General features: G+C 45.4%; 1 protein-coding gene across 1 annotated transcript; it reads left to right on the top strand.

The window, feature by feature from the left end:
• The first annotated feature begins 3,944 nt into the window (after window positions 1-3,944).
• Window positions 3,945-53,960, top strand: LOC113185913 (O-acyltransferase like protein). The gene is made up of 15 exons (XM_026393197.2): window positions 3,945-4,092; window positions 16,639-16,778; window positions 18,316-18,394; window positions 23,415-23,556; window positions 25,189-25,415; window positions 28,759-28,938; window positions 29,630-29,732; window positions 34,524-34,625; window positions 40,771-40,936; window positions 42,397-42,476; window positions 44,539-44,652; window positions 46,490-46,622; window positions 49,465-49,651; window positions 52,769-52,911; window positions 53,236-53,960. The coding sequence occupies exons 1-15, from the start codon at window positions 3,945-3,947 to the stop codon at window positions 53,359-53,361; spliced, it is 2,070 nt and encodes a 689-aa protein (XP_026248982.2). The 3' UTR covers window positions 53,362-53,960.
• The last annotated feature ends 10,485 nt before the right edge of the window (window positions 53,961-64,445 follow it).

The raw sequence follows: 64,445 nt of genomic DNA, 5'->3' as shown, positions 1-64,445 counted from the left end.
TAGCACGGTGGTGACGAGTGAATTGCACCTGTTTGGTCACAGTGAGGAAAGCTAGGCTGCCTTAAAGGAGCTCTTGAACCATCTAGACTACAAGGAGTGCCCACACCAAGATGGGACAGCAGGAAGCTGAGGGCCTTGCTGCCCTCTGAATAAGCCACCGTGCAAACATGCCCGGGTCAGCTGTTTTAGAAGAGATCTACCAACATCAATGTGTGCTTTTCAGTAGCCGTGGGACCTAATCCCCGATCTGCCTCGGCCACATCCTGTCACCTCCCCCTCTTTTCTGTTCCCATGTACTGTTGTTCACATTCCCATCTCAGGACCTTGGCCCTCCCTGCTCCTTTTTCTGGTGGCCTCTTCCTCCAGTTATTCCCATGTGGCCTGTTTCATTTCTTTCTGGTCGGCTCAGAAGCTTCCTGCTCAGAAAACCATTTCCAGTTCTTTTGTCCGGATGATCCACCGGCCAGCAGCACGCACATGCTCCCCGGGGCTCTTCCCAGCCCTCAGCCCTGCCTGGTGTTATCTGCCTGTTTGCTGCCTGCCATCCTCTGGATGAATGTTCTAAGCTTTTCCATGAACTCTGCTGGCTTCCTAATCTGCAGTCGCCATTTCTTCTCAGTGCAAGAGGCATTTTTCATTCTGCAGCCTGAGAACAGCAGATATGACATTTTTTTTTCCATCAAGATGATCTTGATTCTTGTCAGCAAAGACAGATCCTTGTTTTCTCAAACTCATTGCCAAATGATAGAGGCTTCAGGCCCTGTCCTTTCCATAGCTGGTCCCCTGAATTAAGCGACTGGTGTTCACAACAGCACGGGCCAGCGGATGGCTTCTGCTTCAGGACATGATAAAGGCTGCTTTCAGGGAAGGAAGGAATTATTTATCTTCCTGTCCTGTTTTCCTTCAGTAAGTACACTGCCCTGCATAAAACAGAGGCCTAGCACATCTTGGTAAAATGACTGAGTATTCTTGAACCTTGACCAGTCATAATTTTATTTCTTGGTGAGGGGCAAACATTAGAAGGGTCTTGAACTATTAATTACCCTAAAACAAAATTTTCTTTTTCCCTTTTATCTAGGTGATGTCTTAAAACCATTTTAAGTGGTTTGAACTGCTAATGATGAATCTGTGCTTGTGGGTTGTGCTCATATTTTTTTTCCGCCATTTGACAAAAGATGGGGTATTTAACACTGAGTCCCAAAAGCAATATCATTCTTATTTTTAATGACTCTATGTCAGCAACTGTCTTGTAAGGAAATCCAGATTGAGATTTTTCTGATTCATAAACATGCCAATTATGTAAGCCTCTAGTTTTTCCAATTCCTTTCTTCCACACATTTTTTTAAGATAGGAAGAGGGCTTAGTAAAGGAACTCTAATGGTGACACATTCGTTCATGACAAGAATCTAATGTTTTTTGTGTTATGAACTCCACATTAATGCTACAAAACACTTGCGTGGTAGGATCATTAATGACTTTACAGCCAGTGAAACTGAACCAGATTCTAAGAGCCAAAACATAAACCCTGGTTTGTGGTCAAATTAGGTTCCTTTTCTTTTCTTTTTTTTTTTTCATTATGTTTTGATTATTGCAGTGTAATTATTCATAATTGTGGAGTTTATGGTGACATAGTCATGCAGGCACAGCACATAATTTGCTGCATCTCATTCCCAGAGCTTCCCCTTCTCGCTAGGCTCCCTAGTCAACACAAGTTGCTGTTTGGGGTAGAGTTCTGGGCTGGATGGTATCTTGCTTTTTGCACTGAAATATTCTACTTCATTTTGACAACATCCTCCAACCGATGCACCAATAGCAGGAGATACTCCTGAAGGGAACACAGAGGATTTCAGTCATGGGAGACCTCCCTTCCACAAGGATCATTCAATCCTTGAATCTCTTCTCTTAACACCCTGGTCCAGTGTTCAGCCAGTAACAGAAACCCTCCAAGGCTGGAGCCCTCTGCTCCATTTGAAAGACCCCCCCTTCATCTTCGAGGGTTTTATTCACTTATTTGAGACAGGGTTTCACTATGCTGCCCAGGCTTGGTCTTGAGTTGGTGAGCACAGGGGATTTGCCTGCCTCAGCCTCCCAAATGTCTGTGACTACAAGCATTTGCCACCATGCCTGGCTTTTTATTTTGATGGCTAGAAAGTTTTTTTCTAATGTTTTGAAACTCTCACCTTTCCAACTTGGATCTAATGATCTGGTTTTGTTTGTTTGTTTGTTTTTCAGAAAACTACCCACCCAATAGGGCCTTAACAATTTCAGCCTGTGATATTTGAATGTTTGTTTTAAATTTAGCCTGATAACAAAAAGTAACACATCATTGCAATAGCTGCTGTTCATTAAGGATCTATGACAGGTCTTCAAGGTCCCCTTGAGTGTACATTTTCTAGATGTCTGATGTAAATACATAGCCAGATGCAAAAAAAAAATAGTAGACATTTAGAATATAAAAAGTACAGCTAATATTTCTTGAGTATTTGGTGGGTCAAGTATTCTTAGTAGTTTAAAAATGTTATTTAAATCTCATGGTTTCAGGATGTAGAGACTATCATTATTCTCATTTCCCAGATGAGGTCAATGAGACAGCCTAATTGCAGAGGTCACATGGGTAGTGACAGGTTTGACTTTTAATCATGGCATGAATTGCCTCTGAAAGAAGTCCTGGAAAATAAAAGGAGGATGGTGTCTGCCCTCTTGGAGCTTCCAGTCGGAAGATGCCTCCAATGAGAGCACATAAAGGAGTACTCAGGCCAGGCAGTACTTAAACCAGAAGTACTCAGCCAGGCAGTACTTAAGCCAGGAGTACTTAGCCAGGCAGTACTTAAGCCAGGAGTACTCAGCCAGGCAGTACTTCTGCCAGGAGTACTCAGCCAGGCTATTCCCCTGCCTGTTCCCTGCAGGGAGGACGTGCCAGAGGAGTCAACGCCTACTGAGAATAAATAGGAATGGATGATAAGGCTCCAGATGAGGATAGACAGAGAAGGGAATGCTGGACAGGAGCGTAGTAGGAACAAGAACCAAGAGAAGAGAGCAGAGCACATGCCAGGAGAGAGGCAGTGGCTTGGGATGCTGGAAGACGCTCTGAAACCCACAGGCAGCAGGAAGTGGCACCAAGTCGCAACTGCCCCCATGAGCAGATGTATAACCAGCACTGTCAACAAGATTCCCAGACATTGCGTCACCTTTTAAATGGAGATCTAGAGGTTGCTATTTAAAGAAAGCCTTTCTGGAACGAATATTTACATCAAGAGAAATCCCAATTGACACTTTCCATGTTTCCTTGAAGCTGGTGGACACAGGTACCCCGTTTTTCGTCAGCAACACTTCCTTCCCAGGATGTGTGCTCTAAATCTGCTTGTATGGATGTGTGTCCACCTGTCCTATTGCGATCGCTTCTCCTTCCTGTGGGGGAGTGCGTCACTCCAGGGCTGACACCACTTTCAAAGTCCAGCAGAGCCATCAACAGATGCATGATCTATCCGGATCACGGAAAAGCCTTTCTCTGCTTATCATCTGTCCAAACATGTCATAGGTTGGATTTAATCATCGTTCCTGGGCAAAACCCAAATATTGCCACTTAACGTCATTGGTATATTTTTAAACCTGGAGAGATACAATACACCACATCATCTAACTGGAGAAAATCAAGCCTTATCCACGTTAGCTGGAAAGGTTAATCTGCATAACTAAAGGAAGCCAGGTGGTCGGCGGCGCCCACATGCGTAGCAGTTATTTTACTCAACAATAACAAGTTGTGTATAAATTGGTTTCCATGGTTTGTTCATCTCTGCAGGTGGCTGAAGAGATGATTTGTCTCTTTGCTTGTTAAGGAGCAAGCAATGTCACATTTACCCCCAACACATCATAGACAAGTGCTTCCTAAATATAAGGCTCTTTGTCTAAGAAGAAGGTGTATCCTGACAGGTTGAGAGATCATAATGGCTTCAACTTTACTATTTTGCCTGCTCTCTTTTCAATTTTCGTTTGTTTTTTCTGCAAGAAACATTTCTCTCAAGTGCATGCAAGATACTGATGAATTCCTTTCTGATTTGAATTCAGTGAAGCCCAAAGAATACGCTCTGAGAAGTAAGTAGGTTTCCCTGGACCATTGGGGAGGTGGACGCAGGGCAGTCTGAGGTTTGTGCTAGAAGGATGGTAAACAAACTCGTAAGAATGAAAAACACAGGACCAAATAAAGAAGTGAAGAGAGGCTTAGCTTAGAAATGGCACCAGGAATCAAAGAGGGAGGAGACTTTATTGCAGAAAGCTCGGTTGCCTGTCTCATCAGAGAACTCTCGGGAGAACCAACTTCAAATGAGAAGAGAATTGTTATGAACTGTGGTACTGATTACTATTATTGAAGTTGATAACATTTTACTGTCCCAAGGCATAGCTTGGTTTATTTCTTTTTCTAGATGTTTAGTCTGCTGTAGATAATGAGTTGCTTTGTTATTTAGGGAAAAAGTTCTTGTTCATTATGTATGCCCTGGATACTAGATTCTAATGAGTGTGTTGAAATATGCGCTGACCTTGGGCCAGACGTGAATTTATAGCCCAGCCTCTTTGCATGTGATATGTATGGACTTCAAGCAGCTACAATTTGTGTTTTGGTTTTTCTTTTTTGTGTGTATGTTTCCCAAAGTTATTCTTGCAGCTAAAGGGTCAGGAAATTGGATTCATTTTTAGTGGGATAAAACTCTGTCCCAGGAGCAAGATTCCCTGTGGCTGATGAAAACCGCTAACAAAGAAAAATGTAAAAACTCCTTCTTTCTAGAGCCAGATAAACCAACATAGCAATTTCCACTTCCATGGAGAATTCACAACTAGTTTATTTTGTATTGAAAAACCACTTAGTAGCATAATATATATCATAAGGAAAAGCATTTTGATAGAATGTAGGGTAACTCAAAATCACACATGATTTGAAACAGTTGCTATTCTACAGTGTTCAGATGTCCTGGTATCCAATGAAATGGTGATAAAATATAAACCCAATTAAGTCCAGTAGCCATTCTTCCAGTCTCATTTTGGAATTGATCATGTTTTGCTACAACACTTGGTGATATTGATAGGGAACATTGTGACAAACACTGGCCAAATAAGCCGGCCAAGAGAGCCCAGAAGGTGCGATGGCTGGCTCAGATTTCTGGTGACGAGGTGGTGGCACATATTGTCATCATTAGTCACAGTCACAAGTTACGCTCCTCATACACCAACCATGTTCCATCTGTGGGAGCCTCATATGTGAAAACCATTTTTTTTTTTTAGTTAAAAAAATTGCCCAAGATAAGTGGTCGAGAGAATTGAATGACAAACATCAGTAGCCTAGGTGACTGTTAATTTATGCTAATAGATGAACACGTCTATCTATAGTCGTTTTAACCGATTTTCATTCTAATGTACCAGAAAATACTTGGCATCGTCGCTCTGACATTTTGCCTGATATCTTTTGAGCACAGCGTGTGTTTCTGACCTTGGTTCTCAGCATGGTTTTCCTGACAGGCATGTGGAGGGAAGAGAACGAGTGAGTGAGCACTTGGACGCAGCAGACCCCCTTCTGCTTCCTGTGCAGTTGTCCCTTTCAGTCCCCAAAGCCCCCCTTAAGGAGGGGGAGAGAATTATTAGCATTGACTTATAAATGAGGAAACCAAGCCACAGAGATGTCAACGAACTGACTTGAAGCAAGGGGTAGAGACAGGCCTTGAGCCCACATTAGCACAGCCCACAATTGTCAGATTCCAGAGCCCCCGATCCAGAGCCTACTTTCCATCCTCGCCTGAAATAACCAAAAACAAAAGATCCAGCAGCAAAAAGCGATGAGAGGTATATGTATCAGCCCACGGATACACAGAAATAACATCAAGAAGGAAGAAAACAAGTTGCAGAAGATTATATACAGTATATAAGTTTAAATTAATGCAAATGAAGGCTCTCTGTGGCTGGGTGTCCGTAGAATAAATGTTAAGGAAAACATGAGACCAACTTCCAAATTCAGTCCCGAGGCAGGCTGGAGGGGTGGTAAGGGTGGAGATACATGGGGTGCATATGAGATTTCCAATGAGTGGTCAAGTTTTGTTTTAAGATAAGTGATGAGAATATAGATGTCTGGGGGTTTTCATGCCTTTAAGATGTGTTTTTAAAAAATTCAAACACAATATCTTTATTTTATTTATTTATTTTTATGTGGTGCTGAGGATCAAACCCAGGGCCTCACACGTGCCAAGTAAACGCTCTACCACTGAACCACAACCCCACCCCCTAAATGCATTAGCTATCGAATGATTACATTTTAAAACATCATGCCCAGTGGTGCAGAGATGGTAACTGGCGTTGGCTCTGGGTAACAGGTGGGTGGTGAGGAGTACGGTGGAAAGAAGGCCCATGGACTCCAGGCAGGGATGTTTGGTCTTGCAGGGGAGAACTGGAGTCGTGGCTGCTCTAGAGCAGAAGACTGAAGCCTAGAGACTCCATCTGAGCAGAGGGGATGGTCTCAGGGGTAGACAGAAGACTCATCCTACATCTCTAAAATGAGGCTGTGTGTCTTCCTTTCTACTACGCCTCCCATTTGCTTTTTAGCAGACACAGGTTTACCATCTTAAATGGGAAAGAAATGCACCCAATACTCTTGTGTGGGTTGATTTTGGTGCCCCATGGGATCTGGTGGTCTTATTTAATATCTGATTACTGTTGAGCCCTTGAGTGAACGTTTTGGTCCCTTTAGTTCTCAGTTGTCTTCCTCTTTGACTTTGTTGTTTTAAACTCCATAATCCGGGGCTGGGGATGTGGCTCAAGCGAGTAGCGCGCTCGCCTGGCATGCGTGTGGCCCGGGTTCGATCCTCAGCACCACATACCAACAAAGATGTTGTGTCCGCCAATAACTAAAAAATAAATATTAAAATTCTCTCTCTCTCTAAAAAAAATAAATAAATAAACTCCATAATCCACAGAAATGTCTTATCACATATAGAAACTGCATCTTTGATAAAGTTGGTTCAAATGCCCCAAATCCAACTGGGCACTCAGTATTCCCAGCTATTCTGGAGGCCGAGGCCAGAGTCTCACAAGTTCAAGAACCCCGGCGTCCTACCTGCTGACCGACTTCTCAGTTGTCTTTCTCTCTGACCAGTGTCGTGTTAGCTGCCTCCTTTTTCTTGATCTTCACCTCTTTCCATGCCGGGGACTGTGCCCTCTGGGACGTCCTGCCTTGCTGACCGGCCTTCTTCCTCATTCCTTTTCTCTATCTGACCTCTAGAACTTTCCCAAGGTACTTGGTCCCTTTTCTCCATTGTTTCTTGTAAATGAATCAAGCTTTAGCGACTGGAGGTGGAGTCCTCCAGTCCTATGAACTGTGCTAAGCTGTGACTGCACCCAAGCCCTGTCAGTTTGCTCCACAAGTTTCCTCACCTGTGAAATGGCCGGGCTGTATGTCCCTCATTCTGGAAATCTATAGCAGCTTTTAAAAAATTTCAACTTCTAGGTCCAGCAGTATTCAACAGCCCATCTGGCTGGCTTGCCAGAGTCAATTGCTAAATAAATGGTCAAGCTGGTTGTTGAACCGTTGTTTTTAAGGGTTAAATCACGTAAATTCACAATTAAGTTGTTCAGAACAAAAGTAAAAAGTGCTCAACGTCCATCACTCTCTGGTTATTGGATTGCATTTTATTATTTTGTGTGTGTGTGTGTGTGTGTGTGCGCACACGCGCGTGCAGGGGGGAGCTGGGGATGGACCCCAGGGCCTCTCACATGCTGCGCAGCCCTCTGTCATCAGTTCTTTTGAAGCTACTCACATTGCTTATGTCTGAATGGTGGGAATTGCTACTACTCTGCTGCTCGCGGCCTTCTGTCTCCACAGTCAGGACATCGAGTTGGGAGGTAAAATCAGTCATGGAGGGAGTATCTTCACCATAGAGCTCAGTAAGTGCTACAAGTTAGAGTTTACTTTCTTGTTTCATTAATTGTCTCCATTTAAGAAGTTGATGGAGGCCTAGTTAGGAAGGCAGATGGACTTAAAAATGTGTAGAGCATTGAGCCCTCTCATCATCAACATCACAGAGAGGTGAGGCAATATTCTTTAACACTCAGCCCATCATCTAATTCAGCATGTCTGGGGCACATGAGTGCAGTTTTGACACACAGCTTTCTTATTTCGCATTCATATGACTCATTAAGATGAACAGAAATACCAACCGATATTCATGTCAGGATAATCCTTTTTGGTCAACGAAAACCATAGATTGGCTATGGATGCAAGAGTTTGGAGGGGGAAAAAAGAGTCAGTCAAGGATTCTGTGAGGATCAATTGGCTATATGTGGAATTATACTAAGAAATATTGTGGATTTCACTGTTACTTGTCATTTGTGTTTGTTATGTATTGAGTTGTGTTCCCCCATATTCGTGTGTTGAAATCTTAGCCTCAGGAAGTCAGCTCGTGACTGTATGTGGAGATGGGTGCGCCAAGAGATAACGAGACGACCCTGAGATGACTAGAGCGTCTCCATCCAACAACAGGTGCCCTTGTAGCAAGGAGGGATGAGGACAGACATGCTTAGAGGAGAGCCGGCTTGAGGACACAGCATGAAAGCAGCCATCTGGCATCCCTGAGAGAGGCCTTGGAAGAGACCAACAGCCAGGTCTTGGACACAACAGGCTGCAGAACTGTGAGACAATGAATTCTTGTTTTTTTAAAGCACCCAGTCTGAGGCATTTTGTTTTGGCAATGCTAGCAAACTAATACATGCCACATGTCCTTTATGTCAGTACAATTTATAAAACCACCCCTTTGGAGAGTGTGGAGGGCAGAATTTTGTCACCAAAAAGATATGGTGATACCTTAACTCTCTGGTTCCTTGGAGAGAGGGGTCAAGATTTTGCAGGCAGTCAAGATGAGGTGATACTGGGTGAGTATGCCCAACACCTGGCCTCCTTAAAAGAGGCCGGACGGTTCAGACACAGACACCTACAGGGAGACGCTGTGCAGTGGTGGAGGCATAGATAGGAGCGCTGCATCTGGAAGCACAGGAACGCCAGGGAAGGCTGGCAACCACGGGAGCCAGGAGAGAGGACAGGACAGACTCAGACGGAGCCCAGCCTGCCAGCGTGAGATCTCAGACCTCTTGTCTCCGCAGCCATGGGAGAATCCATTCCCCGTGTCTAAGCCGCCGGTCTGTTTGGAGATCTGTTAGGTCAACTCTAGAAAATGAATACAGGAATGAATGCAGCTCACTGCGGCTTGCCAAACGCACTGTCTAGAATTAAAAGCTCACATTTATCATCTGGGTCGGAAAAACAGAAACAAGCCAATCCATCTTGAGTAGGGCCTGGGCCTCTTCTTCCCTGAGATGCCACTGACCCGTGGGAAGCCGTTTATCAAATCCAGGCGGACCATTCCTGACGCTGTCTGCGGCCGAGGCTTTTGGAGGAGCCGCTCACATGGAATCCTAAGTCTGCTCTGTCCTGGGCCCTGGCTTCCTGGGACTTCTGCATTTTCCTGGACTTTCTCCCTCTGGACAGAGTGATGGAGGAGGGGATCCTAGGGGGTCCCAAGCAGCCTGCAGGGCTGTTCATATCCTGTTTTCTCTCATCTCTTAACATCCTCAAAATCTTCCCCAAGTGGCTACTTTTGCTCTCAGTTTTTCTTAACCCTTTTCGTCCCTGGTTCCTACATGAAGTCCCTGTGGCCAGAATGCCTCGCTCCCTATGCCAATGGCTGGCTTCCTCGGGCTTCACAGTTGATCTCCTGGAGAGATTATGTTATGCCTCATCTGTGCCCTTCATCATTGGTGCTTAGAGAGATAACGAGACTTCCATGTCAGAGGAGGTGGTCGGTAAGCGGACACTGCCTAGGTGGGCACCGGCCACCAGCGCTCCCCCCCAGCCATTGCTCTTCATCATCAGGAGAGGAGGAATGGGTTATTCGGTTTTTTAGTCTTTGGATGTTGCCTCTTCTCCCACCCAGCTTGCAATCTGGAAGGTATTTTACTCAGTGCCAGACCCTCTGCTGGCGCTGGAGTTTGGAACAGAAAAGATGCAGAAATCAGAAAATCCATTAGGGTGAGGGTGACATAGTGGGCTCCATGGAACTCCTGGGTTTGCTGGATCTCAGATATCCTTGCTGTGGTAGGCTGCAATGCACTCTCTCTCCAAAGCTATCTACATCCTAATTTGGGGAAATCTACAAATTTTACTTGATATGAAAACAGGGTCTTTATAAATGTGATTAAGTTAAGGACCACTGGGCACGCTGGCACCTGTCTGTGATCGCAGCAGTTTGGGAGGCTGAGACAGGAGGATCACGAGTTCAAAGCCAGCCTCAGCCACATTGAAGTGCTAAGCAACTCAGTGAGACCTTGTCTCTAAATAAAATACAAAATAGGGCTGGGGATGTGGCTCAGTGGTCTAGTGCCTGCCCCTGAGATCAGTCTCTGGTAACCCAACCCCCCAATAAAGTTAAGGATCTTAAAATGGGGAGATTGTGCTAGATTATTCAGTTGGATCATGTATGTAACCACATGTATTCTAAGAGAGGGAGGCATCAGGAGATGTGACACAGACACACACACAAAGTTGATGTGGCCACAGAGGCAGAGACTGATGTGGCTGCAAGCCAAGGGAGGCTGGCAGTCACCAGAAGTTGAAAGAAGCAATGAATAAATTCTCCCTTTGAGCCTCTGGAAGGAGAGCAGCCCTGTTAACACCTTGATTTTGTCACAGTGATAGAGATTTTAGACTTATGGCTTTTTAGATCTGTGAGAAAATAAATTTTTGTTGTTTTAAGCTATGAGGCTTGTGGCAATTTGTTATAGTAGCCACAGGAAATGAAAATACATACTGTTCTTTTCTGCAGGTCTAAGATTAATCATTGACCAGACACAAAGGGAGCAGCCAGGGAGTGTTTGCAAAGAGCCTGACTTGGGAATTGGACATGAAATTGATAGCATGTTCAGATCTCTTTCTCACCACAAGGAAATCCCCAGCACAGGATGGTCAGCATTTTATGTGTGTTTGCCCTGTATCATCAATTATAGGGCAACAACTATGCATTCTAATTTTAAAAAATCTTCATTGTAGTGAAAAAAATCTGGTAGATGCTTAATAAATATTTGCTGTTAATGCTGAAGGTGATTATTTCTTTCAGGATTTATTTCTGGCTTAGCATTCCAGAAGCTTCTATTGCCTTTAACTTCATTGTGTAAATGTGTCACATTTTATTTATTGATTTTTTTTGTGGTGCAGGGGATGAAACCCAAGGCCATGTGCATGCTAACCAAGCACTTTAGCACTGAGCCACACCCCCAGACCCCATCACATTTTAAAATTTAAGTCAGTCGACCCAGGTCTTTCTTTCTGCCATTCAAATCCAGCCCCAAACACATTGGCTGCGTGTTTTAATATCCACATATCATTGCCACCTTATGAGAAAGATTCGTCTGCCAATTAGGCCTTCAGAATTGAAACAAGTTGTTTTTTTAATCTTTTGAAAATGAAAATCTGGAATAACTACCATGTGATCTGAAGTAGCAGGTGTGATTAATCATTAGTTTATTCTATTCCTCCCTCCCCCGACGACACAGTGCGTTTTGATTTAGATGGTGGCCATGCCCTGGTTATCTCTTAGGTTCTTGACAGAAACTAATTAGGGATGAGGCTGGAAAAGGGCGACTTGTCCATTTGAGTTCAGCATCGGGAAAGAAGTCATTGAAATTTGAAATTTTGTATAGCACCCAAAACACACTGAGCTGAAAAACCACAAGTGCAACCAGTTTGCAAAGCAAAATTCCAAGTGGAAGAAAAAACTAAAATTTACTGTTCTCAGATGAGGAATTGGGTACCCTCTATAAGCACCCTCGAGGGTGTATCCAAGGGGAAGGCATGCTCAGTGTTGACACTTCTCTTGTTTCTGTCCCCTCAACCCTTACAGTTCCAGACCCTTAAACCCTAGGTTGAAGAGTGTGGGATACCCCATCAGTGATGGAGAAGGTACCTAGAAAATCATTCGTCTATTTCTAATAAATGCATCCAATGATCATTTTGTTTGTTTTGTTTTATGGGACAGTGAAGCTGGATTTTGGATTTTCCTTTTTTTTCCAGTACTGGGAATGGAACCCAGGGCATCTCACATGGTAAACACGTGCTGTACTTCTGATTTACATACCCAGACTTATAAAATTTTATTTTGAGACAGGGTCTGGCTAAATTGCTTAGGTTGGCCTTGAACTTGTGATACTCTGGCCTCAGCCCCCAGAATGGCTGGGAATACAAGTGTGCCCAGTTGGATTTGGGACATTTGAACCAACACACAACATCTTTGTTTGTATGTGGTGCTGAGGATCGAACCTGGGCTGCAGGTATGCCAGGCGAGCGCGCTACCGCTTGAGCCACATCCCCAGCCCATCAAAGTTCAATTCAGCAAGTGTTCACTGGGCTCCTTCTCTGAGCTATACATTAACTAAGACATGGTGTGACCCTGCCTTCTTGGGGGACAGGTACACAGTGACATACCTTACTGCGTGATGCATTGAGCAAGAGTCTGGAGTATTTCCTGGGCGAGACGGGATAGGGATGATTCACCATTTGCTAATAGAGGAGAAGGTGGGACAACCCAGGCAGAAAGACAAGTGGCAGCCTGGTGCGTCCTTACCATGGAGCCGAGGAAGCACCTGGTCTTGGGAATCCAGAGTTCATCCTACAGGTCAGAGTAGGCAGGCCTGGCTGCTCTTGGGAATCACCTGGGGAACTGAAAAACAATCAATGCCCGAGCCCACATTGCATCCTTTGCAAAGGTAGAGCCTGGACACTATTGTTAAAAAAAAAAAAAAAAAATAGTCCCAGGATTGAGAATCACAGCTCTAAATAAGAAGTTGAAAATTTTTCTCTAAAGGATCAAATAGTAAAGATTTTCAGTTCTGTGGGCCAGATATCCTCTGAGGCAACTATTCAAGCCTGCTGTTCTGTCCATGTGAACACAAAAGCCCTGACAATAGGAAAACAAATGACTGTGGCTGTGTGCCACAGAGCCTACTGACAAACACCCCGCTCTAGACAATGGGGAGCGATTGAAGTTAAAAAAACGCACTAATTTGAAATTGCATTTATATTTTATGACATATAAGTAATATATGAATCTATCCACACTGTAAAGGAATCTAAACAATACAAAGCCCAAGGGTGTTTTTTTTTTTTTTTTTAATTCTGTCATTCAAATACCAGACCCCTTCCTGGATAACAAAGTGTTACAATGGTGTATGTTTTTCCAGAACTTCCAAGAACCTTCTTCTTGCTTGTTTTTTTTTTTTTTAATATATACATCTAATAGAAAAATGAGTTTGTTTAGTATATTTATAGTTTGTCTTTTTTTTCCCCTATACTGGGGATTGAGCCCACAGGTGCTCTGTCACTGAGCTATACCCCAGTCCTTTTTATTTTTCATTTTGAGACAGGGTCTTGCTAAGTTTCTCAGGGCCTCACTAAGTTGCAGAGGCTGGCCTTGAACTTGTGATCCTCCTGCCTCAGACTTCTGAGTAGCCAGGATTGCAAATGTTCTTGAACTATCTTTTCCCGCACATAATAATATGTTTATCTGGTTTTTCTTTGTTTGTTTTTGCATAGTATTGTGAAACACGAAAGTCCTATTGCTCACTGAACTATTTCCTGAGAGGGAGAACTATTTGAACTGCCAACACTAAGCAAGTTTTGTCTTATAAGATGGTGCTTTCACTTGGTTCGACCTATTGTTCTGAATCCTATTTTTATGGCCATTACAAGCATTACCGCCACAAGCATCTTGCAATGTGTGCTCACATATTTCCCTGGGCAGATTCTAAGACATTGAACTTCTGGTCACTGGGCATATCAGTTAGGAGGGAATCTTGGGTTAAACTCCAGGTACCAACTCTGGTAAAATTCAACATAAAGAGCAGCTATTGGCAGGCTGTGGGGCAGCTCATAAGATGGAGAGGAAGGACAAAAGCCTGGCCTTTGGACCCGTCAGGACCAAACAGTCTCAATGGCAGTATCCACTCCACAGCCTCTCAGCGGAGCACTGGTGGGTGGATGGAGGCCACATTTGGCTTGCTCCTTGTCTTATTCCATCCAAATCTTGGGAAACAGTAGACCTGATGTCACCATGATATGGAGAGAGAAATCATTGGGCGATAGCCTCAACCTAATCAGTGAGTTAATCCCCATGGGATTAACCGAGTGGTAACAGGAGACAGACAGGTTATGGCTGGAGGAAGTGGTTCATTGGAGGCGTGACTATGGGGTATATATTTGGTATCTGGAGATGGAGTCTATCTGTGTTCTCTGTTTCCTGGTCATCATGTGAGCCGCTTCCCTCCACCATACTCTCCGCCATGATGTCCTGCCTCACCTGGAACCCTGGGGAATGGAGTCTGCTGTCTATGGATTGAGACCTCTGAAACTGTGAGCCTCTACAGTTGTTCTGGTCGGGTTTCTCAGTTACAGCAGCAAAAAAAAAAAAAAAAAAAAAAAGTGACTAAAGCACCCTGTCTCAAAATAAAAAATAAAAAGGGCTGAGGATGTGGCTCGGTGGTTAAGTGCCCCTGGGCTCAATCCCTGGTACACAAAACACACACACACACACACACACACACACACACACACACAATAAAAAATAAAAGAGGGGAAGGACATGGTTCATCATTTTTATTCAGTTTTAGCTTAAAAAATGACTGCTGGCTACAAATGGCCAAGGGGATTTTTTTTTTTTTTTGGCCCAATTATGGCCAGGAGGTTTTCAAAATAGCATAGCACTTTTTTGAAAAAAAAAACATACATGCAAACAAAATGTAGTTATCTCAACCTGATATCTAAATTAAAATCCATTAAGTTCCACATTTTCAGGTGTGTGGATGTTTCAACAAATTTGACACAGACATGTTAAAATAGGTTGGAAATCATACTGTAGAACTTATGCATTAATATAATCATATTCTTCTTCTTATATTATTATTATTATTATATTACATTTTACATGATTATGTTATGTATTGATACTATATTTAATATCAATATTTAAGTTTTTATGGGTGTGCAACACCAGGGACCCTGGGACAAAATGGATTAAACCTCAGGAGCTCATTCGTGGTTGTGAGGAGAAAGACAGCCCTGTGAGAGGAGTCGGTAATTTGAGGAGCTATATTTGGGGTTTTCTGTCTGCTCACTCTCAGGAATATCATTATTTTTAGTTATGTACAAGAAGTTATCTTCCAAACTGACAAGTAAAAATAGGGCCTTTTTGTCTATTTTAGAGGGTTCAGGTTAAACTGGGTTAAATACCCACCTCCAGTCTTGACCAGTTAGTTTGAACTCATAGCTCTGGTTTTTGCTATCTATTAAAAAAAAAAGGTAGATTTACAATATAAAAGAAAACAATAAAAATTGAAGGAAAATAAAAACCACTAAGAGGCACGTTTACATGATGTGCACATTGCCTATCACCTCTGGGCCTCAGTTTTCCTACCTGCCCCACCGCTTACTAGTAATGTGACCTTGGGTGAGGGACTTGACTTCTCTCAGTGTCCACATCTGAAAAATGGGGATTACAATGGTTCCTTCTCTTGTTATCTCCCAGGGTCAAGGGAGAGAGTGTACAGAAGGTGCTCAAAGATGTGCCTGACACATTCCAGCTTCATGTTGGTTGTTGCTCTCACAGTGTGATAGATTTGGCTGTTACTTAGGGTCTGAGTATGTGTGTAAACATGTTTGTGTGTGAGTACCTGCACAGGTGCAAGGAATTGATCACCATGTGTTTGCATAGGTGGGGGCCATCTATGTGTCCATCACCTGAAGAATAGCTAAATCAAATTAGTGATGGACTACTATACATCAATTAGAAACCCTGCACTAGATATGCATAAAATACTGAAAATGAAGCACTGAGCAACATGTGTATAAACAGAAGGATATTGGAACACACAACTGTTCAAGTAAGTGGCAAACCCACATACACAAAACAAGAACACCTACCAATGAGAGGATACGCTTCAAACACAAGGCATCCAACATATACTTCCAACATAGGGGAAATTGGGGACGGGAAAGGAATAGATGAAGAAATATGAAAGGACATAAATTTTTTAAATGAAAGAAAAAAAAATCACCCAAGCAAAAGAGGACCTCTGCAAGACGAGGGCTGAGAATGGCATCCACGGGGCAGCTTGGTCCCTCGTCCCTTCTGCTCTAAGGTTAAAAAAATTAGCTCTCTCCAAAAATAAGATCCCACAAAGTCAGACAAATATATTTATTTATTCGTTTTAAGACATGAGTATTCTCTCATGAGTATGTGAGTGGAGAAAGAAAAGCTACCAGATTGTAGTTACATTTTTTCATTCCTCAGAAAGCATTTATTAAAGAGTTTGATTTCTTTTCTTTTCTTTCTTTCTTTTTTTTAAAATCTTTTCGGCAACTGCTGACAGGTCCTGTAATGGCAAGAGAACGCACTTCACCATTCTGTCCTGGTGATGAGCGAGGCTGTGTAAATCTGTCTCTCCTCCTTTTTTGGTCAAACAAGGGTCTGATAGGTTTAGAAGGTGAAGCCAAGTTCCTATAAATTCATTTGAAAGTGACATAAGGATGCTAATTTTGCAAACCTTTTCTGCTTTGAAATTCAGTGTATGACTCTGTGGGGAAGCTTGGGAGCAACGTTCTTAATGGAAATGTGGACAGGCTGGGATCATACAGTGAGTGCCTCTCCGCCCAGGGCCCAGCAGGGAGCTTCCAAGGGCAGTACTGCAAGCTTTATGTACGGCAGGTGAGTGTCGGGGACTGCTTGCTCTTGAAGGTCAAGTGAATTTCATGATACAGAATACAATACGAGTCTACGGATTGCTTTTCTTAATTAAAAACATCAAAAATTATTGCCATGTTTTGCAAAAAATCAAAACTATTTAGGTAGTTGCTCAGCTTCTTCTGAGTGTGGGGAATTATTTGAGGCACTTGTCCCCAAACCACATGGATCTTGACATATTCCTCCTATCACGTGGTGTGGGGCAAGACCTCTGGAGGGCCTTCATAGGGAATCCAAGTTCAAGTCCTGGCCAGCACCTTCACTAGCAAGACCCTGTACATGTTCTTTGGGTTTGTTGGATGTTCTTTATAAGCTCAGTCTTTGATTCTTGGGGTTCTTAGGGCTTTCACCATTCTCCCCACGTCCCTCCTCGACATCCTTACTCTCAAGGATATGACACTGCTTGGTATGGTGTGTATCAAATCAAGGAGCTTGGAACACAGTTCTAAGCACTAGCTCCTGAATCCCCATCAATTTTTGGAATACCAGAGGAGACTTTCCTTTACCTATAACTCTTTTCCCAGAAACATAGCTCTAAATCCCAATTTGAGGTTATCCTAGCAGATGGGTCTTGACTTTATGAATACATTGCTAAATCAGTTGACCAATGATGTGGGGCTCACTGTCTTCAAAGCATGTTAATCCTTTCACAGCTCAGGGAAAAAAAAAAAACTAGGAATAGCACAGCCTTTTATTAAATAGAGGACAGTTTTTATACTTGTCACACAAGACTAAAAGAAACATTACTAGTTGACTAAAACCAATTATCTGAAATAACAATAAGAAATGCAAGCTCTCTGATATTAAAGCTTATAAAATGCTTGCAGTGGTTAACCATGGAGACAGGGATATTATCAGTCAGCCTCATTTGTCTTGCTGAGGATTGGGATAATGATTGCTTGAGACTTTAATCAGTGTGTACAAACGTCATTTTCAAAGCAGATTAATGGTTTTGATATCACAGCAAAAAGGTCAGGCCTAATCAGGAATGTTATACATTTAGAAGAAGCATTCCAGAATTTACTTATAATTTGATCTTCTCTTTATTGGGACAGGCATTCTAATTATCAGATTGATTGATTAATGAAATCTTTACTAGATTCTTGTGTCCTGCTACCCTGAAATGGCAACTTATCAATTGTGTCGAAAATGATAGGGGAATCAGCACTTAATGACTTCTAATCTGGAGGAGAGATTCATTGGGTCAGATTATCCAAAACCGGTCAGTGGCTGCTTCTTAAATAATCAGCTCCATTAAATCTGGAGATACATTTTAATTTAAATATATGTGCATCTGATGATGAAGACATTCACTGGAATCACTCAGTGATGGAAAATCCATGTCTTAAGTGAGAAAACTTTCTCCTTTCAACACCCTTCTATCCTTCTTCCAATCTGCTGAATTTATGGGTGGTGTGTGGTGGCAGCATTACTTGGAAATGATCATGCATACATGCTGCGAACACTAAAATTAAAGAGCTTTGTGTCGTTTGTTTCTCAGGATGGAGCCGATTATAGTGTGGGCATATGTGTCCCTGATTCCTGTGCTGAAGAGGACGTGACGACGATGTCTCGGCTGGGTAGGTACAAGAGGAACTATTATTTCAGTATCAAGTTTGAACATCCCCAACTCCTTAGGGGCAAGACGGGTGGTTCCCAGGGACTGAGCCAACCTTCCAGCCCGATCAATCCTCTCAACTGAGAGAAAAGAGTTGAGGGCTGAGAGCAGAAGTGAATGTCATGGAGTAGGCAGGAGGCAAAGAGAAAGGAAGAGGAGGAGACAGGAGCTGAACATTCATGGAATAACAATGTGGAGTTAAACCATCTTCCTTCACACCGCTGCCTGTCAGGCCTGAGATAGGAGGTGGGTGGCCTTGGGTTGCACGGTGTGTGCACTCTGCTCGGGCCCATGTGTTTGGCACCTGCTGCATCAGAATGTGCTCCTGATCCAGGTCTGGGGAGGCCGGAGCATTGCAGTGTTAAGAGCCCAGCATTTGGTCCTGGTTGTCACCTCCCAGCTATGTGATCCTGGGCAAATCACTTAATCTCCACAGGCTCAGTCCTCTTCCTCCTTGCAGCAAGTGGGTGGGCTCTCAGGTTCACCTGGCTCTAGCTTTCTGTGGCTTTATAATCCCTCCTGACCTTGGCTATGGAGAAAGAATAAAGTTTAGCTTCTGTATGGAAATTGGCTTGACTTCCTCTAAGTCTTTCAGATTTTTTCCGAGCAAGAGCTTGAAATCCTAAATTCTTTTTCCACTCATGTCTTTTGTATTGATTATGGTCATCTAAGAGAGAACTAATGGGACACATTATTAAGAGTTCTTTTTAAAGCGTTAATATGGCAGCTAAGTTTTGAAAACCTAACTTGTCCCCACAGCTTTGGGTTCACTGTCTATCTAGCCTATTAATTCATGGGTTTTTTTTTTTGTTGTTGTTGTTTTTGTTGTTTGTTTTGTTTTTTAAACAAACAAGAGCTGATAAGTGTAGTTTAGTGGTAAAGTTCTTGCCTAGAACATGTGAGGCCCTGGATTTGATCCCCAGAGTCATCAGAAAAACAAATTCCAAAAGCCCCCATTTGTTAAGAATCAAATTCAATTCTTATTGGATAAGCCATAAGTATCCTAGAAACAAAGATGCATTAGAAGGTCTTGTAAAATTGGCATTTCATGTGAGCGAGTGACTCCCTAAGTCTAATGAGTAAATCATCTTTCTTGTTGAAGAGATTTAATTTTTCTGGCTCACGTTAAGCTTACCTGCCAGAGTCGCCTTTGGAATAAAATGAAACATTTGGAAAACTGCTATCAATAAAAAAGATATTTTGAGAAATTCACACTCTGAGAAAGATGAGAAGGTCCTTTGATGAACTGGAAGGCCCTGGTTTGGGTGAGCAGAGCCGACACGGGGATTAGTGGGGATTAGTGGAAGTTAGTCTTTGGGGTTAAGGGCTTTCTCCAGCTTTGGCACAGAGGCCAGGGTGGGAAGGAGAGCACCTCTGCCCGGGGAAGGTCCCTATCCGGAAGGGATTTGTCAGCTATGCCTTGGGGCTTTGTGACGGAGCTGCCAAGGTTCCCTCTATAGATGTGGGGACAAGCAGCTTAGCAAGGCCCAGCTGAGGGGCCACTGTAGGAGAAAGGCCAAGTGAAGATGACCACAGCATTACGGGGGTCGAGACGCAGGGCCGGTGGAAAGGACAGCCGTGGCCACAGGCTGGGATAAAGCACTGCGCAGTGGTTGCCATAGATGTTGCAAAATTTTACCCAACAGACTTACAGTGAGCTCTTGAGAATAAAAATACACAGCACCAGGTGCAGAGAGTCCAGCTCCAACTTGAATGTGATGACTGTGAGACCCAGCTCTGGGCGGTTTCCCAAAGATTCAGACCCAGGACTGCCAATGTCACTTTCTCTATTCCTTTCTCAGGGCTCCAGGGACCAGTGTGTGGAATGTTGGATGGCTTGGGGCAGATCTGGAGACTAGAAATCTGAAATCAAGGAGTTGCTGAGCTTTTTGGAAGCTCTGGGAGAACCCGTCCCTTGCTTCCCTCCTAGCTCCTGGTAGTCACCAGCCATCCTGGGCACTCCTTGGCCTGTGGACACACCATTCCAGTCTCCAACTCTGTTGTCACTTGGGGATCCTCCCTGTGTGTCTCTCTGTCCCCCAGTTTCCCAGGCATACTGGACTCAGGGCCCACCCTGACCTTGTTTGACCTCATTTTAGGTTGAGCACATCTAGGATGATCCTATTTCCAAATAAGGTTACATTCCCAGGCACCATGGATTAGGGCTTGAATCTTTTGGGTTTGTTTTATTTTTATTTTTTTGGTACTGGGGATTGAACCCAGAGGTCTTTACCACTGAGCCACATCCCCAACCCTTTTTATTTTTTAAGACAGAATCTCACTAAGTGGCTGAGGGCCTTGCTAATTTGCTGAGGCTGGTCTCCAACTTGTGATCCTCCTGCATTAGTCTCCAGAGTTGCTGGAACTACAGGTGTGTGCCACCACACCCAAGTCTGGACTCACCTTTTTGAAGAGGCTTAATTCAACCTAGAGCACTACCTAACATGGACTGGCTGGACTGGTTCCATTATCTGAGTTCCCTTAAGTGCAATAGGGCGTTGGTCATGTGGTGTAGGACTCCTTGTCCTCTTAGCCCAGAGCCCTGCACTCAGAACGCTTGCAAACTTTGGACAAAGCCTACTGAAGTGCAATGTGAAGCCAGCCACTTTACCTGTCGTGCGGACAGCACAAGAGCTGAAACAGAAGAGCCTTGTTCTAAGGGTCTGTTTAGCACCGAGTCAACAAATTCCAGAGGCAACACCAGAGGGCTACAGATTTCTACTCTCAGGGGTTTGCTAGGAGTCTGTCTGGTTGGAAATTTTATATCATTTTATAATGATCACACTGTTCTGCAGAGGCCAAAAGCACTGAGTTCTTAGTGGCTTGGAATCAGTGCTTAAGACTTCTCTTTCCTGCACCTTATTAAGCCAATTTCATCTTGCTTTGCCTATTATGATTAGAATTAGTAGACCAACCAGCAGCACTGCACAGAATGGGTTCCCCAGTGCCGACTGAGAAACAGGAGCTGTAGCAACTCCTTAAATTATCCCCAGAAGTGCCTTTCTGGTGAGGAATTCAAAAGGAATCTAAAATACTTCACAGAATGTCATCTTCTGTTCTTAGTTTAATCCAGAAAGTATTTCTTGGGCAATTTCATAGCTGGCCTTATGAGACGTCGCACGAGTGTCAACTCAGTGTTACTCATTCTGGGAAACCTGCAAGTTAGCCAGGAACATATGTGGACCTGAGCTATTAGGAGACACTATTAAGAAATGAATGTTGATCCTACACTGAGTGCTCGGGGTGAGCCTCAACCTGAGGGGCGGTGGGGAGTGCCGTGGACAGGGCAAAGGAGACTTCACGGAGAGGGCTTGGTCTGTGGGTGCAAAGGAAGAGGCAAGGTGGGTGGGGTGGGAGGGCAGTGGGAAACAGATCAGTGAAGCTTCTACTAAAGGCTTCACAGTCTCCTGTATTGGTCTGGAACCCGGGAAGGCACAGACACTTAAGGCTGATGGAATGTGCACTGGCAGCTCATTGATTTTATCCACTGTGGCAGAATTTAGAGCTGGGGTGTGAATTCGCAACACTGGAAGGGAAGTACTATTATCATCCCAATTTTACCAAGAATGGGATCTAAGTCAAGGAGAGATTATATAATTTGCCCAAGGTCACATAGTACAGATAGACCCAGGATCCCAAACCTAGGACCTTCTTTTTGCACTCTACCAACTGTGCTACATCCCCAGCCCTTTTTAAAGTTTCGTTTTGAGAAGTTTTGTCTGAGAAGTTGCTGAGGCTGGCCTTGAAGCTGCAATCCTCCTGTGTTAGCCTCCCGAGTTGCTGGAACTCCAGATGTACACACCCAGCAGAACCTGTTCTTAATCACTGTGCTCAATTTATGAATTTATTAGAGGCCGATTCTCCTTGTCTGTAAAATAAGGAATGCGGTAATCCCTTATAGCGTTGTTGAAAGATTAGAAATAATGAACAAAACATGCCTGACATCTAGTAGGCACTTAACAAACAGCAGCCTGTGTTGTTATTCGTGATTGGCCCTGTGGCTATATGAAACCCACCACATCCCCACCCTTTGCTGAGCCTTGGAAAGTGCTGCCTGAGAGCTTGCAGGAATGCAGATTCTTGGGTCTCTCCTGGACCTTTGCATCAGAAGCCTATGGGAAGGGGAGGCAGAGAGTGACCCTTAATAGGCTTTCCAGGTGATTTGAAGACTCAATAACGTTTTAGACACTGGTGCTTGTCTTCTAGTAAGATCTTTACAATTTCTTCCAGAGACTCATTAACTGTGTCCTAAGCCAATGCTTCTCAGCTTCCATTTTGGGATGGTTCCCTCCCCCAGATTTCCAGCTTCCTTTTGTATTTTTTCATTTAATATTGCATTTGTTTCTCTCTCTTGTGGCGACCTGTTCACAGAGAGAGATCTGAACCAGAAATGGTTCATTGTTAGGCTTCTCATTTCCAGGGTGGTGTGCTAGGAAAGGATGCAGGAGAGCAGACAGGCTGCGTATTCAGGACACGTGGTCCTCTTCCAGCTGGGCTGAGGGCCAAGCTCTGTGGCTTCCAGCATATATGTGCCCTGGTTCCCCTACCTTCTCCCTACAGCACACACAGTGGTTCCAAGACGCCCGAGGATCCCCAGCTCCATGGGTGCCCAAGTCCCTTAGATAAAACCGCGTGGTGCTTGCGTAGAAACTGCGCACATCTTCCTGTATGCTTTGAATCATCTCTAGGTTACTTATGATGCCCAGCATCTCAGGTGAATGTTGCATAAATAATACTGTATTGTTTAGGAAATAATGAGAAGGAAGAGAGTCTGTCTGTGCTCATTACAGATAGGATTTAAAAAAAAATATTTTTGTTTTGAGGTTGGATCCATCCAGGGAAATGAAAGATCTGTATACAAAGGCCATCTTCCCTTTCTAATGTCAGACTTTCATTTTAAAATAATAGGAAAGTACTTGTGAAAGTGCAAAGGATCGTAGTAAACTCAGGTATTAACACAGCCTCTTCTTCTCTCTTGGTAGACATTTTGAGGTTCAGAAACACTTCGTTCTTGGCTCCTTCCCTCTCCATCTTTACAGCAAATTCTTCCTCCTTGTCGGCCGGGAGTGTGGCCAGATGTGCTTCTGGAATGTTCCCCCTGGACACGCTTGCTGCCCTGTGTCTGTGAGTAGAGGTGTCCGAGGCACCTGGCCCGGTGGTCTTCTTGGGACCCCTTTATCAACTTCCCCTCCCCCACTGCATTTAGTTACCTAATCTCCTTCACGGAACCATGTCTGGCCCATGTGCCTTGCCTGGATGTTTGTCCCCCAGACCCCTGTGTTGGAACTTAACCCCAATGTAGTGGTTTGGGGAGAAGGACGGAGACCAGAGATCCACGGAAGTTTATTCTTCAAAGCTGACACACAAAGGCCGTCTGTCCATAGAGAGGAGAGAGGCCCCAGGATGTTGGGGTGTCCCGCTTTTGTGGGGTAGGGGCCTGGAGTTGTAGCTGTGGCTCAGGGGTGTTACGTCAGAGCTAGGCGGTGGGAAGAGCATGGGATTGGCTGAGGTCGATGGCACCATGGGGCTTTCCAGAGTCAAGGGGTGGTGTGCTTCTGGAATTGGCTTAGGGTTATGGTACCATGGGGTAGGTCACTAATGGGGGTGGGAGGAGTTCCGGTAAGAAGTACAGGAACTCATGAGATGGCTGCTCAGAAGTTAAATCAGTGCCCTGTAGGGCCTTTGGAGCCCTCATGAGTGGGATTAGTGCCCTTAAAAAAGGGACCCCAGAGAGCTCCCTGGCCCCTTCTGCCATGTGAGCTCAGCTAGCAGTGCCAGGAACTAGAGAGCTGGCCCTACCAGATCCTGAATCCACTGGCTCCTTGGCCTTGCTCTTCCCAGCCTCCAGAACTGGGAGAAATCAAGTTCTGTGGTTCATAAGCCACCGGATCTGTGGCACTTTGTCACAGTATCCTGAGTAGGATAAGGAATAGGAAGGTCTCCGTTAATCTTCAGCAAGAAGAAGCAAACATGTACCAGGGAAAGGTTGACCACACCCATACCTGGCTGGGTTTCAGAACCACTGAGACACAAGTCCTGTCCTAGAATAGTCCGGAGCTTAGCTGTCATGTGACTGCAGTGAAGATGATTTCTCTGATTGGAGGTGTTGCCTCTCCTGTGAGTATCTTGCGCTTTCCTTCTTGTTTGCATTTTTAATTGTTCCTGAGGACAAAGCAGATAGATGTGGAATTGTCAGCTCCTAACAACGGACTCATTTGACCATGTTTTCCTGAACAATTCATTCCTACTGTCTTCTTTGTTCCCATCTCACCAGCATCGAAAACCACCTTTATAAAAACTGGCATCCATCTGATAAATGAATAAATTGGTTTAAATGACATTAAAAAAAAAAAAACTGGTAAGGAAGATTTTTTTCCCCCCGAGTTTATCCACCGCTGTATTTTTCTCTTATATTATTTTCCTCACCCTTTCCTGTGTGCATTAGTTGGGTTCTCATTGATTTTTAAATTTCTTACATTTATAAAGTATATTAATCCTTAGTCATATCGCTGCAAATATCTTCCTCCGGGTTTGGTTTGCTTATGATAATTTTTCCAATGATAATAAGGAGTTAAGTGAAACTCATTAATCTTCTCCTTTGTCATTTTTTCATTATTTGTTATCTTTAGAATGTCATTCCCCCCCCCCCTATTAAAATTGTTATGAATCCTCAGGGGGGGTGTGTCTCGGCTCCTTCCCCCGCCCCTCCCTTTGGGGTCAGGGAGGTAAGGCCCAGCCCTGTGTCTTCTCCTGCAGCTTTCTCACCTTGCTGGGTCTGGCACTCCCTCTGGCTGGAACCATCCTCGTGGCGGCCAGCGGACAGGGCCCTGACCCTGGGACTTCACCAACACCTGGGACACCCTCCACCCAGTATGGGAGTGTGCCTTTGAGAGAGGCAGAGAGCAGGGGGCCAAGAAGCAGGTTCCAGTGGATGGCTTGCCCCACCCATCTCTCTCCCCCGGGAGCCACCAGTGGAGGAAAAGGTAGGCGCTTTGCATTTTCATGAACCTAAGACCACCCAAGAGAGGTGACTTGGTTGGAAAATGACCCCTCCAGCGCTGGGTTCTAGGGAATGCCCAGCAGCTTCTAAATGTCACTGAGGAGGCCGGCTCCCTGCTGCTCACAAGTCCGCCTTTGTTTCCCACCCGGGTGCCCAGGCAAAGCAAGGTCACCAAAAAGGCCTCTTTATTTCTTGGGTACAATTATCCAGTGTGTTTTTGTGCTCATCAAAGACTAGGTCAGGACAGAGCTCAGGGTTGTGCTGTGGTCAGTCTCAGGACAACTCAACAGGGCTCAGAGGTGCTTCTGCCATCACTGAGGTAAATAAATGATTTACACACAACCTGAAGCCCGGGTAGGGGTGAGGGTGCAACACAAGCTGATTAGTGGATCTGAGCCAGAGACACATGTCGCACGAGGCTGGACTTGAGAGGGATGCTTTATATTTTGTTTTAGTGGGAAGCCACGGGCACTGACTTCATGTGCACCTGTCCATCTGCAGGGGAGAGCACCTATGCACACACTGCGCACAAGAACTGCCTCACGGGGCAAAGACCTCTAGGACACATGGAGGAATTTGGGCAGATTCTCTTTAGGGCTACACAAATGTTCTTCCTTAACTTGAATGAGGGCAAAAGAAATTTAAAAAAAAAAAATCAGTGAATGGGCCAGAAGAAAATGATATGGGATAAAGTGGCTTTAGGGAACATGTCCATGGTGGAAAGCATAGCAAAGATTTTTTTCCTGACCCCCATTTGCATTTTAAACAAAAACAACAGCAAGGAGAAAAACAACAAAACATATTGTGTTAAGCTGGAGATAGTCCAAGGAGGAGCTGAGAGGCCCTCAAGGTCACTGGTACCCACTTGTTCTCCAAGTCAGAAGCAGTTGGCTGCTCCCCAGGATGCAGCTATGATGGAGGGCAGATTGTTTAGCTCCTGGGCAAGGGTCCTGCTGCCCTGCAACATCGACACATGGGTCTGGTTTGGCCTGCTGGGCCCTGGAAGATCAACCTGGAAGGTCAACTCTCCTGATGATCCTGTCAGATCTTGAGAGCAATTATGGTGACTGCCCAGATCTTGGAATCTCTCAATGACTTCTTGCACGATGGAAGTTCCAGACTTTTCTCTGCTCTTCGTTGGGTGGCATGGTCAGCATAGCAGAGGGTACAGGCTCAGAGATCCCCATTAAGCCTGCCTTAATTGCTAACTCTGACCTTGGTCAGACTGTTTGACCTCTATGAGCCTCAGATGCTACATGTGTAAATAGGGGCACAAGATGGGACTTGTTGAAGGAACTAAAGGAGATTATATGAACTGACCTCCTCTGGATTCATCCTCCTTTCCCTTATTCTCTTCAGTTAAACCAGGAGAGGGACAGGTTAGGATTTTGATTTACTCAGACCTTCTGCTTGGACTGCGTTGACCTTGCTGAGTAAGCAGCAGGGTCAGCTGGATTTCAGAGTGAAGGGAACGGAAGAATCCTGCCTGGCTCTCATCAGCACTTTGCCAGCCTCCAGAGACCCCACTTCAGACCAGTCGGCAGGGTTGAGGGCAGACACACCTGGCGTGGCGTCAGGCATCCACTGCTGAAACTTGAGGTTCCTCACCCGAATTGAAACTCTGTGATCAGAGAAACCCAGAGGTTCTCAAACGTCAGTGTGCATCCGGATCACCTGGAGGACTTGTGACAACTCTGATCACTGGTCTGGGGACTCCCATTTTGAGAACCAGTGACCACATGCATTATTTCATCTAGTCCTCCCCATGTCCCTGCGGTTTGCAAAACTTTCCATTTACAAATGAGCCAAATGGGAATCAGCGAAGCTGTCTTCCCTACAGACCAGTTATTTTCAGATGATTTTTATGACCCTGAAGGTTAAGTTCATCCCTCAATAGAATTAGAGAAAATAATAATAATAACAACAACAACATCAACAACAACAACAATGTATTGAGTACCTGCTCACCCAGGTGGCACTGAGCCAGACCTTTGGCATTATTCTAGAATCTTACTAAAACTGTCCACTCTAAAAGTGAGGAAACTAGGATCAAAGAGGTTAGAGCACCTGTGGGAACCTGGCAGGCCCTGGTCCTGTGTCTGTATCACAGCACGGGTCTTCTCAGGAAACCGAGGAGGAGTCAGGTGACACCAGGTGTAGAAAGCTGCTGGCTGTGTGCAGTTACTCGCCAAGTCTGGTGCAGGATGATTTTCCTAAATGAAAGGGTGAGTGCTGGGCCTCTGGACAGAGGTACTTCGCAGTGAGTGGCTTCGTGGAAAACTCAGATTTACCCCTAGGACCTCGAAATGCTAGGTAATTAAGTTCTTTCATTTAAGAAATTGATTTAGATTTCCAGAGCTGGGTTATAAACCAGGTCTCATTGGTGAATAAGTTTTAATTCTGCAAAGACACATTGATGTCCACAATGTTTAAGGCACTGAGTTCTGTACAGGAAAAACTGTGAGTCTTTTGAAGCTGGTCTGAGCTTCAGAGATTCCTATTTCATAATTCCAGCCACTTAATCTGCTCTTAAAATAGGTCAAATTAAATCTTAAAAAAATACAGGAAATAAATTAACTAGGAGTGAGTGTTCATTCCTAAAGCAATAAGGCTCAAAATAGTGATAGCAGTAGCTGTGATCTCATGTTTTCTGGGGTTTGATCTCTCTTCAGAGTATTAGCTCCTTTGTTCTTCATGATGATCCTGGGATTATAAGATCTACTCTGAGTCCCATTTTGCAGGTGTGGAGACAGACACAGAGAAGTTAATTCTCTTTCCAGAGATCCCAGAGCTAATAAATGACATCCAGATTCAGAGCCAGGAACACCTAGAAGGCCTCCACCTTAGTTATTGTGCCATCTCTCTCGTCTCCATGCCTGTGTCTGGACCAGAGTTAAGGTGTTACTGTGGGTAGTTCATCCTTGAGTGAACACCAGCTATGCCACTTCAAGTGGAATACAGGTTCTGTAGATCAGGTAATTACTTACTGATGTCTACCTTCTTCCCCCAACCTTTGTAAAGGCTTGGGGACAGGGACTGGCATCCTGGGGCCTCATGCTGGACAGTGCATTCTGTGCAGGGCTCTGTGGGGCACCCACCTCAGGTCAAACTTGTTAGGGAGGATCAAGGTTCGGGGGTGGGGAGGTGTGCAAGAGTCTGCAGATGGGTCTAGTGGGGACCATGGAGATCTGAGTGGAGCGGTCCAGGGTTGGAATGAGAGCTTCAGGTGGCTGCCAAGATCTCTGTGTGTTTTGGCTCCTGTTAAGGAGTGCTGTGTTGATAGGGCTGGCCTTCGGGTGGACAGTAACAACTTTGCTCTGGCCCAGGGTTTCTAGGAGCCGTGGATCATGCTCTGCAGTGCTTTTCTTGGCAGAGGAACATGCCGGCCATCTGGACTACAAAGATGCCAGGAGGCACCTGCCCTGCGCTGAATGGCATCCGGGTCTTAAGTCTCCTCTGGATCATCTCAGGACACACTGGCCAGATGACCGCGTGGCTGTCTTTGGGTGCGGAGAGCTGTGTGCCTTCCCTCTGAGAGCTGTCAGGGAGGAGAGAACCTTCCATGTGAGATGGAGTTGGGCCATGGGCCATGAGCATGACAGCTCCCCTGTTTGAGAGACATAGCCTGTGACCTCTGTAGTGAGTGGCTCAGCGGAGCCACTCCTAGGTATAAATACTACATATAATCAGATACATAGTGATTCCTGGGTATTATATATCATCCGTCAGAGAGCTGGGTTTCTTTTTTTTTTTTTCCCTACCTGAAAACAGGCAAGCATAAGTAAACCTGATTTGCTGGCATCGAATCAGCCTATCTTGACAGCCCTCTGCTGCCACGCTCTACCATAACCATGCTGCTCTCTAGCAGGGGACCACACATGAGTCAGAATTAGAGAGGGGGCTGGTCCAGGGCAGACTGAAGGAGCCTCCTAGGTGACCTGCACCTGGACTGACGTTGCTAGAGTCCATGGGGGCTGTAAGCACAGTGAGAGCACAAGGGAGGTCACAGCCTGAGTGACAGTGACTTCAGTCAACACCTTGGTTCCCAGTCTAAGTTCTCTTAGTGAAGGACAGTGGCTCATAGGGCCTCCCAATGCACTGACTGTTGATGGTGTTCCTCTTGCTTTTCTGAAATGAGAAAGCATGTGACTTTCCTCCATTAAACAAAAAAACCCTGCCTTTTCATGTTTGTTACAGATAACGTGCTTGAATGGAAAACCAGAGTGCTTAAAAACCCATTGTACCTTTATTCTCGGAGTGGCCCCTTCTATCTTGGGGTTGATACCTTCTTCCTGATCAGGTAATCAAGTTGAACTGCATTTGCCTCTGTTTTGCTGGTTCTGGGCCGTGTGCACGCACATCGCCGTTCTCACCTTAGTGAGCAAGGCGGATCTTCCACATTTACCTGCCTGGGCCTTTGCTTCTGTCCTTTTATAGACGGTGCTGCTGTCCCAGGCTACTCCCTTCAGTATCCGTGGTTCATTGAACAAGTTAGGATGACTCTAAGAATTGGGCCTTTGACAAAAGTCAATTTTCTTTACCAAAATTGTTTATTTCATTGGTTCTCAAAATCTGGTCCATAGACTGGTGCAGATTCGTGATGAAGTTTCTCATTCTCACTACAGTGAAATGTGAATAATGAAGAAAATGATGTGATGTTTCCTAAAATTGTGTTTATTTAAACTAATGCAAAGTTAAAATTTCCTAATTGTTTAATAAATGGCAGGCATTGTATTTAGTACTTGGAAGCATTACCTCACTTAATCCTCAAGAGAAGAGAGCTGCTCAAGGAGGGGGTGTGGTCAGAGGGACCTAGCACTGGGAGCTGAATATGTAGAGAAGTGATCCCTGGACTTGGCAGCTGGAGACTTTGGGTATCCTCATCAGGAGCATGGCCAGTGAAGTGCTGGAAACGGAAGCCCATCAGGGTGGGGTAAAGATGGGGGGAGGTAGAGGCACTTACTGTGGAGAGCTCTTTTGAGACATCTTGCTGTAAGGGAGAAAAGGAATGGAGTGGGGCTGTATGATTTGTGGGGGACACAGGGTGGTTGGTCATCCACAGAAGGCTTCAGGGCATAGCTATAGTGTTGGGAATGACTGAAGAGAAAGGGACACATGGGTACATGATGGAGATGCCAAATAACCATAGCAACAGAGCAATGTTTTCACATTTAAAAAAACCTTTTTTTCCAAGCCCAGGAAATTCAAAAGTAGATGAACCATGGTGTTAGGAGAGAGCTAGCTCCCAGCTGGGCAAAGCACTAGTAAGGGATTAATAATCCCCATCCAGCCTTGCAACACCTACCTCCCTACTCTCCTGGTGGCTTGCCCTCTCTTCTCCATCAGATGTCTTCTCAAATGTCACCTTCACAGCCAAGTGTTTCTTGTCCTTGGCCCCCATTCAAAATGAACCCCTCCAGCATTCTCGAGCTCATTTTTTCCTGAGATTTTATTTATGTAACATACTATTGATGGGTTGATTGATTGTTCTCCTTCTTTTTCCACTGGAATGTACAGTAGGACTTTTTTTCTGTGATGTGTGCTGCTGTGTCACCAGGGCCTGGAGCAAGGCTGGCCATAGAATGCTGCTCAATCATTGAAATGAATCATTTCTTCATTGTTTTATCTCAAGATTCTGCTGTGATAATTCTTTATAATGCAGAGCAAGTGGGGTGCAGAATGAGCTGAGACCTACCTGTGAGGGCAGTGGCTCAGGCTAGAAGGTGGCCGAGGTGACAAGAGAGAGCAGCCCAGTCAGGCAGAGTTCAGAGCACTCGGCAAAAAATCTAGTATTGATACAGGAGCCACTGGGCACTAGACTTTTCCAGAGAGCACAGTGGGGTCTGGACAGACAGGTGACGTACACAGTTTCAGGACACCTGTGATGGATCCCTGGAGGATGGGGAGGTCTGCCTGTGGCACAGCATCAGACACCAGAACTCTTTTCCCTGAAAGGGCAAAACCAGGCATGCACACATGCACATGCACATAACACACGCGCGAGCGCGCGCGCACACACACACACACACATACCCATGCCATAGGCTGGAACGGGTCTGACTGGCAGGCCTGAGCCCTGGGAGGAGAGCTGGCAAGAACAAACCAAGATGGCCAGAACCAATCTGGAGACTGGGAAAGCAGCCAGTAGGAGGGAAGGATGAAGGGCATGAACAGCCACTGGCCATCCTTGTGCCACCAGAGGAGCCACCGAGTAGCCTCATGTATCCCTATATCCACAGGCCAAAGTTGTTGAACTGCCAAACATCCACGAATACTCCAAATATGTGGGGACTGCCTTCCTCACATGTGGACTGGTCTGGGCGGAGGAGAGCTGAGCCTTTCATCAGTGATGCTCAGATCAGCATCACCTGGAAGCTTGGTAACAATACAGATTCTCAGGCCCAGCCCAACCCCACCCCACTCCCTCAGGGGGTGGGACCAGCAGTCTGGGCTGTCACAAGCCCCCACAAATGATCCAGATGCCTGCTAAGGTCAAGCCCCATATGAGCCCAGGGTGGGTGGGGGAAGAGCTGGGGATGACAGATGGGGGAACGAGGTAGATCCCGATTCCCGTCTAGAGTCAAAGACATTTCTTTCTTCTTTGTCCTTATTTGTTTCTATTTTTTTACTGCCTGTCTCTGTGACTTTTTTTCCTTCAGTATTTATTTTGTTCCTTTAGAAGGGTCCCATTTGCCTTTAATTAAAATTTTTATTTGAACCATGGAACAATATCATCTACATTTTTACAGATGAGAAATTCAGTATTTGGAGATGAACTGATTTGTCCACATCTCCCCAGCAAGTAAGGTGTCAATCAGAACCTAAGAATGCAGGTTGAGCGTGCCGAATCTGAAAATCTGAAATCTAAACTGTTCTCAAACCTTCGAGGACCAACATGATGCCACAAGTGGAAATCTCTCCTCGGCCTCATGTGACAGGTTGCAGACAAAATGCAAGCATACTAAACATGCTGCTGCCTCAAAGCCACATGTGCTACGTGTGTGTGAAATGAATGGATTTTGTGTTTAGACTTGGATTCCTTTTCCAAGATAACTCATTATGTACAAACGTTTCAAAACCTGAAAACACTCCTTGTCCCAAGCATTTCAGACATTCAACCTCTAATATGTTTTACATGGAAGCTGTTTTTAATTGCCACACCACTAATATTTATGCATCAGAACCAAGACTGCTGATTGTCTTTAAGAATAACTAATGGCAAGGTGGTTCTGACCAATGTGATTCTGAAATCTGTACAATCAGAAAAATGAGAAATTATACCCCAATTGATTCAAATGTATGAATTGCCAAGATCATTGTAATGTCATGTGTAGCTAATTAAAAAAAAAAAAAAAGAAAGAAAAAAAGAGTAACTAATGGTGGGGCCTGGGGTTGTGGCTCAGTGGTAGAGCACTCGCCTAGCACGTGCGAGGCGCTGAGTTCAATCCTCAGCACCACATAAAAATAAACAAATAAAATAAAGGTATTATGCCTAACTATAACTTAAAACATATTTAAAAAAAAAAAGAATAACTAATGGAGCCCAGCTACTTGGGAGGCTTGGTGGGAGGAGGAGGTCATCTTCAACCTAATGAGACACTGTCTTGAAATTAAAAATAAAAGGACTGGGGATTGTAGCTCAGTTCTAGAGGACATCTGGGTTCAATCCCTAGCACTGTAAAAAAAAAAAAAAAGTGACTAGTGGATGACTGTTTGGGATCCTTTCCTACCTCGCCAGCCGGCCTCACACGTCTCCATTCCCATCCCGTTCAGGACTCTGGGACGTAGCCTTTTGCAGCCCATCATCCTGCCCGCAGCCTGTTTTCCTGCCAGGCTTCTCAGCGCCCTTTGCTTATGAACCTGAAGGCTGGGCGGCGCACACCCGAACGCAGAGTGAGACCCAGGCTTTGCTTAGCAACCAGGCTGTAGAGAGGAGTGCCAGTCTCTCTGAAAAGAAAGGATGGCCCTGATTTATCCTTTTCTGAAATGAAGAGGAAGCCGGAATCAGAATTGGCTGTCCTACTTCCACCCTGCAGCACTCTTTCTTACATGTCTCTATAAATTTTGTTCCTATTATAATGAATCCAACTTGCTTTTCAAAGGCAAATCGTGCAGGGAGAGAATGAAGACATTCTCCAGCCCTCCAGGATCCCTTCCAAGTTGGGCCCAACACACGCAGCCTTGTTTTGCAATAGGAAATAAATTTGATCCTTAGAGAAACACCCACAAAGGTCATGGGTCTAAATGCCACAGGGTTGTGCAACTCACTCACGCACTTGCTCACCTAAAAGTTATAACTCAGCGCCATGACCCACCACCTCCGTTCCTCTTGCTGAACATTCTGTCCGTCATGAGTTTGCCACTGGGATGTGTTGGTTAAGAATTCTAACTGTGATCTTGAGCAACCCACTTAATCATCTCTGAGTCTCACTTTTCCTGTTAGGGATGAGGAATGATAATGTCTTCCCTTTGACTTAATAGACCTGTGAGTTCATTCACTCAGTAAACATTTATTGGAAGTAGTTCTTGGTGTGGCTGCAGAAGCAAAGGCAATCTCATTGGGGAAAGTACTTTGAAGGTGATGCCATACTGTAGAAATGGAAGTCCTTGACGTTTCTACTTGAAAAGACCAACATGGTAGCTATCAGCATTGTTGACCAAGTATTTCTGGAACTCCACCCTCCAGGAACTTGGCAACATTTCACTCTCCAAGCCCCACTGGGCCTGGGTGGGCCACATCACTAGTTCTGACTAACAAGTAGCACCTCGTATTGCCATTATGCAAAGTGCTTTTAAATCCTATGCTGAGAACTTTAAACGTGTTAAGACCCTCCAGAACTCTTGTTCTCTGCTATGGTCACTGGTGAACTTTCTTAACTTTCAGCCTAAGTTCCAAAGCAAGGAGATATCAAAACCCACGCAATTGGTTGTATGTTTCATGAGCAAAATAAAACAACCCAAACAACTGTTGCTTTAAGGTTTGGAGCTGCTTTGTTACTGCAGTATCACTTAGTCTATCCTGACTGACATGACCATTTATCAACAAATGAACTATATTATTGATAAGTAATTCCTCTTTTCTTTCTCTTAGTGGTTGGTTAAGTGCAAGGTCATTTCTAAAGATTCAACAGAATTCAGACAAAGGACTAACCCCTAAAGTCATACTCAGATACTTTCTTAATCGTCTTATAAGGTAGGTTTTTTATATAATTTCTTACTTCATTGTAGCTATATAATAAGTTCTTATTTTTTTCAGTGCTTAATCCTCTTTTGAAAGAATTTCCAAAGCAAAATATACTAAGAAAACATTTTTCTTCCTTAAATACAGTTGTTTTTTGCTGATTTAATGTGGTTCAAGTTCTAGCTGGGTGTGGTGGCTCACGCCAGTAATCCCAACGGCTCAGGAGGCTGAGGCAGGAGACTGGGGAGTTCAAAGTCAACCTCAGTAAAAGTGAGGCACTAAGCAATACAATGAGACCCTATCTCTAAATAAAATACAAAATAGAACTGGGGATGTGGCTCAGTGGTCGAGTGCCCCTGAGCTCAATCCCCTATACAAAAAATGTGTGTGTGTGTGTGTGTGTGTGTGTGTGTGTGTGTGTGTGTGTGTAGTTCAAGTTCTGGTAGAATAAATGCCATGAAATTTGTATCTTCCACTGGCAAAAAAAGCTCCTTTATTCCTCAAATAATGGAAAGCAGATTTTGATAAAAGTGCTACCAATTTCCATGATATCTATATGGAGAATCAGTGTGACTGCGAGTTGGCCGACACTGGACCTTGTAAATGAGAGTATGAACAGTAATGATAAAAATAAAAGACCACACAGCCAGGAAGGGAACTGGGTAAAGCTCAGCTGAATGGCCATTCTGCCGAGAGGGAGGCGGGAAATTATGGCTTCCTGTGGGAAGGGGGTTGGTTGAAGCAGAAGGGATTCCAAGATTGACACAATACAGAACCAGTGATGGCAAAGTGGCAGTGATAGAATGTGATGTCAAAGTTAAGGCGAAAAGGAGACTTCAACACCTGTACTCCAACTCTCCCATTTATACATCTTTTCAGTCCTGCTTAGAGTTGAGCTGGAACCCCACTTTCAGGACTCCTGTTCCAATCCCATCTTGGTCCACCACATTGTCCACAAAATAGTGAAAGCCATCTTCAGGGCGAGTTAAATGAAGTGGGCAAGAGCAGAGGCCATAGCTCTTCTGCTGACCTTGCATTCTGGCTCAGACGCTGCTGTGTGACTGAGTACGCATCTCAGCCTTTCTGTGCTTGAGTTTTCTCATCTCTGAAATGGGACAAATAATGGCACTCTTAACTTTGTAGGACTCTTACAAGGATTAATCAAGATCATGCATGTGAAGAATTTAGAAAATGCTTGGTGGGTAGTAAGCCCTCAGTGAGTATAAGCTACCATTGTTACTGTGGTTATTTATTTCTTTTCCCTTTTCCTTCCTATTGGTTAAGAATGAGGATGAGCTCAGGAGTAGACCTTGGTTGGCTTTTTACCATGGTCCTTGTGGTTTTTCCCAAGGCTCTATCAAATCTAGCCCTCCTCCTGGGAAGGATAGAATGCACCATGTCTTTTGGGTGACAGGCTCTGGGTTAAGCAGCCTGATCTTCTCTGAGGATTCCTGAAGGAGAGGGACTGGCTTGAAGGCCAAAGTTGGAGACCATGAGGGATTAGATCCCATCGTCTGGCAGGTTTCTCTGGGAAACCTGCTTCAGGAGAAAAATCTGGAGTTAGGATGGAGGAATCCAGGAGGGTTTTTACAAGCAGATAAAGAAGTGGGATAGGAGAAGCCCCAGTGGGAGAAGAGGAGTGGTGAGAACTTGTGGGTCAATTACTGCGATATCCAGGGAGGAGAGCAGGGTTTGGACTGGTGATTGGCAGAGGGAGTAAGGACTGGAGAAATCTAGAATTTCCTGGCCTGAGCAACATGGTGCCTGATGGAAGTACTGTCGGACAGAGAATTCTGGAACAGTGGCCGATTGCAGTGAGACTAGGAAGAAGATGACTCCAACTGACACCAACACACAGTCCGGACTCACAGCCTGGGAGGTCCCCAGGGACAAAACCACCAGGGGCTGGGACATTCAGGTGTTCTCATTCATGCCAGCAGAACTCCCTGATTCTACCTGGTTAGGGTGTAGTACTCCAAGAGGCCAGGAGGCTAGATCCTTCGTCCACTCACTCACTGGAGGCCCACTGTGTGCCGGGAACTGTTCTAGATCCAGTGTTTTAATACACTCCTCCCAAGTTGAGGAACAGAGTCAAGACATAGGTATTCACCATTAAGTTACAGCACACTAGTGAGTGGAGAACAGGTCCGTGGTGACCAGGGCCACAACGTGGTCATGTGGAGAAGGGAAGTGAGGTGGGGTCCTCTTCTGGAAGGGTAGTCAGAGAAGGTGCTTTGGGGCCAGGACTGTGAAAGAAGAAAAAGAATGTTCTAAACAAAGAATTGCTCAGGGGGAACCCAGTGCAAAAGTCCTGAGAAGGGGTGCGGTTGGTGTGTTGGAAGGACTTCAAGGAGCCCAGACACGCTCTTGGGAGCAGAGCGAGCAGCCTGGAGGGCAGGAGGGAAGGAGGCCAGAGGGCATGTTACGTGGGGCCTGGGGGAGCAGTTTCCACGATGTTTTAAGATGGAAGCCTTCGAAGGGGTCTGCAGGGGAGTGGTCCAGTCAGATTACAAGATTCACCCTGGCTGCAGCACAGCGAGCCGGGCATGAGGGGGCAGGGCTGGAGCGGGGAGACCAGTTGGGAGCTATTGCAAGTTATAAGAAAATTCAAAAACCCCACTGCTGGGGGAAAATCAGAAAAAAAGATCATCTACTGGGAAATGAAGGGCATAGACACCCGAGAGCTGCAGGATAATTCCAACTAAGAGCCACATTTAGAAATTGTTTTATATTATAGCTTCTGATGAACAATGTCTAACTGTAGTCGAAGATGATAACTAAAATAAGGGGGTCCCCTTCCAGCCTCACTCCCCACAGCACACACTTGTTAACAATTGAATTCTGTGGAGACTTTCCTTGTATTTGTAAGCACTGCCCCCTGCTTCCCTCCCCTAAGAGCATTGTCCTACATGTTGTACAGTTTCGCACGTGGCTTTTTTACTTCATGATTTGGTGTGGCTGATGTTAGAGGTCACCTGCACGGCATTATGTTGTAGGAAGCCATTATGCATTTAGCCTGTTCCATTGAGGGGAAGGAGGTAATTTATAAGCTTCTTGTCTTAGGCAAGAAGACTATGTACATATGTTATTGTGCACTTGGATGGGTATGTTTGTGGGGTAAACTCCTTCAAGTGGAGTTGGTGATTTGATGCTTCTAAATTTTTTCTTTCTTTATTTTTATTTTATTTATTTATTTTGGAGTACTGGGGGTTGAACCCAGGGCCTCATGCATGCTAGGCAACGTGCTCTACTGTAAGCTACACCCTGGTCCAAGGATCCCACTTTTCAAACCCACTTTGACTTTAACTCTCCTGGAAGCTTGGATAAAGGTGTACTACTCCAGGTGTGGTAGCACATGCCTTTAATCCCAGGGACTTGGAGGTTGAGGCAGGAGGATCACAAATTCAAAGCCATCCTTAACCACGTAGTGAGGCCTTGTGTCAAAATAAAAAATAAAGAGGGCTGGGGGTGTGGTTCAGAGATTAAATGCCCCTGGGTTCAATCCCCTGTACCCCCCCCCCAAAAAAAGAAACAGCACATATTCATTTCTATGGTACTATGTATCAAACTGCCCTGTATTTATCTCTTTGCATTCTCAAAAAAGCTTAGGAGGCAGAAAGCATCATCCTTCTTTTAAAGAAGAAGAAAGAGAAGTCAGATGTGAAGACTTAAGGCAAAACTAGAAGTCATGCTCTGGTTCTTTCCCTGTAGCTGCCCTCCCCCAGCAGTGTTGGCCCATCCCCCCCGAGACCCACTGATTCTGAGCCTTCATTTTCACCAGTACCAGGGAAGGTGGATGGAGAAGGGGTGGGCGCACTGCTGGGGTAGGGCAGGAGGGATGTCCCCCCTGACCGCATCTGCCCTGAGTGCTGCTTCTGAGGGGAGCAGGGTGGACACTCTCCCCAGGGAGAGGGAGGTGGCAGATGGTGGGAAGGGCGTCCAGGGAGGTGGGAGCAAGAGGCCCGGAGGAGCAGCTGCAGTGGCTCTGGTCAGATGGCTGGCAGGGCAGGCCCAGGCCCAGGGAGGCTGCTGCCCAAGCAGACACTGAGGTGAGCTGATTTGGGAAGGTGCGCTTGATATCCTCACCTGCTTTTTCTCTCTTTGATCAACAATTCCATCTCTGTTCCTCGAATGCCCAGTGGACTTTGTGTAGGATGCTCTCATTGCCCAGAGGCCCAGGAGCCCAATGGTCCTGGTCTCTTTGCTTGGTACTGATTCACTGTCCTGCAGCTGTGGGTGGAGATGCTCCAAGTCCTGCCTGCACCCCACCCAGCCCTGATGCCGCACCCAGACCATCTGAGGTTGTGTTAGTTGGCTTTTTCAATGCTGTGACTAAAGGACCTGACCAGCACAATTATAGAGGAAGAAGAGTTTATTTTAGGGCTTAGGGTTTCAGAAGTCTTACTCCATAGAAGGCTGGCTCCATTCCTCGGTGAGGCTGAACATCATGGTGGGGGAGAGTGGTTGAGGGAAGCAGCTCACATCATGGTGAACTGAAAGCTGAGACAGAGACTCCACTTGCCAGACACAAATATATACCAAAGCCACGCCCCAATTCCCACCTCCTCCAGCCACACCCTGCCACTTCAGTTACCACTCAGTTAATCCTTATCAGGGGATGAAATCACTGATTGGGTTAAGACTCTGACAACCCAGTCATTTCTCCTCTGAACCTTCTTGCATTGTCTAACAGTGAGCTTTTGAGGGACAGAAACCATAACAGAAACCATAACAGAAGTTCTGTGGGGTCTACTTGCTCTACTAGAGAAAAACTACACTGAATATCAAGAAGTATTCTTTTTTTAATATTAATTTTTTAGTTAAAATTTTTGTTTGTTTTAATTATCATATATGACAGTAGGATGCATTTATGCACTTTGATACATCATACATAGGTGGTATATAATTTCATTTTTCTGAGTGTACATGTTGCAGAATCATTTTGGTCATGCAGTCACATATATATATATATATATATATATATATATACAGTAATAATGCCTGTTTCCTTCTACTATCTTTCCTATCCCCAATCCCCTCCCCTCCCATCACTTCCCTCTACCTAATCTAAGGTAATGCTATTCTTCCCTAGTGCCCCCCGCCTTATTGTGAATTAGCATTTGCATATGTATTCTTTCATTTTTATTTTTTTGTGGTACGAGGGACTGAACCCAGGGCCTTGCTAAATATTCATCCTACTACTATCTACACTCTCAGCCCAGAATGTATTTTTTAAAAAGAGTGATCTGACCTCAGTGCACCCAGAATCCTTTCCAGAACTGTATGTGATGCCCTGTCACACCTCACTTCCAACTCTGCCAGACACCAGTGGCCAACTGAGATGTCCCTCAGGTGCAAAGTATGTGCTGGGTTCTGAAGATTTAGTAAAATAAAAAAGAATATAAAGTAGCTTGCTAATACATTTTTAGGTTGGTTACATGTTTGAAATGATAATATTTTGGGCTAAATAAGTGATCTTAAAATTAATTGTGCCTTTTTTTTTTTTTTTACTCTGTAAAGTGCAGCTACTAGAAAATGCCAAATTGTGTGTGGGGGGTGTTAAACGGGGTTCACGTTCCAGTTCCACTGAGCCACACTGATCTGGACACCTGGAGTCTTACGCTTCACCTTCGTAACTACTTTGAGTCCTGCCTGGGAGCAGGAGGGGTATGAAGGAAGGAAGAGATGAAGCCCCAGAAGGGGAGAGGGAAAGAGGGAGTGAGGAAGGAGGTTGTTATTGCTTGAGGCCCTGTGGGAAGAACACGAACCCGTGTCAGATCTCAGCACTGCTGTGTGGTTAGGTGACCCTGGGCAAGTCACCCTAATCTCCTCATCATAAAATGGAGGAAAGGGTTACCTGACTGGATAGGCTGAGGTTTAGAAATATCTAAAATGCTTCTATCACAGAGGCAGGTATCCACGACTTGCTGAGTAAATGACGGTGATTGTGTCAGGAGGTAGCACTGACACAGCACATGGGAGCAGCTTAGCAGAGATTCTGGACCCCTGGATGTCTGGATGCTGGAGTGTGCTGGCCGGAGGCTGGCCTCGGACACAGTCTGTTGTAGAGCACCTACCCTCCGTCCCCCAGGCGCCCACCACGGGGCTGAGCGGACCTCTGGAGAGTCACCTCCTCTCTCCTGCTCTTTCCTGCCAGACTGCAGCCTCTTCACCTGTACTCAGTGTGCTTGTTGGTTGGATTGTTCCCTGTCGTTCCCTGGGGACCTGTCTGGGAAGTACCCAAATTCCACTGGGATAACTGCCGGCAAGCTTGGTGGACCAATCTGCTGTTGCTAAATAACTTTGTGTCCGTCCAGAATGCGGTGAGTCTCGAGTTGTTGGCTTTGTAAGGGCAGGTGGGGCACCGGTGCCTCAGTCCCGGGGTAGGGCCAACCTGAGTCCCATCTCCCAGGGGGGTGGAGCTGTGTCAGTCTACACAGGGGGCAGCTGCTGTGGGAAGCAGAAGAGGGCATAGTAGTGTTAGTGAGGGGTGACCGCCAAGGTCCATGTCCCAAGGTGACAGCCCCCACGCCATCATGGGTCCCGTACCAGTGCATGTCCTTCACCCCAAAGGAAAGGACACCATCTTCAACATCTTCACCAAGAGCCGTTCCTGGGATGGAACCTCCCACCACACCCTCACCATCGGAAATTCTACTCAATTTCTAGTCAGACCAGACAGAGCTTGTTCAGAACTACAAGTTCCGTACATGCTGTGTCTACCCCAAACCCCCAGAGTCCTCATAATAAATGTGGAATGAAAAAAAAAAAAAAAACTGAAATAGCTGTAATTAAATCATGTCACCAATTCCTCAAATGTCTTGAAAGTGGAACAAAAAAGAAAAATTCCTAAGTGTGCCAGGTCCCTAATTATTGTACATAACCACTTACTAATAAAATGGCCAATGCCCAGCAGCTTTGACGAGCAGTCCATCGGTGACAGGGGTCCTGGGAGACAGTCTGTCTTCCCAGCAGACTGCGTTGGACCATTTATGGGAATCAGGGACAAGGACAGAAGACAGTTACCTCTTTGAGGTGAAGTCCACCTTAGATACCCAGAAGCTAGGGTGCCTGGGCCCTCAAGACTGCTACTCATGCTTTTCCCCACCATGAAAGTTTGTCTTCAACTGTGGACAAAGATGCCCCTTTCCTTGGCAGAAGGGCGAGCATCCTGGGACCCTGGGGTCCAAGGCACAGGAAAACTGTCCCCAGTGATTTCCTCACATTGAAGGAAAAGTGGAGGTAACTACTTTATTTCTCAATATCCATGGACAGTTCCTACCATGTGGTTTTGCCTAGACGATCCCACGTGGACCCTGTATGGGGAACACAGGGGCTTCCACCCAAGTGCATCTGGAGCCATGCCGTGGTTCCAAATGAGCACAGTTTTGCCACCTAAAGTTGGGGGCGAAGACCAGGCAAGGGAGAGAAAATAACACCAACTGCTGAGTTCCCACTGCACTGTTTTGATAATTACCTTGCACATTCCTGTAACATGATGGAGTCCAGTTCCCACAACTGTTCAAAGAGATCACTGGTTTTTTAAAAACAAAAAGAGAAAACTGTCCGAATCTCCATGTTGTAAAATGTACTATCCAGACTTGGTCCAAGGATCCATGGACCAAGGGATGGAAATCGCGCTTGCTCAAATTTCTTTCTCTTCCCCAATCAGCTCCTCATCCCAACCACCTACTGAGCTCTTCCTCCAAGTCCAGGCAGGTGGGAGATGTGGAGCAGGAGGCAAGACCTGAAGGCAAGAGGTCACTTTGGCTTCTCTTTGCAGTGTAATGGCTGGACCTGGTACCTTGCCAACGACTTCCAGTTCCACCTCACCACACCGCTGATTGTCCTTGTCTACAGAAAGTGAGTCTAACTGGGATAACTGCCCCTTGAAACTCTAAAGAAAGTGCTCTAGCTGTGTGTAGAGCAGATTTTTTAAATTGATAAAATGAGCTTTTCAGAAATGCAGGTCCCATGTCCTCTGTATTTACCTTCCACATTCTCTTTTTATGGCCCAGCTCAGTACGTTTTTGCAGAGTTATAATTAGCATGTAGGTAATATCTACCATTCAGGTTTTTCCACATCAACTCTTCTTATAAACACTTCCACGTATTGACATAACCTGCATACCTGTCAGATTTAGGATTTATATGTCATTTTTTGTGGCTGGGCATCTAGATTGAGCCCAGTTTTTCATGATTATAAATGGCACAGCAATGAATGTCTTTGAACACACTACTTCTTCTCCTGGTTATTTCCATGGGGGCAGATTTCCAAGTGGAATTACTAGGTCAAAGGGTAGGAGCAATTCTGTGCTGCTCGTTACCAACTGTAGATTGCTCTCTGGAAAGAAAAGAAATTTACAGCACACTCAGCAATGTATCAGGCTACCTGCTTTCCCACATTGGATATTTATCATCTTAATTTTTGTTAGTTTTAGAAATACTTTATGGCCTCAATAATTCATGCGGAGATTTATAGTTTGTGGACCACTCATGCCATATTTTAAGAGATTTATTATTCTTTTTTCTTGTCCAAGTACATTTTCAATTTAAGAAATATTGGAAAATATTAGGATTAAGAGAGGGAGATACAGTCACCCAGTCTCTCGTCACTGAAGTTGAGGCAAAAATCACTGTTAATATTTTGATGATTATGCTACTGATATTTTTTTCTGCCCAGCTTTATATACATGAAAATGTTCTGTATAAATATGTTTCTATCTTTTATTTAATAGTTTTGTGACCCACACATTTCCCTGTACTATTTTACTTTTAGAAAACATAATCATAAAGCCTGTATAACATTCCATTTCCTGAATGAACTGTAATTTACTTATACCTTCTCCCATTGTTAAATACTTGGATTCTTTCCAATTTTATGCTTTTATAAATAATGGCCTGATGAATATATTCATGGCAATCATTTACCTCCAACTCCAATATTTCTTTAGAAAGCATATCCTTAGGAGGAATTACTGGGCCAAAGGGTATGAATGTCTTGAGGCTCTTGAATCATAATGATGAATTACTTTTTAAAAATCGAGACACCTGTGTTTGACATTGCTACAAAACTGCAGAGCCTCTTAGTCCCAACCCTTACTCTATGAACCAGTACAGACTCCACCTTGCCCAGAGCCTGGGTTCTCAAAGCTCTTCTTTCTTACCAGAGCCTCTCAGTATTATAGCTGGGACTCCAGGGACCCTCTAGTCTTACACATGCAAAATTCCAAAGTACACAAGCACTAATTTGTGTGTGAGGCCACCCTTGACCCATGGGAAATAAAATATATTGGAAAAATGCTTCCCTCTTTCATCCCCAGGCCAGTTCTGAGATATATTTCATGAGGCTCTGAAGAACATTCTGGAAGAACTGAGCACTGGTGACCTTGATAGCCCATAACCTTGTACTGGCTTTCCCTGCTTTCTTGTTCTTCTTCCCTATCCCCAATCCTACTTCCACAAGAACTGTGCACACCCATTTATCTCTGGCCTGCTTCCAGATTGGCAGCGGGACACCAGGATCCTCTTCCTACTCTGTCCCCCTCCCATGTCCTTGGAGTGAGTGTCCGTGTCCACAATTCATTTCTGCCTTGAGCAATTCATTTCTCTCTTTAATCAACCATTTACATCCATAGTGTATTGTGTAGATAGATGACAAAGGACTTTTCCTAGCATGGCCCCATTTTGAGCGGCACCATAAGCTTCTAGACCAGGAAACTCGAGTTGAAGGCCCTGTCCAAGGTCACACAGCTAGTAAAGGTCCACCCACCTCAGCCCAGCTCGCCCCAATCCTCCAGGTCTCCCCACCCCCACCCCCTGGCAAAGCGAGGCCAGCAGGAGCTCCCTGGGTTGTCAGGCTTTATAAACGAGGTGGTGCAAGGACCCGCAGGGCCCTCCTCCTCTTGTCCTCTCTTCTTTGCAGAAGCAAACGTGTGCTTGTCCTCCTCGGGGCCCTGCTGTTCCTGGCATCTTTCACTGCCACTGCTCTGCTCACACTGGCTTACAAACTTCCCGTGTCGTCTCCATCCGCAGCCAGGTAACGGTTCCCAGCCTGTCCCCCTGTCCCTCTCCTGCCCTCCCATGCCAGACCTCCCAGGGAGGGCGGCTGAATGCCAGGCTGCTTGCTCTGTGTCCACCGGCTCGGCTCGTGGGAAAGCTGGGTGGGAAATTTTCCATCTGCTGGAGAAAGCCGGTTGCGTTTTTGCTTCCAAACTTCTGAACCTTTCAACTTGCCTCGAGGGGTGCTCTTGAACTCACGCCGCCGCCCATGGAAATGCTTCTCAGAGGAAAGGAGCGCCCCCGCGTGGCGAAAAGGTGCTTCTCCTCTAGTGTGTGAATCGCTGCTCTCTTGTTGGATGGAAGGATCGGAATTTAGGAATTAGGGGCTAACTCTTTGAGGTGACAAGGCTACTTCTAGATGGCCTGGATGAGATTGAACCTAGGACCTTACCCACGATGCTATTTTTCCTCCCCGAGAGCTATGGGTATGATCTTCCTTATAACCACGCTGTGGAATCACCAGCTCATCCATTCTCAATTCAGCAGAGTGACACAGGAGAGCATCAGACAGGTCAGCCATCTGGGCTGATTCCTCCAGTGACTGGCTTCATCTGTCACCCTCCTGCCTGCTACCTCCAGACCCACACTGACCTCACCTCCACCACACAGCACACTCCTGGCACAGGGCCTTCACACTTGTCCTACCCCCTGTCTGGAACGCTCTTCCATAGGATCTAAGATCTCTATAGGGCTTTCTCCTTCACCTCTTTCAGATGTTTGTGCAAATGTCACATTCCTAGCGTCTCCTTCATGGACGTCCCCATATAAAATGGTCAGAACAAGCCTGGTACATAAGTGCTCCCTATGTATTTGTGAGTGGGCGGGATGTGTTGCTAAATGAATGAATGAATGACTACACAGCAAGCTTCTTGGCCAGGAGAGCCATGCCCTTCCCTTAAATGTCCTCTGTCTCTGTGGGTGTATCCAGGTGACGGAGAAAGGAGGCTTACTCATGCCTACCCCTGTGGTTCCCTCTGTGGGATGCACTATAGAGTCCCCTGGGAAGTTTTAGATCCTACTGGTGCTTCTAGCCCTACCTTGGGCCAATTGTTTGGGAATCTCTGGAGATGGAGCCCACACAACTGACTTTCATAAGCATTCCCCAGGTATTTTAGTGTGCAGCTATGTAGAAGAACCACTCACTAATCATCAGGAAACTTCCCTGCCTGGTTGTCCCTGCATGGGCGGTGAGGTGAGTCAGAGCTGAGAGCATGTTTAGCTTCAGTGGGGGAACAGTGATACATTTAAAGCACAGTTCCCAATCGAGGCTGCGCTTTGCAAGCCTTGACGGGTATCAGAGTCCCCTGGAAGGCTTCTTATCGAAAGATGGCTGGCTCCTCTGCCAGTTTCCTCCTATTCAGTAGGTCAGGGGAGGGGAAAGCAGGAATTTGACTTCCTAATAAGTTCTAAACATGATGCTGCTGTTAATGTCAGGGGACCATACCTTGGAAATCGCAGCATCCAAGAATACTCTTTGGTATCTTCTCAAGAGCCCAGCTTGGACCTCTCAGAATGCTTTTCCCTCATATTAGTCTCTTCTGGGCATCATGTTCTCAGAGCTATCCTGGAGTATCAGCCACCAGAAACAGTTATTTAAAGTGAACAATGTCATTCTATATCCTAGGAATTGGGCATGGAATTTGGACAAGCCAGCAGCCCAAGGTAGGGCACTGTTGGTAGATAAATGAACAAATGTGCCCAAATGTACCTTTGGTTTTGCTGGTTACCTCAATGGACATCTCAGAGATTCCCATTTCTATATCTAGAAGAAACATAAAAACCTTTTATTTTATTTTATTGTATTTTTTTTTCAGTGAAAATGAGGCTGAAATGTATTTCTTGGAATACTACACCAAGCCCTACTGCCGATATGGACCATTCCTGGTGGGCCTCTTTCTGAGCATTTTCATGCACCAAAACCATCAGTCAAATATTCTCAAGACCAAGGTGTGGTTTTCCCATGCCTCCCTGTAAGGGCACTGGGTGGGTTGGGTTGGTGCAGCCATCTGTTCACACTCATCCTAGCCACGGGCAGGAGGAATCAGACTATAGGGTAATTGACTGTGCTGCTGTGTGTTGTGGATGTATCTTTGTGCTAAAAGATAGGAAGGAGTTGATTTTCTTGCCAGATCCCAATTCTCTTCAAGGAGTTTCTGTTACCAAGCTTCCAATTTAGAGCTCAGTGGAGTCCCCGCCATTAGGACTTTGGTTCAGACAATGATCTGGGAATGCATGCCCTTGAGATTATCATGGCAAGGCCCTCGTGGGAGGGGACAGAGTGGGTTGGATTTGTAAATCCTTGCAGTTTCTATAGACAGGATTCCTGGTCAGGTTTGATGGTTCCATCTGGGAATCAAGATGGGAGGTGTCTAAACAGGGGGAGTCTATTCCTTTGCCTTCCATGTGGGCCCTGAGCCCATCTTTCCTTCCCTGGCTCTCTTGTGGGCAGTGATTCTGGCTCACCACTCAAGCTCACTGCTCAAGCTGGAAATCTGGGCTTGCATGGACGCCTCCTGGTCATAGACCATGCCTCCTGGTCATGGACCACTCCTCCAGCTCCAGCCAACCACCTCAGCCTGCAGATTGTTTCTCTTGCTGTGCTTTCAGGACCTCTGAAGCCAACTTGGTTGAAGCTGTTATCTCTTCCCTAGATTTCTTCATGAGTTTTCTTGCTTCTGGGTGTGCTGATCCCAAATCTGCTCTTTCTTGATCTGTGTGGATGCTCATGCTTCCTTCTCTGCTGGGAATGTGCTTTTCCACCCTCCAACTTCCCCCACTGCCCCTCCCTTTCACCTGATTTAACTCCTGTCTATCCTCAAAGGCTCCTTTAAGGTTTTCAGATAGGTTGCCTTCACTTATCCCTCCAGGTTGGGGTGGATCCCTCCCTGCACATTGCCTGGTTCTGTCTCTTCTTATCTTTCTAATTTATTTTTGAACAATATTTTTTATTGGTGCATATAATTAAAAACATAATGGTGGGATTCATTGTTACATGTTCCTACACGCTCACCACATAATAATAGAATTTGGCCAATATCTTTCTCCTCCTTGAGGGCACAGCATCTCTTACTCACCCCTGAATCTGTGGCGCCTGGTTCTGAGATCTTAACTCACTGAAGCCATTCAATAAATGAAGGAATGAAAGAGAACTTGCTTTCCAGCGGAAGCAAGGAGTTCCATGGCAGTAGCAGGATACAACTCCTGCCCAAATGCTTCTGTAAGACCCTCCTTTTGTTTGCCTCGGTTGTGTGTGTACCTCACAGACATTTCAGAGATGGGACCTTGGTCTTTGTCAAAACTTTCTTGTGTTGATCATGGCAGGAACAAGAGATAGGATTTACCCAGAAGTAAAGAGTATACAGGGGCCATGTGACTTTTTAATAGGTATGGTATGATATTCCATAGAAAGAGAGTATTCAGTTGTAGATTATAACAGAGCATCACTGAGGGCTTGTTTCAACATAGTCCAGGTTACGTGGGGTGTGAAGATGAGTGTGAGCAAAGGGGAGAGGTTAAGATGAAGAGGGAGCATTGGGGAACCACTTCAAGGGCCAATGTCAGGAACAGGGAGTGGGGAACTAGGACACAGCAGAAGAACAACAGGGACACTTTAGGTGGAACAAACTCAAGCGTAAGAAGGTTTAAAATAAGGACCGAGTGCAAGCTGGAAGGAGCCGGGCATGCACCATGTCTTGGGATGAGTTCAGGCAGAATGCACTACTGGTAGGAGAAAGGCAGGGAGAGAGCACGCAGCTGGGATGCATTTTATAAGGCTGTAGGGCTGTCAAGACCAAGGACCTAGCAATGGGCTGAAGGGGATCCTAGGCTGACAGAGCTCAGAGCCTCTGAGGGTTTGCCTCTCCTTCCCTGTAGCTGGAAACTAGGGCAAGAGCCAGAGACCCTAGAAGGTCTAGGAGACTAGATGGTAGACTGATCTGAAGTTGGCTCCATTCAGTAGATATCATCACAGCAGCTGGAGAACTAGAACATGGGGAAGCAAGACAGAGCCGTGGAAGATGATTTGGAAATAAAAAGGTCAAGAAAGGTGGCGTAAGATCCATGACCTCAGACTAAGCAGTGGCATTTAAGTCAGGGAGCTGTCGGAGCCGAGAACGTCCCCACTCTCCCTTCCAACATTTTGTGTCCTGGTGTCTAGGGCACAGTCCAGGCAGGTAAGGTGGCCTGTGGGCTCTCCCACTTAGGTGGGGCAGGATTCGGCAAAGAGCCGCCTCTGGTTAAGAGGCAGAATGGGAGGTCAGGAGTGGTAGAAGCAGGTTAGAGCATGACCTAATTGACTTTTTCTCTTTTAACCTTCATTTTGAGATGGTTGTAGATTCACAGGATACAGAGGGGTCCTGTGCAGCCTTCAGCCAGGTACCAAGTGACAGCTAAGGGTGCATTTCCACACCCAGGAATTGCCATGGGCACAATCCATAGACCCACCCATTTTACCTATATTCATTTATGAACATGTAGTTCTGGGCTGTGTTGTCCCCTGTGGTGATCTGAGTAACCACGACCGCAGTCAAGGCCCAACTCTTCATCACCACACGGCGTCACCTTCTCATCCCACCCCTTTACAGTCAGACACACCTCTCTGCCCACCCATTGCTCACCTGTGGCAACTGGTAAGCTGAGTCCTCTACCTGAGTCAAAGTTACACAGTTGAGGTTTCTGAAGCGACAGAAATAACACACACATACACACACACACAAAGTGAGTATGTATAAGCAGACATGAATGCACAATGGTTTCAATGGGCTGTGAGCCACTTCTCCTTTCCCTGTAGGTGCAGGCCCTGTTGGGGTGGACTTGCTCCCTGCTGACCCTGTTCACGGTTGTCACTCTGGCATACGTGCTGGACGATTTCTCTGCTGAGACTTGGGTGGCCGCTGCAGTCTACCAGGCCCTCCACCGGACCCTGTGGGCTGCCGCTGTGGGCTGGGTCATCTTTGCGTGCCAGGAAGGCTATGGAGGTAGGAGGTGGTCCTGGGCCCTGCTTGGGCGCTCACACAGGGTGGCAAATCTAAACCACAGCGTGTGTACCCAGAGGGGCTTCTCTGTACTGGAGTGGTGGATGAATGGCTCCTACTGACTCAGAAACATCCATTTGTGTATATCCTTGGAGAAAACACCCCACATACTGTTTTAGATTTTATGCTGGTCTGTGTACAAATGTAATTCTGTGGACAAAGTTGTTACTGGAGACAGGAAAGCTAGTTTAGAAGTTGGAAAGAATTCAGGTAGAGAAATGCACTAAGAAAACAGCAACTTAGTGCCAGGGGATAAGACTTCTGGTCAACCCACCCTGAGCCTTCGTCTCTTCCTCTGAGGAGGTAAAGTCAAAGTTTCCAAGACCCCCTTCCATAACCGGGAAACTACTGCTGTCAAATCAGCTTTGGAGGTGCTGGAGTCAAGCAGATAAAGGTGAAAATGGAAAGAAAAGAATCTCCAGGTTAGAGATCTCTAACGTTTTCCTGATAGGAAGGAAGAGAGGGCATGGGGTCAGCAGATGGCAAGACTTAGGCTGGTAGGCAGTGTCCACAAAAAGTTGCAGCCCTGAACTTTCCAGAATCCCTGAGGATGAAGAGCCAGGGCCAGCAGAGGCACGACAGCTTCACCCTCTGAGAACATTGGTGGGAAGAGATTAGACCCCCACCTGGAACCCAAACCTATCAGCCTCAGCAAAGGGGTCGGAAGCATGGTGTGATTCTAACATGGCTGATGGAGCCCAGGATGTGCACCAGGTCCTGTGGGAAATGTCACCTGTGGTGCCCCAGGTAACGCTGGTCATGCCCCTGAGAGGCACACCGACAATGAGCTCTGTTTCTCTAGGAGAACACAATGCATGAAGTGAAAGCCACACAGCTGGGAAGTGGCCGAGCTAGAAGGAGCACCCAAGGCAGTATAACGTCAAAGGCTGGTGCGCTTCGATACTGAGCAACATTCCCCCTTTTGGATGTTGATTAGAATAATTCTTGAATTTTTGAGAATTTTAATCTAGTGATAATTTGTTCTGTTATAGTCCAATTTTATTTTATCTTTCAGTACTGAGGATTGGACTGAGAGTCTTGCACATGCAAGGCAAGTACTCTACACTGAGCCACATCCTCAGCCCCTTTTAATTCTCTAACGAGACAGAGTCTCATTAAGTTGCTGAGGCTGACCTTGAACTTTCAAACCTCCTGCCTCAGCCTCCTGTGTGTGTTGGATTACAGGTGTGCACCGCCATGCCTGGCTGTAAGATACACACACACACACTCACACACACACACACACACACACACACACACACACTTTACAGCACTGGGGCTTGAACCCAAGGCCTCATGCTTGCAAGGTAAATGTCTAACACTAAGCCATTTCCCCAGGCCCATGTCCCAGTGTTAGAAGCTTTCCCTTAAATATGAAGGTGATGTTGAAGAGGAAGAGGGCTGTGTTCTTGCTGACTATTGTGTCTTCATTTATGGTGAACTTCAGATCCCCTGACCACAGCCGTAGGTCCTTCTCCATTCTGGGACAATGCCCCCAAGTAGTTCCCAGAGCCTCAGAATGTGAGCAGCTACTGGCCCTAGCCCAGGCCTGGCCGTTCACAGTACTGTGGCAAATGTCACGGGATTCCTGTCTGCTGTGTCCTGCTGCTCTCAAGAATGACTAGCTGACGCAAATGACCATGAGAGAAGAGTGACTTTGCTTGTTAGAAAACTGAACAAATCTGCAGCTATATCGTTACAGTGGCGCTAGTGACTTTTCTTAGTCACTAGTGTGAGTAAGGTGACGTCTCTCTTCCTCCAGGTGCCAAATGAGCCCTTTTGTTTATTCCTGAGTAATGTATCAAAGGGGGCTGTCACGAGTCAATCCACAGGTACAGGTGTGACTGTTATCCTGGGTTCATGTCTCCAACACTGTTTACAAGATATTAAGATTTGTCAGGCCGGGCGCGGTGGCACTTGCCTCTGGCTCGGGAGGCTGAGGCAGGAGGATTGCAAGTTCAAAATCAGCCTCAGCAATAGCAAGATGTTAACCAATTCAGTGAGACCCTGTCTCTTAATAAAATACAAAATAGGGCTGAGGATGTGTCTCAGTGGTTGAGTGCCCCTGAGTTCAATCCCTACTACCAGGAAAAAATACATATATTGATCAGTAAGTGAATGCAGGAGATTTAAGTGTTCAGATAAGTTTTGAGAAAATGTATATTCCTGAAGACCTTTAGAAAAAGGTGACATTTCAAGAAGTGTCTAATTGAGACTCTCAGGACGAGGGAGGATCTATAGGTTCAAATGATCGTTCCAATCATTTTTAGTTGGTACCAACATAGACCATGCAGGTCCCTTAGATGACCACTCATCTCCTGACCATGATACTCCTTTGGCTGAAATCCTGTCACTTTTAGCTGTGGCCCCTGAACTTATGTTTGGACTTATTCTAAAGGGCTATAAATTCTTTGGATCTTTCATGTTGGCCTCAGTTATTTTTATCCTAATTTTACCTAAATACAAACAAACATAAATCTGGATACAAGTATTTATATAGCACATACATTTATAAAGCCTCAAAAAAATTTATGAAATAACCATAAAACTACAAAACCAATAAAATCTGCATTAGCTCCACTAACAAAGTGATGACAATTTGCTGGTGTCCGTTGTTGCTCACTGCTGTGTGTGGGATTCTTGGCTTCGCGGGGCCTTCTTGTGTGCTTGGCGTACCTCTCTGAGATTAGGCTCTTTGATGACTTAATTTTCCTCCAACTGTTTTTTGTTTTGTTGCCTGGTGATATCTTGGATCACCTTAATTTGGATTCTGCTCAGAGCAAATCCATCTTTTATCTCTGAATCCATCTTGTTTTTTTATTCACTTAATTACAAAAAGTACTTTTGTATACTTGTTTTTATGCCAAGTGATGTTCTAATGCTGGGGATATAGCAACAGGGAAGGAAAAAAACCCAGTGGGAAATAAAAAAAAAAATTAAAAAAAAACCCAGTGGGGTGGGGGTCGTGGGGAGCCTAGAGACTCTGTAGGCTGAATAAGGGCCCCCAAAGATCTGAGAGAGGGGCTTGTGGCTTCATGAGGTAGTGCGTGTCCCCTCCAGGTCTGGTGAAAAGGGTGCTTTCTTGTGACATCTGGAGTTTCCTGGCCGGCATCAGTTACGCTTGCTACCTGGTGCACCCGGTTCTGATCATCCTGCACAATGCACTTCAGGAGACTCTTATCCACTACACTGATTCCAACATGGTGAGTTAGCCCCCGGACCCAGTCCCCAGTTCTGTCACAGAACCACAGTTTTGTTTTTTTTTTTTTTTTCTCTTCAGTGACACAGCAAAGTGTCGGCTTTGTGAGAAGCCTGTTTGCTTTTCCAAAGAGATTGATTGTTCTGTTTTACTTGGGGGAGAAAGAGGAAGGGCTTTACACAGGGTGACCTCTTTATTTTACTTTTTAATGTCTGGGACTGTCTGTTCTACAGAGCCGTTTCATATAACCAGGATGACACATTCTAAGATCCAAACCCGAGGGAGTTGGAGAGTAAAACTGCATCCGCTGCTCCCCTTTCCCTTGCAGTTCTATCTTTTCACTGGACACTGTGTGCTGACCTTCGTCTCCGGGCTGGCCCTGACGCTGTTCATTGAGAGGCCGTGGCAGGAACTGAAGCAGAGCCTGTGTGGCCGGGCGCCTGCACAGCCATGAACACTCTAACTAAGACCCAGAAGAACGGATGGCCCTTTGTTGGTGGTGACGAGCAGAGGTCCTGATGAAGCAAAGGATGCTTGTGTTCCTGAGAAGAGCAGTGAATCTTGTTTCGTGAACATTTAATACATACAAGTTCTCTGTGTTTAAAATCAAAGAGTGCTCTATGATAATTTTTGTAGGAGCGCAATAATCGCCCTCGGCTGAATCATTTTCACAAAAATCTGGATTTCTTTTTTTGGGTCTTGGCTTGCATTTGATTTTTTTTTTTTTGTATCAATGATCATAGTGTAAAATTAAAATGGAGCCAGGCTTGGAGGGTCCAGAGTAGACAAAGCCAGTTAACCTTCCTAAGTGACCTTGAACTTTGCTGGATTGGCAGATGTAAGCAAAAACTTAACTTGAGCTATTTCTTGTAAATATTTATAATAAAGAAAAACAGAACTTAATCAACCCGGAGCAGCCAATGAACTTATATAACCAGGGACTTTCCAACGCCAGAGACTAAATAAGGCAGCTCTGTCACTGTCACCAATCACATGTTGTGTTTGCTTCCCTCCTGCGCCTGTCCCCGTCGCACTCCCTCCTCGGGAGCTCCTGGACCACTTGTGCCTGGGGGCTGCTTGATTCGTGATTGTTATTTGTGCAAACGGCTCTAAAATGTTATCGTGCTTCAATTTGCTTTTTTACAATAGAAAATGATCCAATGTAGTGAATTTATTGTAATTTGGCTTATGAGGTTCACTTGGGCTCGGATGCGTGCTCTTCTCAGTAAAATCACATGCAGCTTTCCACACCATGGTCATTTGTGTGTTGTTATGACATCTTTGTGGTCTTTACTCTGGGACCTCTGGGTGGCATGACCCATGAGCACACATGATTCGTAGGGTTTCTGATCACTATCTTCTTGAACATGATCTTTTCTACAACATGGTTCCTGTCGTGGATTGAATTGTGTCCTTCCAAAAAGATATGCCCAAGTCCTAATCCCTAGTTCCTCAGCATGTGTCCTTATTTGGAGATCATCTTTACAGGAGTAATTAAGTTTAAATGAGGCTGCTGAGCTGGAAGACTAATCTAACACTAGTGGTGTCCTTATAAAAAGAGGAAATTTGGACCCAGAGACAGACACACACAGAGAGGGAGGACAATGTAAGACACACAGGGAGAAGATGACTGTGAACAAGCCAAGGAACATCAAGCATGCTGGTGAACACCAGGGAAGAGGCAGGATGGGCTCTCCCTAGAGCTGTCAGAGAGTGTGGCCCTGTTGATCCCTTGCTTTCTAACTTGTAACCCTTACAACTGTGAAGGAAGGATATGCTTCTGTGGTCTTAAGTCACCTAGTTTGTAGTGCTCTGTGATAACCACTCTAGGACTCATAGGTCGGAGGGCCAGGCTCTTGGCCTTGAGTTTTTAGCTTCACCTCAACTATCTACACTCTTTTTTCTGGTGGTGCTTGGGGTTGAACCCAGGGCCTTGTACATGCTAAGGTGGCATTCCACCATTGAACTACATCCTTATTACAGATGTTTAACATTGCTGAGAATACAGCTCTCCGTTGACTTAGTAATCAAAGTACATATTAATAGTTGTGGAGCTACCAGGAGCTCCTCTACATGGGATGGGCCACTGGTATGCACTTTGCTGTCAAGTAGATTGAAGAGAAAGGCCACTGCTGTGTGGGCAGGTCTGGAAACTTCAAATACTCCGACAAGGCAATCGACAGCTACCTTGGCCTTTTCCAGGCCGCCTAGGGAATGAGCACCACATTTCCCTGAGAGCTGGTCTTTGGCTGCTGAAATCTGACCTGAAGGAGGGAGGATCAATCTTCACTTGGCATCTTCTGTCTCTTCTGTCTAAAATAAAGCAGCCACTTTGGGTTTAAGATAATGGTGAAGTTCATCGAGTTCCTTGGGCGCCCCCTGGTGGCTCCACGGGCACCTGCGCCCTCTAACTTAATTAGACCTCAGAGGAATTCTAAGGGCCAGTGGCCCTGACCAGGTAACCTGGCAACGTGGGTGGACTCCAGGGGGAAATGACTCACCTGCCAACTTTGTTCTGCGGCCAAATTGCTAAATGCTTCTAGTTGTGAGGCTGGAAACCTGGGGCCTGGGGAAATGATTTTCCATTGACAGCCTTGCAATGATTTTTTTTTTTTTTAAATAAGGAAGAAAAAGAAAACACCTTCTCTCCTATTGTGGTTATGTAAAACATGGTATTAGTGAAGTGTGATTAAGTGTAAACAACCAGAATTCCCTGGAAGTTTAAAATTTATAGAACTGTGGACCTTATTTGGATGCTGAAATAAATTGTAAAAAGGCATATGACATTTATCAGACAATTGGAAATTGAACATTGATCAAATACCTAATTGTATTTGATGATATTAAGGACTTATCAAACATTTCATGCAGTAATGGTATTGTGGTTATATATATATTTAAATTTCTAATTTTTTGGATGCATATTTAAATAATTATGTACAAAATGATACAAAATCTGGTTCTTGCCTCAAAATAATTTTGGGAGAAACTGGCAGAAATGAATACTGAGGTGGGTAATTGTTTTATTGTTTGCAGTCCTAGGGGTGGAATCCATGCATGCTGAGGAAGTACTCTACCACTGACCTAGCTTCACAGCTCCTTTTAATTTTTTAAAAATATTTTTCAGTTGTAGTTGACACAATACATTTATTTATCTGTCAATATCTATCTACCTATTTATTTATTTAAACATGGTACTGAGGATCAAACCCAGGGCCTCGCCTGTGCTAGGCGAGTGCTCTACCTCTGAGCCACAACCCCAGCCCCCTTAATTTTGTTTTTAAATCTAAAAAATAAGTCATTTTGAGTTGCACAGGTTGGCCTCAAACTTGAGATGTGCCTCAGCTTCCTGAGTAGCTGGTGTGTTCCACCACCCCTGCCTCATGTAGTTAATTTTGGAAGATGGGTGGGTGATGGGTACATGGTACCTCATTATACAATTTTCTCCATTTTTGTATGTGTTTGAAATTCATATAATAACAGAAGGGAAAAATCTACCAAAATAACATTTTCAGAGCAGAATAGGTATAAATTGATAGGTGCCTCCTCCAATTCTTCTAAATTCTGACACCCACGTTTTATCCCCCCAAGTACCAACCTGTGGAGACAAAGAGACCAGGAGTAGGGAACGCCTCCCACACCTGCTGATGTCCCCATGCCTCTCTCCCAAGCCTTCACGTGGGCTGAGCTGGCGGGTGCTCCCGCTGTGGTGTGCATCAGGGCACAAATGCCACAAGTAGAAGAGCACCCTCTGCCCCTGTGTGCCTCCTCAGCTGGGCCTTAGAGCAGCACTGTGGGTGGCCGTCACATCTTGACAAGAATTGCTCTTGTACTTTTCAGCCATCCTGACCCAGGCCCATCTCCCCTGGGTGCAGCGGGAGTCTAGGCTCTGGGGTGGAGGGTGGTCAGGTGGTCTGGGTGATGATCGCTTTCTCTCCCCCATCTTCCTGTTCACCGCTGTGTCTGTACCTCTCAGCGCCCCAACGAGCTCACAGTGAGTGCTAAATAAACAGCCAACAAAGTGATGGCTTCCTTCCTTTCCATGAGTCTAATCCAGGAAGCTTCTCATCCGATAGGCAGGCCCCTCTCAGCCAGGTCTGAGATAGGATCCATTTTATAAGAATCCCCCAAATGCCCACCTGGTCCCCCTGTCAGTAATGTTCAAAGTTGGGAGGTCAAAGGGCACCTGGAAGGATGGGAAGCCTTTACAGCTTTATTCCCCTCGACCCCAAATAGAATATAAGTCAATGAGACAAAGGACACGTGCCCTGGGACTTCTGAGCAAGATGGTCTTGCTTGGCTGAAGGGAAGGAGTAGACATCAGGGTGAGTCCTCGTCCTTGCCACCCTCAGTCTTGTCAGACCAGGTCTCTAGAGTTGCAGTAGCATCTTATAATCATGAGGGTGGGCAAGGCCGATGCGCTGAGCCAACAGAGCAGGACTCTGGACAGAGGCTGCCAGGCACAAGGAGGATGTGGGCACTGCCCTGAAATCTCAAGAAGGAAGGGACTGTATGGATACCCCGTCCTGCAGGCTGCCAGGACCCTGGCTCGACAGGCCTTGGCTCCTCAGGCAGGAGGCTGCAGGTTTCCCCAGGACTTCTGACTAGCCCAAGATGAAAGCCCAACAGATTGAGCTAAGAGGCTGTTCCAAAAAGGCTCCAGCCACACCCTCTCCAGGGGAGCTGAAAGTGGACTAGCTCCAACCGTGGACGCTGAGAAGGGGGACTGACGCAGCCTGATTTTCCTGGAACCTTCTTGGTTTTAATGCTGAGCCTTTCCTATTCTGGAACCCCTCTATGCTGGACAGACAGGGACGGCTGCTGACCCTAGGAAAGCTTCCCCTCTTTTTCAGTGGCTCACTCTTGATCATGAGAAGGACAGCCAAGGGTGACCACAAACCTGAGAACAGCTCTGACGCCTGGAAGGGTGAGAGGAAGAGTGATTTGCAGAGAAGCGATTACATAGGAAGGAGAGAAGTCAACAAAACCATCGCTCTGTCAGGAGGAAGGAGAAGACATGACTTCCAATAACACAGAAGCAGACGCCAAGGCAAGAAGTGACCTTTTCCCTTCAGTCATTCATTCAGTCGAAGCCAAATATTCCTGAAAGCCACCTAGTTGTAAGGACATCAGGAATATTAATAAGTGTTGGGGATCCTGTCTGGAAGGATCTTCATATTCATATGTATTTGGGTGACCTGAGCAGGAGAAAAGGACTAGAAGTGTGTGTGAGTGTGTGTGTGTGTGTGTGTGTGTGTGTGTGTGTGTGTGGTGCTGGGGATTGAACCCAGGGCCTTGTACATGTGAGGCAAGCACTCTACCAACTGAGCTATATCCCCAGCCCCAAAGTGTGTTTTGCTCTGGATGGACAAAGCACTGGTCATTTCAGCACATCCTGCAGTGTAGACAGATGGACCGACTCCCCACATTTCCAATGTGGATTTTTAGAGGATGCATTGCTTACAAGGAGGAATGTGTTCATCTCAAGTAACAACGAATTGTTTGTAGCATTTCTTTTTCCATAACTTATACATTAATTGATGTCTGATTCTGCACCTCCTGTTCCTACCATTGTCAGCAGATATTTTTTCATTTTTGATTTTATTAACACATAACTCACATACAATGAAATTCGCCTTTAAGAAAGTGTACTATCTGTGAGTTTTAACAAACTCGTCGCCACCACAGCAAATATATAATGGTCCTCTCATGCGTGAAAATTCTCTGGGCCCCTTTATAGTTAACCCCGACCCTCCTCCTTAGCTGTTGGCAACCACCTGTTTTCAATCCCTGTAGTTTTGCTTCTTCCAGACAGTTACTGTTCAGTACATAAAATATTTCAGACATTCAAATAAGTCTAGAGAATGACATACTTGATACCTCACATCCCTGTCATCCTAATTAAATACAAGTTAGCATACCACTGTGTTTCCTCTCGATGCATTTTTGTTTAAAAAAATATCATAAACACAGTTGTAGAACCCCTGCATGCCATTTCTTTCCTCCCTTTTATCCAAGTTTCATCTATGTTCTGAATTTTTTTAACAACATGCATGTGTCTACAAATGGTATGTAGCACTCTTTGCTTTTAAGCTCTGTGTAATTGATCCATGCTGGATCGTCCTTTAAAAAAATGTGGTTTTTAACCATTAAACAGGGTTCATAGAGCCAGTCCATTAATTTTTAATGCTAATACTATTCCATTGTGTGCATGTGCATTTTAATTGTTTACCCATTCACCAGTTGGTAGACAGACATTTGGATTGTCTTCAGTTTTGCACGGTTGCAAACATGGCTGTACCCTTGTGGAGATGTCTTAGGAGAGTAATGGCAGAGTCAGCCTTATGGTAATGACAGACAACGTTCTGAAGGGATTTTTTTAAACCAGTTTTCGCCTTCACTAGTAATGTGTGGTAGTAGATGCCAGTGCCTAGGTGCCTCCCCACCACTTGGCTCTGTTAACTTGTTCATTTCCTGCCTCCCTGGTACTTTGTGTCAGGGAGCATATGAGCATTTCAATTTGCATTTGCCTGTCCACCAAGGTGGCTGGTCCTTTCCGTGTGTGCTTTGACCATTTGGTTACCTGTTCACGGATAGCCTACCTTTTCCATTGCCTCTATTTCTATTGGGTGCTTGTCTTTTTATTCCTGATTTTGAGATATCTGTTATGTTTTCTGAAAATTAATCCTTTGTCAATTATTTGAGTTGCAAAGAGTTTCTCCTGGTCTGCTGCAACTTCATGTCTCTCCTGTGACCATTTTACACTTTAATGCAGGCAAAATTATCAGTCCTTTCTTTTTGGTTTATCTTTTTTTGAATCTTGTTCATGGAATCCTTAGCAATATTCTCTTATATTTTCTCCATGGGGAAAAAGTCTCCAGGGGAACTTCCTGATCTCATGTAGCAGTCCTTGAGGTTCTTAGTAAGGTGGATTCATGAGATTAGAGGCATGCTCAGTGGGAAGGAAGAGTGGGAGGACTTTGTCCTCCCAGAAGATAAATGCTGGGGTCTTAGGCATCTTTAGTTGTTTTTGGTGGGTAGAGGCCACAGATGTGCTAAACATCCTACAGTGAACAGGATAGTTCACTCCCCACCATACCTGACAAAGAATTATCCAATAAAAAATGTCATAAGTGCCCAAGTTGATAAACCTGCCTTAGAGGATCATGGTGATGACTGCAGTGTTCACAGGAACCGAGAACACTCAGGTGCAAAGCCCTGGAGGGGAAGGACTTAGTGCGGTGACTGGTGACCAGGCTGTCAGCCCTTGGTAACACTGGGCCATGCTGTGTTGAACTTGGCACCAGTGTCCCTGCCAAGTGTGAGGAGTCTATTGGAGGACGTGTGACACGCTGATATTTACCCTCCTCCTAATAGGAGGAGGAGGAGGAGGTGCTGTCAGGGCCTTTTAATCAGACCTCATTGGTATGCTAATGAATCCTCCATGTAGTAATTGTCTTCTGTGCTGTTTTGTAAGGCCACCGAAGTTTCTCCGGTCCCAGGCGAATTATCAGCTAACTTCTGTGTTCATTCAAAAGTTCACACCATCTTTATAGAGAGAGAGTAAACATTTCCTCCTCTGTAAAAAGACCACATGACAAGATGAGGGCAGGCTGGTCTCTGTCCTAGAACCTCTACACGGAATGACCCGAGGAGCTTTGGAAAACTCCAGGATTCTAGGATAGACTCCTGGCAATTTGCGGGTTGGAGGTAGAGGCGCTTGGGAGTCTGTACTTTTTTTTTTTTTTTTTCAAAACTTCACAAAGTTATGAGTAACAGGGTTTCTGAGCCACTGGGCTCAATGAGTGATAGGACCTTGTTACAGTTTGGATGGAAGGTGTCCCCCAAAAGCTCATGTGAGAGACAATGCAAAAAGGTCCAGAGAAATGACTGGGTTGAAAGAGTCTTAACCCAATCAGTGAATTCATCCCCTAATAGGGATTAACTGAGTGGTAACAGGTGGTAGGGTGTGGTTGGAGGAGGTGGGGATTGAGGTGTGGTTTGGGGGTATACATTTGTATCTGGAGAGTAGATTTCTCTCTCTCTCTCTGCTTACTGATCGCCATGTGAGCTGCTTCACTCTGCCCATTCTTCCTCCACAATGTTCTGCCTCACTGTGAACCCCCCCCCACCCCAGGAATGGAGCCTTCTGTCTATGGATTGAGACCTTTGAAACTGTGAGCCCTCAAATAAACCTTTCCTCCTCTACAGTTGTGCTGGTTGGGTCTTTTAGTCACAGTGGCGGAGCAGCTGACTAAAACAGACCTGTTCTACATCTCTGAGTCTGAATATATAATGTTTAAATGCAAATAGCAACTTCTCCAGTACCTGTACAGGCTGTGGCTCAAAGTGAGCTTTCTCATGCAGAAATGAAGTCCCTGATAGGCTCACCCTGGGAGCCGCAGTGGACCTTTCAGCCACCAGCAATTCTGTGATTTCTTCCATGGTGAGTTCATCCAGGAACTCGGGGCACAAATTCTTTGGATTGAGCTTTCATTCATTCGCTCCTTTGTATGTTCAACAGATATTTCTTTGTTCCTGCTACATGCCGGGTACTGTGCCAAACTGGGAATATAATATGGAAAATGTGCCATTTCTACTCTCTTTGATTTTCTGGTGCCCTGGGTGAGGATAACCACAATCATACCAAAAATCCATGTTTACAACTTAGCAGAGAACTATGACAGCGTGATCCGAATTGAGAGGCCAGAAATGGAATTTCTGAGAAACTAGTTTTCAACTGAGACTTGAAGGACAATGAAGGCGAATGTATGTGGAGGGCTCATCTAGCACTTTGCAGAAATTGCAGCTCACTCCCAGGCAAGTGCTCTCACCATCCTGGTTTACATATGGAGGAACTGAGGCACAGAGAGAAGTTGCTTGTGCAAGGTGGGGCGCTATGTGGGTTGCCTCTAGAGCCCCCTCTCAGTCTCCAGGTTCTCATGGCTTTGGGGATGAGCAGATTAACCAGGAGGCAGGGGTAGGGGGGTTTTGAAAAATTCTTTCCAGGAGTTTGGCTGAGACAGGCAGGAGGGAGACCTGGAAGCTGGAGTGGGAGGGGGCTTCGAAGATGGGAATGATCTAGTATGTTTGCATTGAGGATCCTGCCAAAGGGTTGGTTTCCTCAGTACCTGAAGGGTAACAAGGGCCAAGGAGGGGCCCACGGCTCCTCCAAGCATGTTGCCTTCTTCTCAGTGACACTCGGTCTCCTGACATTTCCCAGGAGGCGCCCCTTGTTGTCCCAGATGTTGCAAACATGGCCGGACTCTTCGTGGGTTGAGCTAGGCCAGAAACCCTGCAGGGCCCTTGGAGAGCCTGGAACACTGTGGCCTCCAGCTCCGCACTGGGAATGGATGGAGCAGGAAATAGCTTCCTTTGGCCTCATAAAACCTTCTGAGATATGTAGAAACCCCTTCTTAGAAATGTGGTGTATACACAACGGAGTTTTATTCAGTCATAAAGAAAAATGAAATTATGTCATTTACAGGAAAATGGTTAGAACTAGAGAACATTATGTTAAGTGAGAGTGGCCAAACTCAGAAGGCAAAGTGTTGTCTGTTTTCTCTCAGATGTGGGAGCTACAGAGAAAAAAGGAAAAGAAAGGTGGTGGTGCTGGGGAACCTCATGAAAATTGAAGGGAGATCAGTAGAACAGAGAAAATAGACCAGAGGGAGGGAAGGGAGGGAGGAGAGGGAAGGGGAAATATTGAAATAATATTGGCCAAATTATACTGTTATATTGTGTGCATGTACAGACAAGTAACAACAAATCCCACCATATGTACAACTATGATGCACCAATAAAAATATGGAAAAAAAGATTTATGACATTAAAAAAAAAACCCTTCTTAAGATTGCCTTATGCTATTACAGAGTGAACTTGAGACAAACATGCTTCAAGTTACACAGCAAATCAGTGTCCAGCATGATTAACAGAACCCAAGTCCCATGGGGACTTTGTTTTACCCTGATTGGATCCCCACGACCATCTCTAGGCAGGAGGGCAACTGTGCCTCCTGGTCTTCTTTTATACAACCACTGTGAGGGGCAGCAGGAGACTTATGTTAAGAGTCTAGAGATTCTCCTCTTCTTCTAACACTGTGGGGAGTGTTGGAGAAACACTGTTGAACTAGTAACTAAATTTGAAAAATGCAAAATATTGTGCTCCATCACAGTCTGACCTCTGACATTTGGGTGGTGACGTCAACCATGCCCAGCTGCAGAAATTCGGTTTCTCAGTTGCAGTTTTGTACAAAGCACCTAAGCAGGTTGTAATGACCACGATGAAGAAGATAGAGGTTAAGAGTTTCTAAGATTAAGCGATCATTGGTAGGACTTCACCCAGGGGCAGGTGGATCAGTGGTGACAGGGACCAGGGCAGATGGGAACATCAGAGACAGTTTCTGCCTGAGTGGCTGCAGGAAGCCAGGGAAGAGGTAGCCGCAGAGGGATGAGAGGAGGCTCTCTGCACTTGGCAAACGATTTGCAGTGAAACTTGTCCTTTCCCCTGACTGTGCCTTCCCAACTGCCAGTCTCAGAGTCACGTCCCCTTTTAGGACCACTGTGGGTCTCAACCCCTCCCAGCGAGGAGTGCATCGAGAAGCCATCAGCACAGGAACTGCTTTCCCGCTGCCTGTTCTCCACTGTGATAACTTCTGGGCTGGAAAAGAGGGTGGGCACTTCCTGCCAGGACCAAACCTAGAAACTGTTCTCCATGCTCAGCTGGCCTCTGGGTATTCCTCAGAACTTTATGAACAGGTAAGAGGGCCACTGCCAGTAAGGCGAGATGGTACTCAGGGTCAGTCACCAGGGAGGAGGAGGAGGAGGAGGAGGAGGAGGAGGAGGAGGAGGAGGAGGAGGAGAGAACTGAGCACACTCAAGTGCTGGGCTCTGTCTGCGCCTGTGGGCTGGAACAAATGGGTGCTTTAGTGGCATGTGCTTAGGTGACCACAAGAGGGCAGCAGCTGAGGAACCTGCAGAGGGCCCTCACAGCCTTCTGGAAATGCATCAGAAGCTTCCTAGGAAAACTTGTTAATTGGAATAGGAAAGTCAAAGGAGATTGGTGGCTTCCTTTCAAATGGCAAGCCCAGTGAAAATTAGAATGCCAAAATAAGGTTTGCACTTAATCCTTTTGGAAACAGCTATTATTTCAATATATATCATTTTCATCAGAAAACAACCTATCATTCAGTGACTTCCACTACCTTCCCTCCGAGGCACTTGAAACAAAAACTGATGTTTTATTTATTTTTCATTTTTCAGGATGGGGACTGCCTGTCAAGGTCCCTGGGTCTTTAATGCCCAATGCATCAGTCAAGTGCCCTGCTGTGTCCCCCTACCCTCTACCCCCACCAGGACTGAGGGAGGATGTTGGCTCCTGGTGGTGGAGATACCTCAGGGGCCTCTGGCATTCCTGGGTCAGGGAATGGCTGGGACTCCTGCTCAGCTCCAGCCTCCAGGGCCTCGGATCCTAACCAGTCCAGAGATGTCACATGGGACCTGTGACTACTTTTGGAGTTAAGGAAGGTCAGAGTGCTCT

Source organism: Urocitellus parryii, chromosome 13 (assembly GCF_045843805.1).
Source record: "Urocitellus parryii isolate mUroPar1 chromosome 13, mUroPar1.hap1, whole genome shotgun sequence".
Lineage (NCBI taxonomy): Eukaryota > Metazoa > Chordata > Mammalia > Rodentia > Sciuridae > Urocitellus > Urocitellus parryii.
This window is presented reverse-complemented; position numbering and strand designations above follow the sequence as displayed.

What these genes read in the sequence shown, in the direction of transcription:
- LOC113185913 (XM_026393197.2), top strand. Translation starts at nt 3,945, where the DNA reads ATGGCTTCAACTTTACTATTTTGCCTGCTCTCTTTTCAATTTTCGTTT. An exon ending in CAAATATTCTCAAGACCAAG is followed by an intron (nt 46,623 to 49,464) that starts GTGTGGTTTTCC and finishes CTTTCCCTGTAG; the next exon opens with GTGCAGGCCCTGTTGGGGTG. An exon ending in GTGCCAGGAAGGCTATGGAG is followed by an intron (nt 49,652 to 52,768) that starts GTAGGAGGTGGT and finishes TGTCCCCTCCAG; the next exon opens with GTCTGGTGAAAAGGGTGCTT.